Below are 69,245 nucleotides of genomic sequence, written 5' to 3'. Positions count from 1 at the left end.
TGCTGACCACGTTGTACCAGTTGACGAGTTCGTTGCACCATTACTTTCTGTTGACTCTCATCACCCCCATTGTTGATTTCGTTACCCGCTTTAAATGACCACTCCGAGAATCATACACCTTCAGAAAATGAACGACGAAAATTAAACTACCGCAAAATAGATTTTGGCCTGCTCTCTGAACATTTACTCAACTATGACTGGGAGAATCTTCTTGAAATGAGCGACGTGGATTACATGGCCAATTTATTCTGTAACGCTATTAACCGGTGGCTTCAATCAAATTTGCCTTTTGTTAAGCAACGTTCCACACCGCCCTGGAGTACTAATCGTTTACGAGCCTTAAAACGTTCGCGCAATACTTGTTTACGTAAATACCGACGCCGTAAATCCGCAGAATTAAAATGTGAATATAAACGTACCAGTGACGAGTATCGTCAGCTCAACGCCTCCCTGTATAAGTCATATGTTCTCCGTGTGCAAACTAACCTGCGAAGAAACCCGAAAGATTTTTGGAGTTTTGTAAACTCGAAACGCAAATGCAATTCTATTCCCGCCAACGTATATCTTGATGGCTCAGAATCGTGCTCCACTACAGACTCCTGCGAAATGTTTGCATCCTTCTTCTCTTCGGTATTTGCAAATGAGTTCGCCTCCGACGCAGAAGCTGATTTGGCTGCAATGAATGTTCCCGAAGGACTCGTCGACCTTGACACTTTCGAAATTACTCCAGTGATGATTGTTGAAGCAGCTCGTAGATTGAAGCGATCATATTCCCCCGGACCTGATGGAATCCCAGCTATTTTTTGTTGCTGCGCATTTGAGTTATCCGTACCACTTTGTTGTATTTTCAACAAGTCTTTTGCACAAGGAAAATTTCCCAGTATTTGGAAACGATTCTTTATGTTTCCCGTTCATAAGAGTGGCGATCGTCGGAATGTTAGGAACTACAGAGGAATTACCAGCTTGTCTGCAGCTTCCAAACTTTTTGAAATTATTGTGGGCACTGCCATGCTTAACCGTACCAAAAATTATATATCAGCCCACCAGCACGGGTTCATGCCTGGCCGATCGGTTTCCACCAATCTACTCGACTTTACCTCCTTCTGCATCACGCAACTCGAAGAAAAAGCACAAGTCGACGCAGTTTACACGGACATAAAAGCTGCATTCGACCGGATCGATCATCGCATCCTTCTGCAGAAATTGCATCGTTTGGGAGCCTCAGAGCAGCTATAGAGTCTTGCAAGTCAAGTTAGAATCTACTGTTTCATCTGTGTTTACAAATAAGTCTGGTGTTCCTCAAGGAAGCAATATGGGGCCCCTGCTGTTCATATTGTTTTTTAACGATGTAGTTATGGTACTAGAAACTGGATGCGCACTTATCTACGCTGACGATCTTAAACTGTTTCTAACCGTGCGATCCATCGACGACTGCCGTCGGCTCCAAAAATTGTTAGATGGCTTCGTGAATTGGTCTAAGATCAACTACTTGATAGTGAGCACAGCAAAATGTGAGGTTATAACGTTTCATCGCACTCAAAACTCTATCATCTTTGACTACAATATAAATGGAAATACTCTCCGGAGGGTAGAGCAAGTTAGCGACCTCGGCATCTTACTCGAGTCCAAACTTATGTTTAACGCTCACCGTTCTGCTATTATCTCCAAAGCATCCCGACAGCTAGGATTTATCTCCAAAATCGGAAGAGATTTTAGGGACCCTCACTGCTTGAAATCTTTATACTGTGCACTAGTTCGTCCTTTGCTTGAAAACGCCTGCGTGATTTGGCAACCACATCAGCTCACCTGGATTCTAAGAATCGAACGCATCCAAAGACGATTTATCCGTATTGCCCTCAGAGAGTTGCCTTGGAGAGACCCAGAGAATCTCCCTCCTTATCGTGAACGTTGTCTTCTGCTCGGTTTGGACACACTAGAACGGCGCAGAAAAGTTCAGCAGGCAACGTTCGTAGCAAAAATTTTGAACAACGACATTGATTCGCCGACGCTGCTTTCAAAAGTGAATTTCCGAGCATCTCAAAGATCTCTGCGAACTACGGCCTTATTGCACACGGAATTTCACCGAACCACGTTTGGGTACCACGAACCAGTGACGTCATGCATCCGGATGTTCACTCGGGTTGAAGAACTGTACGAATTTGGAGAGCCTACTCGAATTTTTGTTCAAAAATTGTCAAGAACTGATGCTTTGTAAGAGTTTGTGTGACCTTCATTAAGACATTGTCAGATGAATGTTCTAAAAAAAAAAAAAAAAAAAGTTAACCTTGTCAACGTTGACAAATCGTGCCTGACTTTCAATTGAAACAGCTACCAACTTCAACTGAAGTTTGCTTGAAACGTTCTGTTCAACAAGTGAAGCAAGTCGCTTCACGGTAAGAAGCAAAGGTAAGGGAAAGTCAGTTTCATTTGTTTGTTTCGACGATGCCGGGCCCTGCTTGTCACACTCAGTGCATTTATTTATAATTTGCTCCATCGTTGGACAATGCAAAGTTACATCCACATTTGTCGCATAACGAGTCTTGGCTTACCAAGTCAATTTTACGTTTTTTAAACAATCTTTCGGTGTTCGCTTTCGATGCTATTCGTTTTTGTTTACGGATATTGTTTATATCTTTAACAGCCATCGACGATTTCAAAAAATTTCGATTAGGACTGGATGTGATGTTGGCAGCTTTTTGTTTCTTCGAGCAAGTTTTCTTCCTGGATGCCATCTTTGGAAGTGGCCTTATCTTTGCTGGTGAAATCTTAAACACTGATTGAGCTATTGATTCTTCTTTCACTGGCTTAGATTTTGCAATTGTTTTCGACGTAAGATTTTTACCGGCGACATATCGACATGAGAATGAGAATCCGAGCTCACATTCCTCGAATCCGAAAAACGGAGGTTCATCTTCAGCGATATGTGGAACATTTGGCACACTAACAGGCTAGCCTTCTGTGACCAGCGCAGCGGTTGTTCCCCGCACAGCGTTGGCGACAGATTGGCAGGAACATGTTGGTTTTCATCAGCTATGAGTAGGGCACCACTAGATGCTTCGGCCGATTCGTTATCAGTATTCATCGTTACCAGCGCAACCGCGGACATATTAGCAGGCTCGTCTTCCGTGATCGGTAGATCTGATACATCAGCAGCAGCAAAATCATCTGCTCCGAATACGAACCTGTTTAGAGGCACTATTCCAGTTTTCGCGAAACCGTTTATGGAAGTGGAAGGTTTGCATCTGCATTACGGAAAGCTTTTCCGAAGAGTGAGCTAACGTTATTGATAGTCACGGTTCTTTCTGGGTTGTTTTTCATAAATATTTCTACGGCCTTCGAGAAATGGGACTTAAGTGATGCCATATAGCTGAGGGGCTGCATTTTGTGTGTGCAGTGTGGAGGAAAGGAAATTACCGTCACGTTCGAAGAACTAGCCTTTTCCACGAAAGCTAGATTTTTAGTATGCGAGCTGTGGTCATCCAACAGTAAAAGTACTGGGTTTTCCGCTGTAGGCCGGGTGTGCTGAACAAAATGGTCGAACCACTTACAAAATTCCTTTGCGTTCTCCATCCGGTTGGATTACATCCAAATAGTGAATTAGGAGGCACACCTTTCTTTAACTGTTCTGTCATTCTTACTCTGGGGAAGATCAGCATCGGTGGGATATAATGTCCTGTGCAGGGATGCCAGGTGATTTTTTGAAAAGTCTTCACGAATCAAGGAAAAATGTCTTCATTTGTCTTCCTTCAGCTTTCCGCCCATTTAAATTGCATGGTGAAGACATGTCTTCAAGCGAAGACATTTCACTTTTTTGTAACAAAAATGTCTTCACTTCTTTCCGCCGATGTGACACATCCTATCTGTCGCTTGCCACGAAGAGCCAACACCTTGCTTTTCTTCGATTGAATCTGTAGATAATAAAAAAAACAAACAACATAATTCAAAGATTCATAAAATAGGCCAAAACATTGCAAAACATGCCGTTAGAATAGACGTTTCATCGACGTTCTAGATACGCAAAGATGAAAATTTTCCAGTCGCGAAGGACTCATCTAGAATATCAAAAAGCGCTCAACTGCTACCTTGTTGAAGCCTTGAGCTCTTGCGACTGAAGTGGCTTCCGGTGTTCTCAACGATATTTTGGGATGCTGCTTCCTGAAACCAGCCAGCCAATCAGGCCCTGCCAAATCCGTCGACTTGTTGAATGGATGCGGTATCTAATTTCTCTCTGCTAAATCAAAGGCCAACCGTCGGATCTCCAGCGTCGTCATACCATAAAATCGTTTTTCCAAATCCAAAATATGGTTAATGAGCACCTGCTGTTATCGGTCTGTGAAAACGGTGGCATAACGGCCCAATTTTTTCACCTCACTTTTTCTCAAATGGCGCGCCAGAGTTCGTCTTGGCACAGAATAATAGAAACTTGCCCTCTTAATCGAACATCCATTCTTTACTGCTTCGATTGCTGCACGAATGTCCCTAATGCCGCACTTCTTCCGATCGGAAACGCACTTATAAGTTCGGACCATTTTTCAACAGCTAACTTTTGAACTAAAAACAAACAGTTTATGTAATGACAGCCCAAGCAACCAAAAGTTCGGATATCACTCAAGGAACGAGCTCGGAAGTTCATATTTGGTTCAAATTTAGTTCCGCAGGACTTTCTTGCTGAACAACATGATACTACATTTCCAAACCGAACTCGATTCCTAATAAAGTACCGTTAATATTTGCAGCAACTTGAAGGTTCATCATGCGACTTTAAAGTTTAACATGCTACTTGAAAGCTCAACATGCTACTTGAAAGCCCAATATGCGGCTTGAAAGTTTAACATGCGATTTGAAAGTTTGAAATTGAAGCGAAACTTCGACGCAGACACTGAAACGGCGTTTTGATTGAATAGTGAAATTTATACTCCGGTATTAAAACAAAAAATGGATTTTTCTAAAACAATAAAAAGAAATGATTTGTTCTATGCCTGCGGTAAAGCGAGTGGTGGTTGCATTGGTATGGGTTGCGGCTGCAACGGTGCGGCGTTGCAATTACTGGAGTTTTGCAATTACTGGAGGTAGAGGCAGACCTGCACTATCCAGAACCAGCATGTTTTGAAAGCTCACAGCATTCTGGTTAACCTTTTTCTTGCGTTGGCTGTTGGCTGCCCGCGCATCTGATGAGGACTCACCGGAGAGTTCCTCACATAAATCCATAGCCTCATCGTAGGACCGGATGCCATTCCGCTAGATCGTACATTTATTTTTAAGCCATGCTTTTTTGGGGGTGATGTTGGCATCCCGAAGCATTTTTTTTCACATCTTGAATGGGCCACAGCGTAATGTTTCCGGATTTGGAGCTTCGGATCCATTTTTCTGGCACCGCCGAAAGGTCATTGTGGCGACCTTGCGTCTCGACTACGGCATGCGACGTATCTGTAATCAATGAAGCTGTAATTAATTTTGCGTCAGTCAATATTGTTTGCATTGTATCCCGCATTTTGCACCTTACTGGACACCGCAGTCTAAAAGTGCGACTGGCACAAAAAGTGCGACAATGCGAATGCTGTGAGTGAGAAAGAGAAAGAGCGACAACTGCAATGTTGCTGTTTTGTTTTGTCATATACATTGACATTAGAGAAAATAATCTGGATTAATCCAGGTCAGCTGCAAAGCACAATATATAATTACTAGCCTGGATTTTGCAAAAAATGTTGCTGCAGAAAAAATTACCGCTTGCCTAGCCGCTTGCTGCTGCTGAAACATTCAGAATAAACTGGTGAACTGTCAAACGCAAGTTCACATAAAGCGCCGCGCGTATTTTTTTCGTTCGGATGAAGTTTCGCGCGTACTATTTCCGAACTTCAGATCATGACTTTCAAGTTCAAAAAGAAACCAGGGGCTGTCCTTGATGTTACAGTAAATGAAAAATCAGTACATCGAGTGAAATTTATGCAGATCTCATATTTCAACAATGGAGCAGTGGTATGTGTCTAGGTTACCAAGAGGAGTACTCGAGTTCGAAACTCGAGGCAAGTTATGCAAATAAATTAATATTAATAAACAATCATTATTCTTCTGATCCAGGTTTTCGATCTAAGCTTATCATTAATAACCAAAACAAATGGTTTAGTTAAGAAAAAACAGAGAAAAGTGGAAAATTACTTGTTAATTTTGAGATTATCGAAGTTTTTTTTCGAGCTGAACAGCTTTCTATACAGCGACCTAAGCAAACTTTTTGCGAACTTTCTAGTTCTGTTTGAAAGTTGCTTAGCATTTCTACTTGAAACTTGAAAGTACGGTTAGCTGCTTAAAAATTAAGCTGAATAGAATTTGCAATTATTTGATGATAATTTTGGTAGCAGATTAAGCTAAAAAATCTGCTTTTATCTGAACTTTTGGTTGCTTGGGAGTTGCTGATTTGAGGTTAGGGATATGCAACTGCAGGGTGGCGATCTTACCCCGTAAAAAGGTTGTCATTTTGCCCCGCAAGGTGATATAAGTTTTATTAGCAATTTGTGATAATTACATTATCTGCATAATTGCTATCAATGGTAACATCTGATTCACAATTAAAATCAATACCACCGTAATTCATTTGCTGGGTAAAGCAATTTCGAAACAATGATTTAAACCTTATTCCATGGCCGCGTAACCTTATAACAAATGCAGTATTTTTTTTCATCGTCGGTCTTTTTTTCATGCTATCGAAGCTATCAAAGAATATTTTTTTCTATTTATTTTAATTCTTGCTTAATTTTGTGTTTATTTATGCATATGGTAACTAATTTTATACCATAATATTGCTGATTGCAAGGAAAATTGTACCATCCAAAGTGCGATATCGCTCATAAAAGTGCTATTTTGCATTAAATCGTTTCGGTATGATTACGCGCTTGAAGTGTGTTAAATGGTGATTTTGTAACAGCTTTAGGTGAATTCTAGTAACAAACTTGCTGATTACCCGATCTTACTCGTGACCCCTTTGTCTCTCAGTCACTTAAACATCTGTTATTGTGACGAAAATTCTCATAATGCAAGAAACAGAACCCTTTTTGTTCATTTGAATGTGTCTACCCTTTGTCTACTCCTCGTCCTGTTATCGCCCAGCCGCTTGTAAATCTGTCTTCTTTTCGGTCATTCCTATAAAGCAAGACAAAGCTCTTTACGTTTTCGAGCCCCCCCTTGTCAATGGCTACTCTATTCCCTCCTTTCAAAAATCCCGTCACCCAGGAACTTGTACAACTGTTCCAATTGCAAGAGAAGCGCACCCCTTTTCCCATTTAAAACAGGGGACCTGTCAAAACGTGGAGCGATATAGATAGAAACGAAGACAGCAAAACTCACTTTTTCCGGGATAAGAATCGCCGTCTGGAAAAAATAGAGCGCGAGGATATGGAACAGGTGTAAATTCTACACTAAAACTAAACTAAACGTACCCCGCAAAGGCTTTGTGCCGCGAGCCAAAACTTGTCGGGATAAAGACGGTGGGACGACGGATGAACGTGACGATCGAAAGGTGGAAACAGCAATACAATGAGAACCTAAATGGCACGGAGATGGAATACCAAGACAACAGAGAGAAAGACTACATCAGTGCGGCGGATGATGGTGATGGTGGTGGTGACCCCCACAATAGGTGAAGTGATCGAAACCATTCAGCAGCTCAAGAACAAGCTGGCAAAGATGGCATCGCAGCGGAGCTTATTAAGATGGGCCCGGATAGGTTGGTTACCTGTCTGCCGGCTGATACTTAGAGCAGTGGCGACTCGTCCGCATGTTCAACCTGTTCATAGGACAGGCAACAAAATTCAACCCGACAAAATTTTTTTTCATCACTAGTTCATGATTTCGTTTGAACCGACGCATATGCAATACGAATAATTCGGTAAATTATTAGTTTAGTTTACGAAGCTGCTGAGCAAACCGTTCAACACGACGTTTGAACGTTGCTTTGATCTCAATGCACAAGCATATACCAACACATTATTCCTGGTGTTGATTCTGGGTACGAAGGAGATAAAAAGAGAATGGGAAACAGCTTTTACTCGAAAGCGCGGGCGCATTATTGTTTCATTACTCGTTCAACTTCAGCATTGAACAACTTACTACCACATATCCCTATGGCCTGCGCTTTGATTCCATTTTATCTAGTCACGAAGCTAATAAGCAAAACGTTCAATACGACGCTTGAACGTTGCTTTAGAGATTAGCACCAGGAACAATGTATTGGTACGAAGGGGATGGCATGCATTATTCGCAAAATTTTCTCATTAACTCGTTCATCTTTAGCATTGAACAACTTACGCATATTGCTTGTGGTGCGTGTGGTGGTTATTCTTGAATTTGGTTCAATAGGTAAATTGAACGGAAAGTCTTAGGTTCGTAGTTAAAATTCAGAAACGAGTTTGCTGGTAAAGTAAACCGCCGTATTCCGTTGTTATTTAAATAATAGGGGTATTCACGTAGCGCTTGTTATGTTGCGTATGCGGAGTATTGCGTATTTATGCTGCCGCTACTCTACCGCTTCCATAGAAACCGGAACTGCTATGCGAATTGCGGCAGCATATACACGAAGTACACCGTTTACGCAACATAGCAAGCGCTACGTAAATACCCCTAATGTTTGTTTTATGAATAAAATATAGAATTTCAATAATAAAAAAACTGCGTATTAATTTGTATTTTTCGCTGGTTGAACAGGTAAGCTAAACCACCACGAGTCGCCACTGACTTAGAGTCTGGAAAACAGAACAGCTGCTGGAGGAGTGGAAGAAATGAGTAATATACAAGAAGGACCACATTGGAATGTGAGTACTATTAATCGATCACCATTCTCTACGCCGTCTCTAAAGTGCAGATGATCATTTGTGGGATTTGTAGATTTGTGGGATCAAACCGGTTTGGTGAACGGGCGATGACAACGCAGCACAAAGACTTCAACAGATCCTCTAAGTGTCGCGAATATTAAGTACCTAGGCACCCTTATTTATAGATTTCAAGGCCGCCTACGATACTATCGACCGTGAAGAGCTATGGAAAACAGGACGAACACTGCTTAAGGCCACGATGGACGGTAAGTAGTGCTATGTAAGGCTATCGGGCGCGTTATCAAGCCCGTTGGAAACACGCAGGGATTATGACAAGGCAATGGTATTTTCTGTCTCTTGTTCAACATCGCGCTAGAAGGTATGAAACATGCGAGGTACGACCTTCCATAAACCTAGCCAATTTATCTGTTTCGCTGACGACGTGGACATTGTCGAAAAGACGTTCCAGGCGGTTGCTGAGCAGTGTACCAAAGTGAAACGTGAAGCAGTGAAGGTTCGATTAGTGGTGAATACGTCTAAAACCATGTATTTATTAGCAGAGCAGTGGGAGTTCTGCTTCCTCAACTACGAAAACATCTGGGGCGCACTTAGGCGTAGAGTTCCAGATAAGCTAGTTCACCTCATCGAGGCTAAGTACGAGGCGTTCTCGTGCAAGGTTTTACACGACGGTGTCTTGTCCGACCACATAAGGGTTACTGCTGGCGTGAGACGTTATGTTGGAGTTGAGAGTTGGAGCAATTGACAGAAGACCAAATAGAGGATTGCCTTGGAATCCTCTAACGATGGAGTAGCTAAATAAACTCGACCTAGCCGATGGCATTGTCTTGCTCGCACAACACCGAAACGATATGCAGAGCAAGTTAGATGACCTCCCGAGAGCTCCCAGGCAGCAGGTCTCACAGTCAATGTAGCAAAAACTAAGTCTATGGTAGTGAACAATTCCACCAACGTCACAGTATCGGGATAACAAGTTGAGCAAGTAGACGCCTTTCAATATCTTGGTAGTCAGACAACGCCCGATGGTGGTACCAAGACTGATATAGCCACACGGATCAGCAAGGCCAAGGGTGCCTTTGCAGGCCTGCGAAACATTTGGCGCTCAAACCAACTCACTCGACGTACGAAAACCCGAGTCCCGAATTCAAACGGTAAATCGTACTGCTGTATACGTGGTGCGTTTCGCGGAGCGCGAAGACAACGCAAAACTGGCAGGTATTCATTAACCGATGCCTGCGATACATCATTCGTGGCTGAGGAACTCCATCGTCGGTGTCATCAACGGTCGATATCGATTATATCACTTATAATGCCACCTCGTGGTCAGCATTCCACTTCACAAAATGGAGGATTCCTACGCGGGCGGCGATATCGTGGTTTCAATAGCCGCCGTCACCACCGAGTTGCTGAGTTGGCTCGGCGCGGCAACAGAATGCGAGAACAGTACCACCTCGTGGCCGAACTGATTCACTGGTAGCAGCCTCCCTTCGCGGGCGGCGATATAGTTGTCTCAAAAGTCGCTGTTACCGTCGGGTTACTACTAAGGCTCGTTCGCTGATCGTCGAGAGATTCCACTGGTTACACGGGGTTCCTGAACGTACCCGGTCGATATGATTAACGGGTGGTTTCAAAACTGCTAACGTGGACGAGGAAGCGCGTGCTCCGTACAAAGCAACTTGGCACTTCACACTTTAGATTTTTTTGTCACCTAACGAAAGAAATTAACTTTAGATAGCTGAGACCTGGTACAATTCGTGTCTGTTACTAGAAAGAAGGCCGTCCGTAGGGCGGACGGCGTATTTATTCAACTCCGCCCAATTTTGCAAGTCATGCTGGCATCTCGCGTAGCTGTCAACGTTGGTCCACTGACAGGCAGGCAGTTGCGTCAATGTATACGGGTTTTGTCGGAGTTGTTATGGAGGGATATTAGGAGCGGGATTGGGATTTTATTTGAATTTAAATTAGGTATATTTAACTCAAGAAAGGTAATTAGAATAGCATTTTAATCTTAACGCAATATATATATTAAGTATTAGATTATTTGAGTTAGAAAACATATTAGATTAATTAGATTTAGTTTAAAATACAAAATATAGAAATTTAAATGAAAATTTAGCTCTCGTGCATTACGAACGAGGTTTGCAGAGAAGCACTCGCTGGAATCCACAAGGACAGCGTAGAAGAGGCAGACCCAGAGGCTCATGGCGACGCAGCTTAGCCAACGACATCCGGGCTGTAGACGAGAACCTGTCCTGGCGACAGGTAAAAGCCATGGCGGCTAACCGTCAGCAGTGGAGATCTCTGATTTCATCCCTTTGTCCTGCCGGACCGGTCGACATGGACACATAACGGAAGTCGTGCTCACTACGGACTCCACAAGACGGGGACTTGAAAGCACGAACGTCGTGTGCTTATAACTATCTTGAGCGGTGTACGTAAGAACGGTGTATGGAGGAAAGGGATGAACCACAAGCTGGCGCAACTCTTTGGCGAACCCAGTATCCAGATAGTTACTAAAGCTGGAAAGATACAATGGGCGGGACATGTCGTGAGAATGCCGGATAATAACCCCACAAAAATGGTGTCTTTCTTTCGCTTTAACGTTACAGTTCTATTCGAGTTTGCAACCTCCAAGCACTACCCGGTATAGTAAACAAGAACGTAATCCTACATTAAACACTGTTGCTTATCGATTTGGTCCCACACATACGACAATTTGCAGACAATATATTTTGAGATATTTTCATAAAATATGTATTATAGTATAATTATATAAAATTTTAATCGTTTAATAAGGCACTTAAATTTTTGGTAATGGTTTCATTGCTCTCGAAAATGTCGCTTAGCTTAGATTTGTTAATTTCGATCCTTCAACTCTTAACTGCTTTAATAATTCAATTTTTAGATTAGCAGGCAAAGTATTCCCAATGCTATAGCTCGTTTCTTCTATTCTTAAAATCCAATTCTTGCTCATCTTGAGTTGTGGCAGCATCGAACAGTATATTACTGCTCAGCTGTTCTTTATTACCTTTCTTTTCTGCAAGTGAATCCACAGTATCGTTGTGCGTTTCAGTTATGCTATCAATTCTAATCGAGTCTTCCGTGTCCGAAATGTACCCATCGTCTCCGGTGTAGTGGGTTGGATAAAGTAGCAACGGTGCAGCACTCCACGCAACGAGATTACGATCTTTGAAGTGTTCTGCCCAAGTGTCGTTTGGATGTTTATCAAACATAATCGGTAGATATTCATCCACAGGAACTAGCTTCTTCAGCGGCTGCTCCGATAGTAGTTTTTTCGCCCCTTGCAATGATATTAAGTAGCCTAGGGTCCAATACGAGTAACCTGCTTGTACCATGGTTTTTGATCCGGTTACCCATTTTTCGTCATTCTCTTGTAACCGTTTTCGACCTAAGTAAATAATATCCCAGCCACCGATAGATCGTGCCTCCTCCAATAATTGAAAAACACGCCGCCTAAAGTATGGCTCAAAGCGAATGTCATCTTCTAAGATTAGTACTTCTTGTTGCTCAAGTTCAACCATTTTTTCCCAGATGTAGTAATGACTTAGAAAGCAACCAATTTCTCCCATCGTCATAGGTCTGCGAATGTTAATGGGTCATTATTGCTTGAACACTATCAATAATATTGAACTAATTATAGTCACCTTTGATGATACGGATCGGCATATCCGGAAAGAAACTCGATTCCAATTTCACGCAAAACTTCATCATTAAGTTGTTTACCATCAACAGCCGGAAAGGACTCAACTTCCAAACCTAGTTGGTCAAAATTATTGATCATTTTATTACGTCGTTCAGGTCGTCTTTTCAAGTTTATCATGTAAATGTGGGATACACTTAGTTTATCTCTGAAATTTAGTAAAGTGGTAAAATGAATTAGATTTACTACAGTCTTTGATAAATTTGGGTACGACAGCTTACTTAGGAACATGTGTTACGAAAGTTTTCATATCGTCTTTCAGGTTCAGTTCTCCATATTCATTAATAATAAATAACTTGATATTTGTTAGCTGATCAAGGTCCTTATCAATTGCTTCGCCTTGCTCCAACGGCACCAAAAGATAGCCATATATGATAGCATTTGAAATATACATAGGAATTCCGCTGTAGTTTGCGGACATGGCGAAAATGATAATATCATCCTGAGGTCCCTTGTACTGTCCCGGTGGCAATCGTTTGGCGTCGAAGGTAAGATTGATTGACTGCATTACATTGATATTGACCATCACAGCACTGTGCACCATCGGTACCTGGAACTGACCGGATTTATCGAAATTGAGGATTTCTTTGTATTCATCCGTTCGTTGGTAGTAGTAATCGGCTGTCATGCCACACCAAAAATTGGAATAAAGGCCGTCGGATAGCAGCATCGGAGCTACGACCGGTAGATTCAGACTGACTAGTTTGTTAAGAGATTTCGGGTCCGTGAGAAAAGCATCTGCGTCAAGGAACTGAAATTGGGAATACATGAAAGGTCGTAATTATTAATAGTATCATTCCATGATATGATCAGTTTTACCAGAATTCAGATTACATACACATTTAGCACTAGTAGGAATAAAAAGGGCATTGAAACGTTCAACTGGGCAACTATATAACGCCCTGGCAGGTGTTGTGGGTTCAAATCCGGTTCTAATCTCTGATTATAGCTTGGTTTGACCCATGCACCTTCCAGCATTGGACAAAAGATAAGAGTCACAACGACAACTTGTTAAGCATAGTTACCTATTACCATCCCCCCCCCCTTCCTTTCCACTCTTTCCCCTTTATTCCCTAAAAAAATCCTTCATTACTTTCTCTTACCGTCCCTTCATCAATTGTAGAATCATCGCTTCAAAAAAAAAAAAAAATATATTAATATATGCCTGACCGCATTTCAAGGTCATGACTAAAATCACGAGTTTGGTCAACTATATAACCCATAATAACAGTAAGTAGTGTAGTTTTAATGTTAACTCTTCGATAGAAATGAGTGATAACAATGAAATATTATAATGTTAGAGTATGTACAATTTTATTTAAATAGTCAACAACTGCGTTAGTTTTTGGTATTTCATGGCTTGTAGTTGTTAAAATAACGCCGCAGCTACTACATCTCTCGTAAGCTTTTACTATTGTGCGCTTTGATGCATAAACGATTTTTACGCTAAAAATAAATAAAAATCAAGATAGTGATAGAATTTTTAAGCATTTCAAGTAGCCGTGAATACCTCTGTGACGTTTAACGTGCATCGAAAGATGGTCGCTTCGCATGAACGCTAGCTGACATATGTGACAGACAAATTTCTTCTCTCCGGTATGCTTCCGGCGGTGTCGCGATAGCTCAAATGAACGAGCATACATCTGCTCACAATCTTCCCAGGGACATTTGTACGGGAATGAATCGCTATGCAAAATTTGATGAGCTTTCAGATGACTAGACCGGGTGTAGCTTTTATCGCAACCGGGAAATTCGCATCGATGATTACGCGGTAAATTTGGAGCCGGAGCCTGAGTTTTCTTCTTGTGCTTCTTTGCCTTACTGGCAATAGCTGAGAGTTTCGTTGTTCGCGTTTCTTTCACTCTTTCAGGATTTTTGATGACCTTTTCTATCACGAAACCATCAATATTGTGCCGTTTCATGTGGCTTCGCAAATGATCACTCCGCCCAAATGTTGCCGTACATTCCGGACAAGCATAGCTGCGTTCACCTGAATGCTTGCGAAAGTGTCGCTTTAATGTCTCTGCCCGAGAAAAACGAAGTTCGCATCCTTCCCACGTGCAAGCATACGGAAGCTCTCCTGTATGAGACCTTAGGTGGGCAGTAACATGGGATGATTTGGTGTATGCTCTCCCACAACCCTGCCAAGGGCATAGATATCGCCGCGCTTTGGTAGATGTGATCCGCATTGTTTGATCCTGATTTGAAATTTGTACGTACTCATCAGGATCTTCTTCCAAAAGAATATAGTTATCTTCTAAATTTATATCGGCATTGTACAGATGAATTACTCGAGAGTTGGACGCTATATGTGTTTCATTATGATCCGAATCATAGACTTCTGCATCACTCATCGCATCATCAGTGGCAATGTTTTCTAAATCATCAGTCTCGTTTTCTACTTTAATATTCTTGAAGGTCTCAGTTTCCGTCTCTGTAGTATGCTCAGAAACATCATTTTCGTTTCCTTGAAACACCAGCTCCAAACGCTCATTTTGAAGCAAAAATTTCAGGCCACTTTTATCTGGATCGTCTTTCTTATTCGCTTCTACACCAGGATGAGGCTCCCATTTGCAAACCAATTCGCCAGAGTGGATTCGTTCGTGAGCCTTCAGATGTTCCAGTTGTAAGTAGTACTTTCCGCAGTTAGGTTTCGTACATTCGTAAACCGCAATATTTTCCGGTTCTGCTTTGACTTCGGATGAGTTGTCCATCAAATTTTCGTTCGCACAGGAACCAACGCCCTTCGTTTTAATAGCCACTGCCGTCGAATCATTTTCCAGCAGATACTGAAGTATCGTAATATTTGTTGGAAACAAATCACCATCCCCATTAGAGGTCATTACAATGTTGGGACTGAATAACGAAGAAACCTTACAATATAGTTTAAATTTGATAACGTTTTGCAGAATAAAAACTTTCACAACTAAAGTGATTAGAAACGTCAAAAAGTCTTCCACTGATGGAATCGAACACAAATATCCCTGTGGCTGCGCATGCAAAACAGAGACTACACGCTAATAACTTTTACACCATCATATTGGCTGAATTGGGGAGTCTCGAAAATCATAATTTTTTACTTGAGGCCCTTTTTTCATGACTTTTAAACCACTGATGTCAGTATCAAATAAAAGGTACCTACATATTTCAATAAAAGATATTCGATCGAATTAGATTTTTAATATTTGACACTATCAAAAATAGTTTTCGGTATTTTTCGTTGCACGATTCTTTAATCCTCAAAATCAGCATAATATTTATTTGTATTTGAGATCAAGTTTGACATACAATTTTTTAGACATAAAATTTGACAATGCAATAAATATCGGAATATTTTTTTTATTTAGATTATAGTCACTTTAACCAGCTTTGGATCATTCGTGACTTCTGCGGCGTGAGACGTGAATGCTAACCACTACGCCGGGACTGACCCCCACAACTATCGGAATAAATAAAGACGTATTTTTCATTTCTCTGGCAGCTTAAAACTTGTGTGCCGTATCAACGCACTTAAAAAAGCACAAAATTCGGTATAATTTTACCAAAATCCTACTGAACGTTCGGTAAAATGTCGGCGATGAAGCTACAGGATACTGAATAAGTAGCACACTTTTGTCATTTCTGGTTGCTGCAACCTATTTATGATTGAATTAAGTCATTAATCGGTTACCACAACTAGTTAATAACAACTGTGCTAGTAGGGAAGACACGATAACTTTAATATGTAAAACGGCACACTCCTCTGGATAATTGTAAGGATTTGGTAGGAGGATCAACTACCGGAAAATGGATGTAAGGCGTGGTTTGTCGCATCTACAGAAAGGGCGATTGCTGTGATTACCCTACAGGGTGCTCTTCCAAATTATGTTACCACTCCGTGATTGTACAAAGTACCAATTGCATAGTACTTGGGAGTAGCATGACATTCTCATTGTGCAACGTCTACTGTTTCAATACTTTAAAAATTGACCAATAACGACGCCGGCCACGACTAAAAGTCTGTACCGTGGACCCCCGTTCGTTTGACCGTTTTTAATCTGAACACTTTTTAATTTGCACCCCGTTGGTTTGCGCGACGTGCAAATTAAAAATGGTTCAAACTTCATGCTTAACATGACGTCATTTGCTTATGCAGACAATGCGCATAAACGCGATTTGTTTGTACTGATCTAGCGTGTTTAATCTGTTTCACATTGCGTTTTCCCAACGATTATGATAGAAATCCGATCGGAGAATGAAATATTCGCTGCTTCCAACTTCCAACTGAATCAAACCACCAAAACAATAACAAAGAGAAAGGCGACCAGTTCACACAAGTTCCAGTATATTTAGATTTGCCAGTTGTTCAAATTAAAAACTAACCCCGTTAGTTTGCATGAGGAATCGTTCAAACGAGCGGGGTTCCACTGTACTACATTAGAAAAGGAAGGAAAATTAGTCCGATACTTGTTGCTAGAGAACGCGGGTACCTCTGTATCTCCACAAGTATCCGGGGATAAGATTTGTGTTAGCAGGGGAAGGTTCATCTTGGTAGATTATATGATCCGACAACACAATGCGCGCATCAGCGATTACATTTCATCCATTATAAAAACTTTCCGCGATCACCTGTATCCACCTTTTCGCTCGCTTAATGGCAGCTAGTGGGTACACTCTTCGACAACGTTTATTTGCTTTTGGGAACTCTGCTCACGTCTGCTTGAAAGTTCAACAAAAACAATTTTGGCTGGAAATATCAATTTGACGTGAAGAAAGTTGTACCCACTAGCCGCCGTCGTTTAGAAAGCGTGTGCGACATAGCCAAGCAAAGCAAAGCCTGGGTGCTAATTCCGTTATCGAAATTTGACCTTCTGTTTTTATCGTTTTTATACGAGACTTCGCAACCAGCTGTTCGAATACAGGACAGTGCGGGGTCAGTGATCCGATCCTATTGACTCTAAAAGCCTCCCCCAGCCGAGATTCGAGCATACGACTGGCTTATTAGACCAGCGTCTTACCTCGAGGCCAACTGGGAGGTGTGCGACATACTGGGGGCTGAATTGGATTCGATGATACGAATATTACGCTTTGGACATTTATTTCCGTAATAGCGAATTCATAAATTAACCTGCCTCGTTTAGCACTGTTTTAAACGAAGTGCTGTCAAAGCGTTCATAAATTAACCGAGATTGCATCTCGGTTAAACTGATAGCCTTCCGTTTGAAGCGCAGGTTAAAACTGTCTAGCATTACGGTTTACGAGTTGAACTGTCAAACTGCCCGTATCTAATCTAATCTAATCTCACACTAACGCAGCCAATTCTTGAAGGCATCCTGGAAAATGACGATTACTTGAATCAATCATTTTTCTTGTCAACGGCCAGGCCAACTGCGCAGCATGTACCGCAGAGAGAATTCCAAGGAATCAAGTGGAACCAGAAAAAATATCTAATTCCATTAAACTCCTTGAAATCAAGGGAAGGAAGAAAGCGTGAACCTCCCGTACCAAACGCTTCCCGTACACATAGATAATGATTTATTTACAATCGTTGGGAGTATCTTTGCTAATAAAGGTTAAGTGATACTCCGGACCCTCAGGGATGAACTAATGGTATTTAGACCAGAAGCCAGGCTGCAATTGGCCAAGGATATAGCGCCTTATTTCGCTCTCTGAAAATAGATTAGTTTGCCAAAAATATTAGTTTAAATCATATAATACTTAAAAATAAAGTCGTGTTGTTTAATGGTTGCCTAAAACTACATTTGTAAGGTTAGGAACTGAAAACCGCACGACCCCGCACCTCCTAGCTTGGCTACTCAATTATACAAATTGAAGTATTTCCAGGTATGGCCACGTGGAGGCGCTAGGTAGGGGCTTGGGATGGCTAGAGCTATGTTGGGCGCTTCTTCCTAGTTGCCTTCCCCATTTCATACCCGAACTGTCAAACTGCCCGTATCGTTCATTAATTTCGGGTTCGAGTTAGAAGGTTAATTTATGAATTCGCTATAAGTAAAACATGAACTAGTTCTGCGAGAATTTCAGTATAGACGAAAAGTATTGTATCCGGCTTGTTAGATGAGGTTGACGATTTATCACGAAAGTTTTGATTTTCTCGCAAATTTAAGATAAGCATATCGAGATCATCAAAATCATGCGTTCTAGTAAACGTAAACGAACTGTTACACTGAAAACTTTACCACTCAACGAATTTACCATACGTTTTATTCGTTTCTAACGCATATGCAGCTAATATCGATAAACGATTTTTTATAAGTTGTTCTTTTGTTATTGCATTTAACTTGTAAAAAGTTGAATAAATAACAATTCAGTTTCACAATACAATTATTGCGTACTACTAGCACTTGAAATATAACGTTTAAGTACGTTATTTTAGTGATCAAAATTAACGATATTTTCGATACAAGGGGGATATTTTTGGAAACCTTTCGAATCAACACGATCCCGCGAACACAACGCATATTCGCAGTGAGTCAGATAACACAGTAGAGACTCCTATATTCCGCTCTTCACATGAGTCGAATATCATTAATTACAATACAAACTACTATTCAAAACTGCTGGTTCGAATTTAACCCTCTAACGGGCAACATCGTAAAAACGATGCGATCAAGCTAATGACTATTTTATCTTGAAAGTACACTCAAAAGAACCTTAGGTTATGATTTTCATGCAAAAATAATTATCTGGAGCAGCGCCAGGTAAGAAAAAGTCCAATTTCTCTTTTCCGTTTTTCATGTCTATCGCTCTAGTATAATCAATATACATATTACAAAATTGAAATGAAGCATAAAATTTACTCATAGAAAAAATTTCATGTCAATCATTTTGTTCTAGATGCCCTTTTTCTTCAAAAGTAAAAAAGGGAATATTCGCGCATTAATTATTTTCGGAATTTTTCGGAATTTTTGTTTTCGAAAGATGATAACTTTTGAATGCATGGTCAGAATATTATGATATTAGTATCAAAATGTCAAGAAATCTGTTCTGAACACATTTTTCATATTGCCAATTAAAAACAAATTTCGTATGCGGCTCTGGAGCTCCAAAAGCGAAGGCCGTCTACAGACGGTCTTACCCGTTAGAGGGTTAATATTATCACAGTCTACGAAGTTTTTGGCAAATACCTTGTAAAATAATTGTTAAAAGAATACTTAATTTTCCACTAGAATGCCAGGGATTTAATAAAACAGGAACCGATCTGCATAGTAGGGATAATGTCCCGTAACGCTGGAATGTGTCAACGAGTAAGGGTTCCAAAAGCTACTCTCAGTTTTTGTCTAATGCTTTAAAAATTGCAGCAAAATTAAGCAGAAAACTTGTGTCAAAATGATCAATTCGTCCAACAACTGTGTAATCTTTACAACATCTTTACTATAATAGACGTTTGTCATTATAAACAAAATAAAGAAATGGCTTACCAGAATGTAATCCGCCCACATAAAACGTGCCTTTTCGAGAGCTTCCTGTTTTAACCGGATAACATCCGCAAAACGCTGTTCGGACCAGTGAGTGCTGCTGCTTTCATCGGAGCGTTTCTTCGCGTCACTGCGATAACCAAAGTCGACATTGTGATACAGTTTGGAAGTTCTCTTTAACCAAGCTTTCGTGATTTCAACACTTCTATCCTCGTTGTGGTCCGAACGGATCCTACAAGAAACAAAACGGAAAAACTAAGCACGCAAGTTGAAATTTATGTTTCATCTACCAATTACCAAAGTGAAATTCGATCTTTCGGATAATCCAAACTTTCGAGATAAGAAAAGAAATACGGCAGTGTATGTTCTTTGTTCCGAATTAGTGTTACGATGAAAACTTTCGGCTTTTGGTACGTAACTTCTCCCAACACACCATTCAAAATAAAAGCCACAGTAATTGATGCAAATAAGCGTAACATTTTTATAGTAATACTTTTTTTCTAATTCAAATTCCGGCTATTTTTTATGATGACGGCGACAATGTGTACTTTACTGTCACTTTCATTATGCTTTCACACTTGCGATAATCAACCTCTTACCAACACCATCAGAGAACAAAAAATGTAGGTATGTTTATGTTTGTTTTTATGCTGTTTTCTTTGCTTTAATTCTATACATATGGTACGTTTAGCATTTTTGTTCCTTCATCTCACCAATAATGAAAGTGATGCAAGTATTCTGTCGTTTAGTTATATGAGAACGTTTTTTCGTATATCGTATAACAGCATCGCTGACTGAATCAAAACGAGTCGTATAACAATTCAACTACATGATTATTTTTCGTAATTACTGAAGTCTAGAACAATTTCGTTGCACTAAAATATTTTGCCAAGGTCCTATAGATAGTCATTGGCGAAACTAGGGTCTAAACCCCCGCCGAGAGATTTAGCTCCCCCCCTAAAAAAAAGGACTTGGCCGACCAAAGAAACGGTCGAAAAAATGCCAAGCAGTCGTTTCCATTCAACCCGATCTTGGGCCACTCAGCACTCACCGTCCCATGCGTTTTAATGCCGAGGGTCCTATGGATAGTTATGACTTCGTTTATCAACTACAAACATTTTTAGCTAAGAAGTCATAAGACTACAAAATGATTACAGTATGTATCCTTAATTCCTGTAATACACTTTTGAACCTACACTAACTGCAAAAAGTGTATTGGAATAATCTTGGCACCTATTCGAGTTAATATATGCACCTCTTTACGTATAGGCTATTCATTTTGCAGCTTCCACAGATAGCCTTATTCTTAGGTTATCTACGTTATCCTCTACAGTAAAAATATCTTTGAATATTCGGATTATGACATGGCAATCATTGTAATGTATAAAATAATATCACGCCTTTAATTCCTGAATTAAGTGCTAACAAAATCCTAAATTTATAAATATGGAAATTTGCTCAATTCCATAGATTTGAAACTCCGTTGATAATAGATAAAATACTGTGTCCATTGTCTCGTTAGCCGAAAACAGGTTACCGTTAAAATTGCGGTAAGCAAACTTTTTCCGCAAATAACTCCGAAATGACCGTGATCCACAAGGCCAGCACAAACATAATGTACGAGATTCCGACCTGATGTGAATGAGGGAGGTGATACGCCTGGCCACCAATGTCGTCAACATCAAAGCCAAGCGGAAATATTACCGCGGCTAAACAGAACAGAATCACTAAAGAAAATCGAATTAGTGTTAAACGCGATTAAATCCTAAGGCAAAAACTTACTTGCGGTGAACCCTACCCATCGAGCGTAAGGAATCACATTACGATCCCAATTGCTGGAGGCTAACAGAATGATCGTAGTTGTAATGCAAATGCAGCCCACAAAAATGCAGATGAGAGCGATCAACCATTCCGGTTGTAATTCCGGGGTAAAACACACTTGAGGTCGATTATAAAGTGTCATACAGGTCCACATCAAACCAAGCCGAGTTTCTCCTGAGAATAATACAGTAAATCATAAACTTACTCAGAAAATAAACAATCTAAACTTACCCCCTACACTAGTCACCACCCAGTCTGGCATAGCAAGACTGACGATAGCACAGACATCGGCGGCCAAAAACAGACCTGCACTAATAGTAGTTAGTTTATCCATTGTGCTAAGCCGAAAGTTTTACATTTTACGATAGAATACCAGAGAAGACATTTTTGTCGTTCGACAATAAACTGATTTTTAATCGTAGAATTGAAAAAAACTTTTGCCCTTCTTTGCTTTGGTCCGTACAATGACAGTTCGTTGGCATGATGATTAATGATAATGACAGTTAAATATTAGACAGCACAGTTGCCACATTCACTGTGAAAATTAAATATTACCAAACAATTTTTTTTCCAATTCTATTTTGGCCATCACAAATTATTTTCTAAGTTTTTGTCACCCCCTTTCGAAATTGGATTCAAAAATCGGGGGATAAAATATAGACAGATCTTAGTTGAAGTTTTATATGTAAAAACAATTGTCTGTGAAATTCATTTTCAGATTTATAACTTATTATATATATTACAGCGTACCAAGTGTTGATGCTGCTGGGCTCACACGACCATTATGGAACAAATATTTACATATTTATTTTGGTGCGATTTTCAACTCGTAACTCTAAATAAAATTAAAAACACATTAGTGGCAACATCGTTACACAATGATGGATCGAATTGCGCTTATTATTAAAACACTTCACAAAATTTCAACAAATAAGTCTTATTATAGTTTCAATCAAATCCAGTATTAATCCGATTATTTCAACTACAATATAAAAAAATAGAGCATTTACAAGACAATCGACATGGTGACTTGCTGATACTGAAATTGCGTTTGCCCTGTGACTTAACAATCCGCCCAATCCGTAGATGCTCCACGGGAAAGCAATATCAATATCAGCAATGCTGTAAGTTTATTGATGAACCATCTTTTTCTTCTTTTTTTTTGTTTTTACGTAGGACGTCTTACTGAAAGGTAGCAAAGATACGAATATAATTCTAAAAAATAAAAAAATGCGAGCGTCCGAAAAAAAATTGCAGGTTTTAAGCGCAAATAGGGTACGGGAGGGTATTTTCAACAGGTTTCTAAATTCAGCGTGTTTGCCTTTTCATTCGTCAATAAATACTTTCAATACTTTGCTGACATACAATTTTAATATATTTTAACTATTTTCTCGAGACTGTAAGTAATCTACTATTTTTTATTCAAAGAACGTCAAAACCACCTGTTTTGCTACTAGAACTAGGTCGAAAAAATAGATACCATCGCTTAATGGGATGAAAATACCCTCCCGTTCTTTAAGTAGATTATTTCTTAACCAATTTGAAAGGTATTTGTATCCGTTGGTCAGAAATCTTTCTACAAATTGAATGATAGAGTGAAAACAATTCAATTTTAAATATTCACTACTGATAAATTCATAAATATTGACATAATGTTGACATATCAATTCTGGCGCTACCAGCATCTATACATCTGCGATTGCATTCGTATCCATCGTTAAAACACATAGACAGGCCGTACCTACCCCTACCGGCAGGCTTGGCATGCACTTTTCGCCTTGATTTTGCTCTTTTGATTACTGCACCTCCGGCAAGCAAAAATTGTATACAATATTACTGAAGAAAGTAATGTTTTATCTTTTGTATTTACGGCGCTATAGGGCTGCAATGCCGTTGGTAGCAAAAAGAGTGCTCTGTTAGCTCCCAACAGGGTAGCAGCCTTATAGCGCCGTAAATACAAAAGACAAAACATTAGTTTCTTCAGTAATATTGTAGATAATGACTAACTCTACGAATGCCCCATACACCGATTTTTAAAATTTTACTTGACTGAGGTGAATAATCAAAAGAGCAAAATCGAAGCGAAAAGTGTATGCCACAGCCTGCCTACCGGTTACAAATTATTTCCCTTTATGCCACCCTGAACGAATTTGTTGTCCTAAACGTAAAATATGTTTATAAACGTGCCACTATTTTTTACGTTCGGCAGTTTGGATCGATATTATTTCACATTATTAAAATGGTTTAAATAGCTAGAGTTTTGTCAATATTTAAGAAAAATCTTCAACAGTCCAGAATTAGGCCTTAGAGCGACAGGTGGTCAGTGAGTTTTCACCGGGCTCCTCATTGCCTTAAGCTAGGGGGAACCGAAAGTGCTGAGACATCCCCTCAACTGTGAATTCTTAAAAAAATAAATATAAAATAATAATATACAGTCCTAGGTCAACTGCTGGTATATCCCATGCGGATATACACCTTTATTTTCTCAAATGTAGAAATTATAATGATGAACACTTTATTCTACGTAGATTCACTTTTTTAAGTAAAAATAGCCTCCCTCGTCTGAATTCTTGTTTTTAATATATGATAATTTTTTAACAAAGTCAAAATGTTGCAATGCTAAGAAATGTTTTCTAAACACATTTTATATATATTGTCTATTTAAATAAAACAAACTTCGTATGCCGCTCTGACACTCTGAAAATGAAGACCATCTCTAGATCACCTTACCCGTTAGAGGTTTGATCAACGTTCGTCGAGTTGTTTCTTCTAGCCAACATTTTCTAAACCATCATTGAAGAAAAAAAAGTTCCTTATAAATATTTACCTATTTGAAATATATAGCGATAGTGAATTTTAAAAATAAAATGCACGCCATTCCATAATTGTTGAGTACCATGAATATTTAAGCCCTTTTGGGAGGCGGGGAAAATACAATCCTCCCATTCAGACAAGAAAAATATGTGTGAGGGATAAGTTTTAGTGCTTTAGTGTTAAATTGTAGCAGCGATAAAGTTGATGAGCCTTATTCGGTAGAATATGATATTATATCTGCGATTGTTCGCATTTTGAAGCAACTAGGTAATGCTGGAGACTGCATGCGAAAAATTATCCGCCATGAGTGATCAGGATGATCCTTTAGCTCAAACTCAAGCCACTCCTCGTAGCTCGCTTGGTTCTGGAGTGTTGTCATACAGTAATTCATCCATATCGCCTTCCACTAGCTCCAGTAGCTCACAAGGATCTGCGAAATCGGCCGTCAGTGAATGTCTTGGAGCATGGTTAAATTATTTGCAAATTATGAACAACTTTTGTGCCGCCGGATATCGATTGGCACAAACAATAGCTGCTCTAGAGCCATGGGCTACTCTTGATCAATCAACACAAACCGGTGGCAGTGGAGTACAACAGCAGCAAACACAGTCACAGCAGCAACAACCTTTTGTAACACCACAAATACCATCGCATATGGCTTTTCAATTTATTACGGCTTGGGATGATTTAGCACGCGCATCAGTAGTAGCTACGAGTACAGTAAAATCTCATATTGTGAGCGTTTTACAAGATTTTAAAACTCAACCGCTTAGCTCGGTGGACCAAGAAAATGATTTACAACATATTCGAGAGTATAATCAACTTATTTTGCAAGACAATGCTCAAACAATGATTAATCTCCAGCATCAGTTCTGTGTCGCTTCGTGCGACTCATTTGCACAACTCATGTGTTGCTATCAATGTCAAACTCAGGTTGGTTTTCCGCACGATCCTGAATGTCCTATGATACAGCATCCCATGTCAGCAGCAGCTGCTATAGCCCGAAGTGACCAGCGATCTCAAACGCCTTCGCCACATTTTGGTATGAAAATACAAGAAACTCGCTTATATGATCGTGGATCAATCTCAACTCAAGGCTCGTCGGATCATGGAACAACAGCTTATGAACAAACGCGTGGACCATCGCCTCATGATATTCGAGGACCAAGTCCCATACAGGGCTATCTGGATAACATTCGTGGTCCACTGCCGAATCCTGGACACCTTTCCGGAATGAAAGCTCCATTCTACCGTGGATCTCGAAGTCCGCTTAATTTTCCACTATTCACGCTGAACGGTCAACGGCGCTGGTCTGAAGCTGCAGCCGGGGAGGTGAATTCTGAATCGACGCTGGACGCCGAAAGTCAGATGCGTAGGTGGTCTATGCCATGGGAAGCTAAAGCAGACAAAACGACAGTTCACTGGAATCAAACTAGAATTATGCCCATATCCAAGCTAGCCGTTCCACAGCAGCAATCGAGCGGGGCCAAGTCATCCACCGGCGAACGCAGTCAAAGCACAACTCCGGATTCAACCTGGCACTCGTCGGTAACTAGTCAAGACGGTTTGGTCGAAGCCATTCAATTGCTCTCTTGCCGGCCGGTTTATCGGCTTCCACCGATGCCGCCACCAAGCATCGGACCACCCTTTGCAGAGGAGCCCACCGGAGCGGTAAGCAATGTTAGTTCACTAAATTCCTACCCTTAAATATATCTTTTAAAGTTGCTAATTTGATCACCAGGGCAAAAAAGTACTTAATAAACTAATTTTTGAACAGATAATAATTTTCGCATCGATTAACATAATCCAAAAGTGATGGTGTTCTTTGTATTTAAATCTTTAAGACTAATTTGTTTATTGTTTGTTATAGAATTTCCAACAACAGCAGCAGCAACAACAACAACAACAACAACAACCACAGTCAACTCAGCATCAATCATCATTTAGCAACAACAGCATAGGACTATACGGCATATGGACCCAACAGAATCCGCCAAGTAATCTACTTCGTCAATCAGCAACACAGGAGCGTGGAGGTGGCGGCGTGCCACCCTTCATGCAGTACATCCGGGAGCAAGAGGGTTCTCTCGATGAGAACCCACCGCCTTAGATGCGCGATATCTGAACAATTGTAACGGTTCAATCTCGATGATATTAGTAATCTCAATGTAGTTCTACGCTATATGATCGCCAAACCATCACACTGCAATTATTTTAATGGTGCGTTTACTCGTATAATCCAGTGTCATGAGAATTTTTAATTTTGTTGATTAGATGTTTTGAACTGACTGTTGTAGGATGTTGTTAAGTGTTTTAGAGAGGGATACTGCACAAATTACTGTTTTCCGATTTATTTAGTCATTTAGTCAAAAATTAGGTTCTCTATAGTTTTTAAATGTATAACAGGGCATGTGGCATGACAATTTCGATATCAATTTTATAGATCTGCAAGAAACAGTTTTATACATATTCGTTTTTAGATATAAATTATTCTTATTGCAGAATTGGTGGGTGTTAAGTCAAACCGGATCGATTCAGCAAGCGATCAAGAATTCTATAAGCTGCATTTTACTAATAATAAATAAATTTTACTGCATTTTACTCTAATCAGATAAAGTAAAGCATAAAATATGATATGAAATGATTTACTACAAACTACAAAAAAAACTACAAACAACACAGAGCAAGAAACTTTTAATTCGTTTTTCTTGAAATCAGAATTTTGTCGTTCGGTTCCGTCTGACTTAACGTCGACCAATTCAAAATATCTAAACGCAAATTATAATTTTTCTATGGAAGTAACTACAAAAATCTCTTCGAATACCCCTTTCGGGGAAAAAATTATATCTTATAACCAAATTAACTAGTTTTTAACAGTTACGTATTTCGATCCCCCACATAAATGTTCTGATGTCTACGTGGACTGCGAAAAAAAGAAACACGCAGGTTAATACAGGCGTTCTGTAACACGCCAAGATTTTGGAACAAACTTATATTTTTGAACACGCTTTAATTGTATGCCGTTCGTATCCGTGACTTTAAGGCTAGGAGTATCGATTTTTACCGCAACCATTACTAGTCGTTTGTGACCAAAATGCAAAAATGATCTTTTCTGTTTTGGATGAATATCAAATACAATATTGTTGAAAGAGAAGTCAAAAACAACAGTCGGGGGACGCTTCCGTTAAAACTTTGATATTACCCTGTTATGCTATATTAGTTCGCATTCCCTTGGCGTACAGTCCACCGATTAAATATTGTATAGGTAGTCGCCCAACACAAAATCTCACAAAATATCTGGATTAGTCGAAATAGCATTAAGGAATTTCGGCAGTTTTTGAAATGTTACATTTTTATGGTATCTATGTACTTGCAAAATGCTAATAAAATTTTCCAAACTTCACGTCTTCAGCAGTTGTGTTTAAATCTATATTGACTTTAACTTATTAAATCCTATAGTCATAATCGCAATTCATACATATAATGTACTTTTATTTAGAAAAAAGGGTAGTAAGGTTGGAAGGTGAGAAAGCTTACCGATAGAGCGCTGCTTATGATGGTATCGGAAGAGTTGTGAGTTCCACCTTTAGCTTATCGAACATTTCTTGATACTCGGGATGCTCTCGTACCAACATTGCTACCGTTCCGCGTTTTACTCCCATCGCTGCGCCCAAATCCTTTCGACTCGGGGTATAACAATACGGTATGTTGCGTTCTTCGCAAACTGCTGGTAGGTGGCACATAATTTCCACCGGGGTTACGTCTCCAGCAAAGATTACCAAACTACAAAGCAAAATAGTTAAGCGAAAATATATAGACACTAATGCCGGCGAGCACATACCCAGTTTCCCCTTTTCGCAAGCGAACTTGTACATCTTTTAATCCGTTACGTAGATAAGTCTTGTGTTTTGACGCTGCAAATGTGAATTTTATTTTACTGAACAGCATGAAATCTACTTCGGTTACACTTACCTTCCTTGATTAGCTTGTGAATCTTCTTCGTTAACTTTTTTGACGCCATCGGTTGCGATATGGCATTAGCATTCTTCAATTTATCATCGTAAGTGTCCTCCTCTTTAACAATGGAAGTATCCATTTCCGTATCAGGTTTCTCTACCTTTATTTTGCCCATTTTACCAAAAATAATATCGCTTTTTTGAGAAATATAAACTGAAATACGTATTATAGTGAGCAAAGTACAGCACGTGTTTTGTGTTTGCTGTTTGTGGTGTTTTGATGAAGTTGAAGTCGTTGAAGTTCTGTAGGCAGTAGCAGAGCTGCCAGATTTAAAAAAAACTGCATATATGGAACTACTCGAAAACTACCTGAAAGGCATCATTCACAAAAGACGTCTGTTAAACAGAGTGGTGGGAAGCTTGAAAAAACGGACGCTCTTTTGGACTCCGGAAAAGGGGGGAATTATTTACCACGGGGCGAATCACTCCAAATTTATCAAATTTATGCATTTTTACATACTTTTACCCGGGCGCTAAATATATTTACCGGTATTTATTGATAAATATTTTACGAAAGTTTCCACCTTTTTCGATACGATCTTGAGCTGTCAAGTTCCATATTGAGATCTAGGACAGGACGTGCCATCTGGCTTCTTACTCTTCTTCTTATCATTACCGCCATCCCGATTGAATATTCTTTGTTACACTCTGCACCACTGTTGCCTGCACATATTATTTTAAGAATAACTTCGTTTGCCGAACAACTACTCCCGAATACGCCACACTTTATGCGACCAAAATCATGTTTTGCATTTCATTTTAAAAATTAAAAATTTCGTGTACAAACAAAACTAATGGTGAACCAAGCATAGAACCACAGAATACAAAAGAAATCAAAATTAGGAAATAATAACTTATTGTCGTATTCCCACTAATGAGTTTCAGCAACACTGAAAGCGACACCGCGTTCTATTTTCCAGTCAACGGTTGCTCGTCGCTTTCAGCCAATCAGAAATTGAGTCAATTTTGGGTCAACGCCGCGGTTGACACTTGGCACGTCCTGTCCTAGATTGAGATTGCTGACAGTGACAGCTACCGTACGCACACTATGCCGCGTATACGTACACGCGATTTGTTGCTGCTGCTGTTGGTTTTTCCATGACGATTTTCAAACTGGGGGAAAACAAACCACCAACACAACCGCAAATTAGCTAGCTCTATATATGATAAATATAGAATGCCAGTGTCGCTGGTGTTTCATGAATATTTTGGTGGCAATAAATATATTGATTCTACTCATGCAACTAATTGTAAAGCAACAAATTAAATACCCAAAACCTATATTCGGAGGAGACAGTCGCTAATTCTTCTTCACTTTGAAAATTGCTGCATCACGGCACATGCATGAGTATTTCGTTAACCTCTTTTTCATATAAAACATGTATTTCGTTAATTTTCATTAATTAGTGATTGAAAAAGAAATTTATAATAGAAATCATATATTGTGCATTTACTTGATCGATGGATTCCGAGGGGAGTTCAGATACTGTTTCAAACGTTCCAAAGGTAAAAAATGACTAAATTGGCAACACAGTTCGTAATGTTTTATCGCCATAACTGGCAACACAGGCTCATTGCGTTTCTGTCGCAACCTTAATCGTGACTTCGTGTTAATCATACAAAAGCATTAAACAAATTGTTTTCGAATACGAACGTTATTGCTTTGTTATTGCTTGTTTGGATAATGAAGGATAAACTACGCTTTATTCACTATGAAATTTCGGCAAACCGGCGTTGAAAATACAAATTCATTTCATGCTGAATTTCATTCCGTTTCTTCTGATAGAACGGTAATTCCTAGGTTTATTTACTTTGCTCGATTGGTTCCAATAATGAAACAGCGATGATGACACAATTTGACATTTTATCTGTCAAAAGCTAAAAACGACCCTTTTTACGACCGTTCAGAAACACGACTGTTTCAACCGTCGTGTCCAGTAATGGAATGCGCGCACAATTCGCTATGTGCGCGAAACGGTGCTGCCACCTTCCCAAGTTTGTTCTATTTGTGAAGTCTGTGCACAGGTTTGTTAAAGAGTGAAAAGGATAGACAAAACTTTGCACCAAATCTTCACAAACTTTCCATATGGCAGTTCCATGAGAGTACAAGAGATCGATTTGTGCTTACATAGCGAATAATTGCTACATATATTATTGGTCGATCGGTATTTAAACACTACAAATCCGTTCATAATTGGCAGAGCTATTATTCAAAATCTTTCATATTTTCGTGACGCTTGCATTTTTTGATTTTTTGGAATGACACCATATTCCAAACCTTGTCGTAAGATAGGCTGACCAGACGTCCCGGATTATGCGGGACTGTTCCGCATTTGGATGGCTTGTCCCGGGTTACTAAGCGTCCCGCAAAATGTCCCGCATTGATTATTGTTTAATCGAAATAGTTTCTAAGGATGAAACATGTGAAATTATGTTACATTACAGGAAAAAACCAACTGCTGACACCGCTCGTCAGGCGGTGCACAATCTCCCCAGTATGGGCGAACGCTCACGAGCCGTTCAAATGCATCAGTGCACAAGAAAGAGCGATCAAATGAACGACTCTTGAAAAAGAATCATGGTTCTTCGAACACACCCGAAGGTAACACGAAGTTTGACTCGTGGATCGTAATATACCGACCAGTCAACTTATACCCTAGACAGACATACAATTGTACCAGCGTTGTACAACGGAAGGGTGACAGACATACTACTGTACGTTGTACGAGGTTGTGCTCATCACCGATAATCTCTAATTGCATGGTCTAAGCGTTGTTTTTTCTTCCTATTCACGAAATGTAAACACAAATTTCAAGATGCCGAGCGTTTAGCGTTAAATCATTGCCAAAATCTTGCAAAATAATAATTAATTTAAAATTCTGCTTAGTTTTTGTTATCACAACTACCAGCCATTGGCGCTGCGCGCAGTAAAAATCGAGCAGTTGTAGCTTCGTACAACGGCACCCCATCGACATCTCTATATCGAGCTGCAGTAAACGTCAGCGACAGCATGTCCGGGGCTCAAAATTTGACAGCGGGCCCAAATCAGACTGCTGGCAGTTGAGTGAAACGCAGTGCTGAATTGCTATCTCATTTTCGCACACACGAGATGTTGGCGGCGAGAACATGGTTGTCTGCCATGGGCTTGTACAACGGTGAAAGAGGTAGGTACAGAAACCACCGTTGTACCACTTTGCTTGCGTGATTCTATCGTTGTACACGGTGACAGACATACAATTGTACAGGTACAACGCTGGTACAATTGTATGTCTGTCTAGGGTATTACACACCATTTGCGAAATATTTTATATGAACATAATTGTCTGTTTTCTGTGGTATTTATACTGAAAAACAAAATTTGCACGCGTATTGCATGAAAATTCATGCAATGTTATCATTTCGAGTTATTCACCACACTCAAAGGTTAGTAGCGGAACCAGGAACCAGCATTTCGAGGTACGTTTTTTATATATGGGTGGTGTTTGTTACCCCGTTGCAAATGGTCTATTGTAAATATATTTTTCTTTGCTATTTAATTATTTTGTTACGTAGTATGCGATTGCATCTTCTGAAGCAGCATTTTTGAGATTAAATCTCAAAAATTATTTGTGATTGTGGACCCCCTTTGGCATTTCGAACGTCAGTTCTGATTCGCGTTTTCGCAAGGACCAGAGCTGCCACAAATACAGATATTTGTGCATGCATAAATTTGGGACCCATCAATTAGTTCAGTTGCTGTGATTTCTGGCTCTACTAATGTTCCTGAATTTTAAAGTAGTCCATAAACTATTTATGTTATTTAAAAGATTAGATCGAAAAAATTAAATACTCCGGAGAAAACGGTAGGGTCTCAAATTTGCACAAATATCTGTATTTATGGCAGCTCTGGCAAGGACAAGGAGATACAGTACAGCTCTTGGAAAAATTATATGTTTTAAAATTCAGAATTTTTTTAAAAACCGCATATTTGCCCGTAAAACTGGTTGTAAAAGAAATACATAATTTCCGGATACTGAAGTTTCAAACTAGTGCATTTTTAACAGAAACCGTTTTCTTGTTCGTCGTCGTCGCTTTCAAAAATCTATATTTTGAATCAAAAATCTCTGGCAGCTCTGTAGTATACGCAATTTGCAAGAAAAAATATTAATTTAATTGCATTGATGATTGTCGGAAAGTTTTTGTTTTGTATGTTATAATTAACTATATTCACAAATAATGATTGTGCTGACAAAAACGAGAAATAACAGTGTCGAAGAATAGTGAAATTGGCATGCAGTAATTCCGCGAAGCAATAAGATTGAGCCTTTAGGTTCTTGGAGAGAAAGTTGACGCATGATAGTTCAGAAACGACTCCCCGAAATGGCAAAAAAGAAATTGCGATTTACTTTTTTACTACGAAACAATTGATCTTTGTCATCAGTGCTCCTCACAATGAATGTTCTTCGTGAAATGAGACTTTTCGTTGCCGTTGATACTACTTAGAAGCCAGTCTTGCAGCGGAATCATAAAAACACATCATTGGTCAGGAGGTATTGGTGGAAGAAACGGAGGGAAAGAGTTCCGAGAGTGCTCTTGTGTAATCGGCTGTAGTCGTATTTATTTTTGATACTACGGCTAGAGAAAATGAAATTTCCATCACTAGGAAAGTTGTTCACCAAATGTATCCTTATCTTGCTAGTATTGCTCTTCAGTGATTGTACAAATTTAATCGATAGCTTTAGTGGTGCTGACGTTCAGGGTGGCGGCAGAAATCAAAATAATGATAACATAAGCAATTTAGTTAATGTAACGTTTGCGGTTACTGGTCATAGCAATGCAAGTGGCCAGCGCCGGACGGGGAGCAGTTGCTGTGATAGTGATAGTATCCAACCGACGAGCATCAACGGGAGTAGTGAGAAAAACAACAGCGCAGAACATTTTCCGAGGAAAAAATCCCAGCAGCGGCTGGTCGTGGAGTTCTCGACCAATGTTGTTCACAACGAGTATATCGTACATTTCGATGGCTACTATAAGCCGCTGGTCCGCGAAAAGTACATTCGAACCGCCCTGAACGGATCAAAGGTAGGTGGACTTGTACAGTTAGGTTTGTAAGTAGTTTGGAAGGGCGTAGAAAGATGAAGTGCTCATTTATTTCAAAAACAGGTCACACTAAAACATCTCAATATGCAGACTAAATCCTAACTTATGCGCTAAGCAAGGCCGTCCTGCTTTTTGTGTTCCGATTTCAGTTATTTGTACCTATTTGTCGGTACCACTTCTGCCAACCTAAATTTGGAAAAAATACGTATCGGGCACTTACTGTTATCTATAAAATCATTGTACTAAGTATTGCTCTATACTCTATTTTAATTTTGTAAGCCGCACTTCCGGTATGCACTGGGTGCTCACAAAGAGCATTCGGGAGTTCACCCCCATATTTGGTTCACCGTTAATTCGTAAGATAGAATAATACTTAGTTTAGCAATTTTGTAGATAATTAACTATAGTTAAGGTATAGTGAAGGTCCCATGGCGAGGTACCATTGAAACAAAGAGTAGTTGTTCATACAAATTATATTTTTATATTTTCTGTTTTAGTTTTTGAATATTCGTGCAAAAAGTATGACATGTATCATGGACTGATTTCAAGAGTCAAATCAATAACATGGGATATGATATCAAAAAACTTACCAATTTGTATTGTTGCAGGTTAAAAAATGGCGCATTTTGCCTCGGCTAAATCCAGTGAGTGATTACCCGAGTGATTTTGATGTGCTGACGTTGGAAGAAGATCCGCAGGTGGCAGTGGATGGAATTGATTTGCTGAAGTCGCATCCTTCGATCAAATCAATCTCTCCCCAGCGCATGGTTCACAGAACGTTGAAGTACGTTCCTATGGAAATGAGCGAAACGATGGACGACGAATCCGAGGAGACGTGGAATCAGGAAGACGAAGTTCCACAGGAGGGTGAAGAAGATAACGAGGAGATTGCTGAGTTTATCGAAAAATTCAAAAATTTTAAAAGAAGGCTTTCGACGGATGTGGGTGAACTGAATGAAAGTCGATCTGATAGTTCAGTTCCAATAAATTCGATTACCCGGCACACAAATCGGCGACTGCTGAGAGCTATTCCCAGACAGATTACTTCGTTGCTTAAAGCCGATGTACTTTGGGGAATGGGTGTTACCGGTAAGGGAGTGAAGGTGGCTGTTTTTGATACGGGTCTTTCGAAAAACCATCCGCATTTTAAATCGGTTAAAGAACGAACTAACTGGACAAACGAAAAAACGCTTGATGACGGTGTTAGTCATGGGACGTTCGTCGCTGGCATTATAGCTTCTTCGAAGGAATGCTTAGGCTTTGCTCCGGATTCTGAGTTGCACGTTTACCGAGTTTTCACAAACAATCAGGTGTCATATACGTCTTGGTTTCTGGATGCTTTTAACTATGCCATACTTAAGAAGATCAACGTGTTGAATTTAAGTATCGGTGGTCCAGATTTCTTGGATCAGCCGTTTGTTGATAAAGTTTTAGAGTTGTCGGCGAATAAAGTGATTATGGTTTCCGCAATCGGTAACGATGGGCCACTTTATGGAACACTGAACAATCCGGGTGATCAGATGGATGTCATTGGGGTCGGTGGTATGGACTATAATGATAATATAGCGAAATTTAGCTCAAGAGGCATGACCACGTGGGAACTCCCCAACGGTTATGGACGCTTAAAACCTGACATAGTTACATATGGAAGTCAGGTGAAAGGAAGCAACTTGAATGGGGGTTGTAAATCATTGTCTGGGACTTCAGTAGCTTCGCCAGTTGTTGCTGGAGCAGTCACTCTATTGGCTAGTGGTGTTATCAATCAACTGGATCAAATAAATCCCGCTTCAATGAAGCAAGCATTGATAGAGGGAGCTCAGCGATTGCAGGAAAATAATATGTTTGAACAAGGCCACGGAAAGCTGAATATTTTAAAAAGCATGAAGATCTTATCTACGTACAAGCCGAAGGTGTCACTGTCTCCTGCGTATTTGGATTTTACCGAGGATTACATGTGGCCCTACACAACTCAGAGTTTGTTCCATACAAGTGCTCCGGTGATAGCAAATGTGACCATCCTTAACGGGATGGGAGTGATTGGAAGGATCATAAACAAACCCACTTGGCATCCATACACGAACGAAAATGGTCAAATGCTAAACATATCAATATCTTTCTCGGAGCAATTATGGCCGTGGTCTGGCTGGATGGCGGTACATATTGGGGTTAACGAACTTGGGCGTAGCTTCGAAGGATTGGCCCAGGGCCACATTACTCTGACGGTTCAAAGTCCCGCCGGCTTAGGAGAAAATGAACCACGCAATGGAACAGTGAGCTTTCCAATAAAAGTGAAAATAATCCCACAACCACCAAGGCATAAGCGCATTCTCTGGGATCAGTATCATAGTTTGCGCTATCCTCCAGGTTATCTTCCAAGAGACAATTTGAAAATTAAATCTGATCCGCTTGACTGGCGGGCAGATCATATTCATACCAACTTTAAGGATATGTACACTCATTTGAGAAATGCTGGTTATTATGTTGAAGTATTGGGTGGACCTTACACGTGCTTCAATTCCAGTAACTATGGTACGCTACTCATAGTTGATCCAGAAGAAGAATACTTTCACGAAGAGATTATAAAATTGAAGAACGATATCCTGGAACGGGAGCTGAGCGTGATTGTGTTTGCCGATTGGTATAATACAACAGTCATGCGTAAGATAAAATTCTACGACGAAAACACTCGCCAGTGGTGGATGCCAGATACCGGAGGTGCTAACATTCCGGCTCTCAATGAGTTGCTTCGGGATTTTGATATTACTCTAGGGGACAAAGTTGCTGAAGGTTATTTTGATATGCGAGATCATCGGATGTACTATGCTTCTGGCTGCAACATACTCAAATTTCCCACTGGAAATAAAACCATCCTAATCGAGCGAGATTTGTTCGATCAAGGTCTCGATATTCTTTCCCCCGATGAAAAAAGACAGAAAATTAGGGCCAAAACTGCCATCTTAGGCTTACTACAAACGGATCATAGCTATTCGAAAGTACAACCGGCAACCCCAAACCCGGACCCCATTAATCCAGATCCACTGGATACTGATCGTAGTGGCGAAGAATTACAAATCGGTCGTGATTCAATAATCAATAAACGGATACTGCTTGGAGCGAAGTCTTTCCCGAATGAAGACGACGACGATGACATTCCGAACGAGGGAGGCGAGCAGAGGCAGGATTTCGAAAGCAACGCTATTGGAAATCCAGATTTTGATGCACTGAAAAATGGCGAGGATGATGATCCGCCGGACGACATCAAGCAAATTCAGCATCCGGAAGAAATAAGCCAATTGTTGTTAGAAAAGAAACAAAATTTTACCGGAGAAAAACTTCTGATGGTGGAAATTCCTCAAACGTTACTTAAGTTGTCTCCTGCAGATCAGCAGTCAAAAGTTAATGGTAAATTTAACGACAGTACAGGTGGCAGTGAAAGGCGAAAAACTGGCGGTCGAATAGCGGTTTATGGTGATTCTAACTGTCTTGATTCGACACATCTCGATAAACCATGCTTTTGGTTGCTCGACTCGCTTCTGGAATACACGATGACTTCTCACGTCACCAATCTTCTGAGGGATTTAAATAGCAGTCGGACAAGTGAAATTCTCAGCGGTGAGTTGAATTAAAGGGAGAACTTTTTAATTTCAGCCTCAAATTAATTATACATTGCTGTTACAGATGCGAAAACGCCAGCTCGATTGGCCAACAACAATTTGCACCATTACTCAAAAGTCCTAGGACCGGGCAACGAGAAGCGTCAGCTACCCCGCTGCCTACAGTTGAAATGGGACCAGCCAATTTCGCTGAACATGTCCTCACTCAATGGTTATGGACCAAACGAGCGATTATTGCTCGAGCAGCAGCAGGAATTGCTACTGCGACAGCAGCAAGCAGCCGCCCAACAGGCAGGCCTGTTCGGGAATGAAATCGATAACAGTGTAAATCTGTTTCGTAAACTAGAGAGTCAAAAAGGTGAGGTATGTAGTTTCTGTTTGGTTTCGGTTTGTCATGCGTACGCTTTGTTGGTAAAACCAATCTAGTTAAACTATCGCTTACAAAATTACAATATGTATAATATTTAGTTATGCATAATAGTTTTTTTTCTTTATTTATTATCTGTTATCTATGCTCTCGTATCATCATTTATGATGATACGATTATGATTTATGATGATTATGATTTATGATACATTTCCTTAAAATCTATTCCCTTAAAATAACTTCCAAATACTACAACTTTTGCATGATCACATTTGTGTGCCTTTTATGTTCTCTACTAAAAACAATATCAATAATAATTCACTAACATTCGATCCCACCGTGTATTCCTGTTTGCAGCAACCGTAATCAGCGCCAACGATGAGCCGGATGTCCCGGGCTGGCGCAACAAGAAAACCGATAAAATTCCGCCAAATGCTCCCAATAACTTTATCAACCCATCCGCTGTCCGTCCGTCGGCGGGCATGATACCCGTAAAAGTGCCAGTTGTTGATCAACGAATCGCTGGAGCAGCAACTGTTGGTCAACAGCAGTTTCAAAAGTTTCACCAGCAGCACCAGCAACATTTGCAACCACCACAGTTGCAGCATCCGAAAGTGAACAGTGATATAGATAACCCTTATGACGATTCTGATTTTCCGCTTAGTAGGGAGAGGTCGAGCGGATCGAGCTTCGAATTTACCGTGAAGTGGTTCCTTTGGATGATTTGTCTGTTACTGCTATTACTGCTACTCAACTGGATACGGAGGTGTAAAGGTCTCACTATTAAGCGACGCTTCAATTACGTACTGAAAAAAGTAGGATTCTAAAAGTCCAGAAACCAAAAACTGTTGGTGTAGCTTCAGTTAGTCAACGTTCCTCTATCGAGTTTATGATTTTTCTGTTACAAATTAGACTGGCCTTCTAGAAAAAAAAACGGTTTTAAAAACCCATAGCCGTAAATTACCCAAAGATTTTTAATGTCGGTATTCTTTCTATTGTCTTCTGGGTAAACGGCGCCAAAACATTTCGTAATGTTTATTTTCTAGTACTGAATACCATAATCTTTAACTCGGAACAGTAGAAAAACAAAGATTTAAGATTTTTTTACATATATTATGTGGAAATATCTTTGCAGATGACGATGGTTTGTACTAATAAAATCACTGTTTATTTTTATAAACCAAACTTTTCATTTAAATACAACGAACTTTATCCGAATTGCTTCATCCTTTTCTCATGAAACTGCTGCTCTGTGATGGAAGTTACAAAGATGACTCCTTCCTTTTCGGATTTAAGTTTCTGAAAGATTCTGTAGAACCGAAAGAAAACATAGAAAAATATCTCAAACAACGAAAGTACGCTCATTCCCAAGCATAAGCTAAACACGCCTCCGAGATTGGCTGCAAATAAGTAAGACTAGAATAAGTAAGAAGGCACTGAAAAGGCATTCTTTACCTAAAAGTGATATCCAGGAAACTACCACAACACGTCTGTTAGCCGGAACCAGTTGATTATTCAGATACACGTGAAAAATGAATTCAGATTTCGTCAGGTTTGTTTCCGAGCTTAAAAGTAGACAAATACTTATGAGATAATCGCCTCGATTCTACATTCTGATCGGGTCCATTCCGACCAGAAACATCCCGATCGTCGCTTGTTATAGCATGTACGTTGTATTCTGATCGAAACAAAATTTCTGATCGGATCCGGGTCCGATCGGTATGTAGAATGGAGGCGAATGTTAGGTTCATATATTGCTATCAATAATAGAACCAAAGTTATATAACGCTTAAAGTTAAACATTGCAACTTAGACGGTAAACATTACGTGCACTAACTTTGTATTGTCGAAATGATTTAGGCGAGTTAGTTTGGATTGGGGAAATTGGGTGATAGTTGCGTCGTCTGCAAAGGATTTAGGTGGATGAATAGAATACCGGCAGTGCCTTAGCGTCCAGGCTCACATGGATGGAAAACTGTGAGTTGTCGCCCCATGTACAGTTCATGACTCATGAGTCGTTTTCTTAACAAATCTCAACATTCAATGACAGTGTTACATCTTACCTTACTTACTTACTTAGGTGGCTTGCCGTCCTAAGACAAAGCCTGTTGAACAAAGTTTCTCCATCTAACTCGGTTGAGGGCTACCGCTCTCCAATTCCTCGGACACCGAGTACTCTCCGCCAGATCTCGCTCCACCTGGTCTAACCATCTTGCTCGCTGCGCTCCTGGTCGTCTTGTTCCTACCGGATTTGAGGCGAACACCACCTTTGCAGGGTAGTTGTCCGGCATTCTTGCAACTTGCCCTGCCCATCGCATCCGTCCAGCTTTAGCCACCTTCTGGATACTGGGTTCGCCATAGAAATGTGCGAGTTCATGGTTCATCCTCCGCCTCCATACTCCGTTCTCCTGTACGCCGCCGAAAATCGTTCTTAGCACTCTTCGTTCGAAAACTCCGAGCATTCCAAGGTCCTCCTCGAGCATTGTCCATGTTCCATGCCCGTAGAGAACAACCGGTTTAAAAAGCGTCTTGTACAGGGTGCACTTTGTACGGGGACTTAGTCTGCTCGATCGCAATTGCTTGTGGAGCCCATAGTAAGCACGACTTCCGCTGATAATACGCCTCTGAATCTCACGGCTGGTATCATTGTCCGCCGTTACCAGTGACCCAAGGTAGACAAATTCATCGACTACCTCTTACATCTTACATCTTACCTAGCTGAGACGAACCAAGTTTCCTATATTGCTTACATTAGAAATCACGCATAGCACAACCGATCATTGGATTATTTCTTTGCACAATCTAGCAATGAACATAAAACTGTTATGTGGTTTAAAGATTTTCTTCTACTTTTTTTTTCTTCTTTAGCTATTTTGAGCCGGAGTGGCTCGTGCTACATTGAGAACTCGTGTCCATTTTACTCAGTCTTGGGCTACCTGTCGCGAATGCCTCGAGTGTCTCGACACTGACAAGTCATCATCGATGTGGTTGAGCTATTTGGCATGTTGGGCCTCTCTATTTGCGGTGCCGGTCGAGTTCCGAAAGAGGACCGATTTCACTGCATTGCTGTCTGATATCCTCGCAACATGGCCGGCCCACCGATTACGCCAGGTGTAATCTCCGCAGCCCGCGGTTCTTGTGCCTGTGCCTCCGCTTTCCGCAAGTGCGGAGAAAAAAGTAGGCCCGACTTCCAGTTTGAATGCGTCGTTAAATCTTCTTACTCGTATTATTGTTGGCAGTGACCAGAGATCACAAATATATGAAATCATCAACTACTTTCCGTTCATCGCTGTAAATAGTCATTGTCTGCGGGAGGCGAACGTTGTTTTATCTGGAGCCTTTTCCAATCAAATATTGATTTATAGCTCCACTCTCCAAGCTTCCGTTTTAAGTCTGGCGTAGATTGCCTCTGCCGTTTTAAGGTTTCTAGGAATGATCAAGTGAAGGTCGTTTGTGAAGACTTGGAGTTGGTGACCTTTGCTGAGGCTCGTTTTACTGGGTCCGATGCTCGCTTGCCGGATCTCACCTTCAATAGCGATGTTAAATAACATGAAAAACAGTCTATCCAATAGCCGCAACCCTATGCTTGTCTTGAAAGGATTCGAGAGTGCACGCGAAACACGCATGTAGCACATTACTCATTCGATGGTGGCTTTGATCAGCCACTTCAGAAGGTCCGCAAATCCGTTTTCGAGCATTACCTGTTATAGCAGTTTGTGCTCGACTATATCGTATGCTGCCTTGAAATCCACGAATATATGCATTTCTGGAGGATAAGTTTTTTCATTTGATTCGTACTAGCTTGGATCTCCATGAAACCCACCTGATACTGCCCTACGAAATCTTGCTATTGGAAATAAAATACGTATCACGACCTGGCAGAGCATTGACTAGCGTAATGCCGCCGTCATTACAGCAATTTAGCCGATCGCTCCTATTCTAGATGGGACAAGCCACAGCTTTCATCTACCCCTCCGGCAGTTTTTAGTTCACCCAAATCTTGGAAATTAAAAGCTTTTGTAGAGTTCTGCCGGGAGACGATTCTTTCTGGCGGCTCTATTAGCCTTCAGCTGTTCGATTTCCTAGCGGATCTTTTCGATCTTTTTAGATCGCTTTTTCTTCCTCACCTTCGTGGTCAGCTCATTTCGCGCTCGTCGGTACTTAGCCAAATCATCCCTCGTGGTAATGCTTAGATAGTTCTTCCGAGCTCCTTTTTTTCTCTTCATCCTTTGCGGGCATTCTCCTTCACCCCGCTTCCCGCTCGGAGTGTCTTCACCTAGCTTCGCGGTTGTTACGCTATTCCTTCGTCCCCATCCGTCTTCAAGAGTCGAAGGACCTAGCTCCTCAGGAGAAAGTAAAGTTTCATCCACGAAACGCGTGTCAGCGTAGGGATCATATGTTAGAGATGTTCGAGAAATCATATGTTAGTGATGTTCGAGAAATCGATGAGAATATGATCGATTTAGTTCGATGTTCGTTGGTCAAGTGATCTGCAGATGGCTGAACGAAAGTGCTTTTGATTACCACTACCATGCCTCAGGAAGCTGCAAAGTTGATGCAATACTGGCCATTATCGTGTCAGTGTGCAGGGAGGCCCGACGCCAAGTAGTCCGGTTACCGGTCTATACAACGCTTTTCTACCGACCTGTGCATTCATATCTCCCACGGAAATCTTGATGTCCCGTGGCGAGCAGCCGTCGCTAGTTGCCTCCAGCTGTACTTATAACGTTTCCTTTTTGCCACCGAGTATACCTTTGTACGGACAGTACACTTTTATGATGGTATAGTTGAAGAACCTTGAAAGGCGTTTTATCCTAAACATACATGTTGACGTCCTCCAGTCCAGCACTCGATCGTTGTGGCCCACAAAGGCACCACCGATCCATGTGTTTATAGTTTTGGTAAACTTCCCCCTGCTCAACTGGTTGTAAATCTACTGCGAAATTTGAGGACTTATTAGTGTCGATTTAGCAACGTTGACAGTTGGGACAGTATGTCGTCGGCCAAGTCTTATCATTGCTGCATTGTCAAAGGGTTTCAGGGTAATCCACAATTCGACTTACTATTATTAGTTACAATTAAGAATGGCCTCAGGTACTTTCAAAATTTACTTTTTGAAATCAATAAACAAGCCGCAGAAGTCCTGGAATCCTTTGAATTTCTCCAACATAATACGGACCGTCGTGATATGATCCACGCATGATTGGCCAGCACGGAATCTAACTAGCTGCCACCAGAGAGTATCGTCAATTTTCTTCTGGGTTAAGATCTTGCAGAGTATGTTGAAAGTGGTACAAAGCAACATGCTGCTGTATCAGTAAGATGCCCTGCATACACTTTGATTAGCTGATGCACATTTGTACCGATATTACAATCGTGCTTTGCTGAACTTCATACTTATTATTGCTGCTTCAATTTTAGCTAACGACGCTGCCTTAGAGTTTACGCGAATTTTTCTTCAGTTTCACATCGCTGACGGGCTGCTATCTGAGCCACTCTGACTGGTGCCCTCTCAATGCTGACTTTCGCATGTCTGCGCTCATCGATCATCCTCAATATTGCCCCTTTTATGACTATTTAGAATACTGTGATAATTATTTAATGCAACATACCGCATTTTGCTTTGTTAATCTGACACTAGAGGGCACTTAGTTTAATCAACTTATGAGTTTGACTTCTTTTTCCTTCATGCTCTTCTTTTTCACTTCATAAATCAATCAGCGCTTGAAGTCTATAGCAGTCATTGTAAGTTTCAATAAGCTGGGAGATCTTAGTATCTTCTGCGTACAATAATCGTGTGCCTGATGGTAGTAGTTTGGTAACATCAATAATGAACAACGAAAATTTTCGAATTTTGTTTGGCTGAGGTGTTACAGCTATAAAAGCAAAATAGGCGCACTGAGTGCAGAACAGCCCTGCTGATGACCAAAGTAATTGGCTAGTATTCCAAAAGTGCAGTTTTTGTGCAGATGTAGTGCTCTGTAATAAAGATAATGTGCAACATTTTTCTTCTGTTATAAACTAACTTACTAGAATTTGTTCATTGAAAATTTATGAGCGGCGAAATCCGATACCACTGAAGATGTTTTGTATGTTACGTCACCGCAAGCTGGAAGACAGTCGCACTGGATTCTTTGAAACATATCTAAAAATGAGAAAAAATAGTACCATAAACAATTCAGGCAAATTGAAACTCGTACAGTAATTGTCAATAAGGCACATCGAATCTTCCACGGCACACTTCCGAATTTGTTTAGTTCTACCAGGGATTTGCGATTGGCTAGGGAGATGGTATGGATGACATCCACACTTTCTATGAATTTCGTCCCGCAAGCATTCCAACATGCAGGTAGGCTGGCGATAGTTTTCAATAGGTGTAGGAAAGTCCTTTCCTATGATGCAGGAACGTTGAGTCTGAGGCAGTAGCATAACCTGCTCAGAACACCGTGAGTCCGTTGGAGATACACTGATGAATGTTTCCGAACCTAGCCCAAGAAGTGTTAGCGGTGCTCCTTCCACTGCGAAGTCGTGTGGATGATGGATCATTAACTGAAATACTTAAACTAATTTTGATGCTGGAATGCAGAATATTGACAGAGTTTATACCATAAGTCCTTCCGAATAGAGAGCACCGGATTTTCCGTCAGAGGCTTCCGGAAACCCGGTTCCAATAACGCTCAAACCACCGTGAATGCCATAGGTGTTGACCGCAAACGGAATCATCGATTTTTGAACGATTGGATGATAGTTGAAAGAACAGCAAGCACCATAGTGGCTGGTAGAATCCGTCCAGTTCAGAAACGTATCATTACCAAAGCAGGGAAATCGTTTCCTTGCCCAGTAGCAAACAACAATGAGGTCTTTACATGTCATTCCTAGTTCCTGGATTGCCTCCTCAACGGTAAGATTGTTCATTATCAGAAGATTGTCGATCAGCTGCAAATTCTGCATCCGAGGAAAGCTCCATTGGTGCTCGTTAAAGTATCCCAAGGCAGGTAGCGACTCAAGGACCGTTTCCCGCGTGGCCCCCAGTGGAAGTTTGCTGCAAAGATTTCTAACGTACTGTACTGGAACTATTCAAATTAGTTAGGGATCATCTATCACAACTTGTTTTGTAATTGACTAGTTAAACGCATATGTCTCTTTTTCGTAGAATTACTGTCTCAAGCAACAAATTCAATTTTGAGGTGCGCTTGAAGAGTTTTCCAGCATTTGTTGCTTAAAATCGACCATAAAAATTGTAATTCTACAAAACTTCGATAAAAAAAACCATAAAACCCTTATAAAACTAGCGAGACCCACATTAAAGAAGGTTTTCAAGAATATTTCCGACGGTCCTTTCAAAACTTGTAATTTTTGTCGCTATCTATTTATAATGACTTCCAAGAGTCGCTTAGAACTAAAAGACCCCCACCATAAGTGTTGATGATTTTATGGTTTTATTTTCAAATAACACTTGCAAGACATTATACACTTTTCACAGCCTTAAATTTTTCTAATTGACCAAAAATAAATAGATTATTTCTAATTCCCGTCTTAGTAAGTAAAGCCATTCTAATTTTCATCATTTGTTGGATGGATTTAACTCCAAAAGTTCTTGTGCTGATTTGACTAAAAAAAATTACTTTCCGATCCGTGAACTTTGAAATCACTGAAAGGCGATTATTGAAGCATATTATTGAAATTAGGTAACTGACTTTATTTCTTAAATTCGTCGTACTGTTTTAAAATCCGTCCATCAAAATTTTTCATCGTCCGAACTAAAAATCACAACAATGTTTACGAAGCTAACGCGCATGTATTTGTGTAGGATGGCATGACAAATGTTATTCTGCAAAATTTCTGCTGGTTAGGCAAGTTTTCCTGGCTGTAGAATAACGACAATGCCTTGCGTGAGTTATTTTCATTTATGAATGACAGAAATTAAAACGATTAGTCGACATTTTCTTCTTCGTCACACGAAAAAACGTAGGAAATTTGACTGGTAAGACTTCTTTAATGACAAAAAGCATTTAAATAGATCTCAGCTCACTTTGATTGATCGCGTTTGATAGACAACAAACTAAAATATTAGTGAATAACTAGTTTTGCATTGTGTGTCATTAAAATGCTGCTATTTTTAATAATTTGTGTTGGATAGGACGGGAATAGGCAATTACGACGAAGTAGCAACATACTCTACGGTAATAAAAGTAGCTGGTTTGTTGCGCATAAATGAGAAATTTTTCATGCCATGCTCAGTTTATCGAAGTTTTCTGACATGAAAGTTAAAAAATATTAAGGTGATTTTTGCTAGATTATTGAAAAATTTAATTAATAATAAAAATTGAATAATTCCATGAAGAAGTTGATAGTTACCAAATTTTTAACAAATTGCGACAAAAAGCTCTCTATACGTCCAAATATTTATTCAACAAGACAAAATTACTTATGGTACTCCATAACGCCATATTTATAAACGCCCATATGCAAGTGTCTACAGCTTCAAAAGCAATCAACACAGCCCTGTTCGCCAATGGTTTTATCTAAATAAACCAGAAAGCGCCTATTAGACTAACATTTCTTACGAAAAACAAAGAACATTTTTCCAAGAGGGCGATAAGTTCGTCTATACTTATTGTATTTTTGAAAAAGACAATTTGCGGTTGAGCAAGAATTGTTTCAATTACGCAAGGCCATCAAGTTTTTGCGAGATAACCATTCTGGTATAAACAAAGAAAACCTCAACGAAGTGTCGATATAACGTGTTGTATGTGCTGGAGATTAAAAATACTTCCAATGAACCTAATATTGTTAAAGTATAGCATTATCAGGTAGATTATCAGTATAAATTGATTCTAAAAATTTAAGGAGGACTGCACGACAGTTCTAGGCGTTTAGTTTGGTCTACAGAGTTTTTATACTTTGACATAACTGTATCGTTACGTACGCTTATAAAAAGTATGCTTTAACTGGTTCAACCCGCTTAAACATTTCATAAACAAAGACACGGACCTCTAGAACAGCTCTAAACCAGATAGACTTAGCAGTGCTCTGATAAAACTGTTATAAGAAATAAGATCAATTTGCTATTGGATTGTTACTGGCGGTATGAATCTATAATCTAGGTGATGGGTAGTGGAAATTCAATGATACTTTTGGTTTTGTAATTTGGAGGAAAAGCAACGAACCCAGGTAAAAGAACCTACTCTCCGTCGACCAACGGGTTCAGTCCTTGGGTACGAAAGTGACCCCGTTGGCTTCGTACCACTCCAGGACATCCTTTGAATAGTAGCACGAAACAAACGAATAGTAGCAGTAAGCAGACACTTCTGTAGACACTTCTTGAGGTAGACATGCCTGTTTACAGTCTCGGTAGTCACGAACGTTTGCCACATGAGCAGATCGCTTGCCAAATCATGTATTTCTTGGCATAATTTGAAAATTTCTGTTCCCTTACTTCGTCCGGAACACCAAACTTGTGCTGGGCGGTGAAGAACAGTAGCTCTGGAAGCTCCCGGAAGCTTCCGGGCCCGTGACTTTCTCATCGTATTTTGCCTCACGCTATGTCCGAAGGCACTTATATTTAATTTTCATGCACATCAGATTTCTCTTCACAGGATGTTAGTATTGGTCAGAACGATTATTTTAGAAAAGGTCTTTGAAATATTATGTCTTCGATTTTTTGAAAAATTCAATTTTTAAGTTTATACCTGTTGTAATCGACCACCTCCGATTTCAACCAAATTTGGTATAATTGCTCATTCCAACACCAAATTCAATTTTTCAAAGTTTTGTACGACCCTCGCAGTGACATGCAGTGAAAAATGAGTTTTTTCGAAAATCTGAGAAAAATAGAGAAGCTGTAAACATTCACAACACAAGTTTGGCTTCATCTTCCACAACTAAGGATTTTACTAATGCGTATTGTCTCAAGGCATTTACTGTTTACACCTTCATACGTTCATTCTCTTGAATGCAGTTCCACTGTCGGGTATCCATATAATCGAAACAAGATGGAAAGGATTCGTCGGATCATCGCTTTGCGCTTTGTTATCTATCATGGCAAAATACGTTCCGATTGCCGAGTCATGAGAGTCGATATGGAAATATTTCAAGGGGAAGCAACATGACAAGAACTCTGTTTGCTGCCGATACTCCTACTTTTCTGATGGCAATTGATCTGAACGTACGTTCCAGAGTGATTCAATACTGGGAATACTGGTTATGATTAGGTGTGTCATAGAAAATGTATAGTTAGAATATACAGCCGTCGAACATGTCCTCCATTAGTAGTTTGCCTTCACTTTAAATATACAAATATAGTTGGTGGAATACCACCACTGAAGGTTTACGGCTATTATAAAACTTTCGATCACAAGGGTATGAAATGGGGAAGGCAAATGAGAGGAAGCTACCAACAAAGCTCCTACCATCTCAAGCCCTTACCTAGCGCCTCCACGTGGCCTTACCCGGTAATGCTCTATTGACTAGCCAAACTAGGAGGTGCGATGCTGAGTGGTTCCCGGCTGCCTGATCTCAAAACTGCAGGTTTGGGTGACGGCAAAGTCACACGACCGTGCTAGTAGGTAAGTTTAATATAAGTTATTTTATTTATTTCGTTTTAGCTCATGAAGCACCTCCTTCTGTACAGGGTACGAAATGGGGAAGGCAAATGAGGAGTGTCCAATATAGCTCTAGCCATCCCAAGCCCCTACCTAGCGCCTCCACGTGGCCATACCTGGTAATGCTCTTTTAAGTAGCCAAGATAGGAGGTGCGATGCTGGATGGTTCCCGGCTGCCTGACCTGAATACGAGTGTTAATACTGCACATGGATATTGGATACCAGAAGAAAAAAATAAACTAATTATTGGGAGCACTTATGGAAACTAAAAGGACGCAACTCTATTCCATTCGAAGGACTGCTGGTGAAATTGTTCTGAAATTGAAATTCCATATATACCACATTTCATAAATAAACTAGAATGGGCAAGAGGGAGGGACCATCAGAGCACTTGTTTGAAGCGATGGGCCTAGGGAGAGTGAAACAGTCAACTTTCTAGCGTTAATCTTGGCCCGATTAACAACACATCGTGGATAATAAGCGTTAACTTAACTCGTACACTAATTTTTCAAGTTTTTCAGGCTGTAGAGCCCACAGACAATTGATTTTATAAAACAATTTAACTCATATCCTACAAACTATTTTTTTGCTTCCCGATTTTTCAAACCAATTTCCCAGGGGGGGAGGGGGTTGACAAAAACTTTCAAAATGATTTGCAATGGCCTTATTTTCAAAAAAAATAGTCTAATTAATATGATTATTTCAATAATAAATAAATTTCGTAGCATAACATTTATTGTATTTGTTAAAATATTTTTATTTACTGTCATATTTTGGAAATATCTGTAAATTTCGAAAAATATTTCTTAACCAAATGTGTTACAATTTAGATAAAACCATATCAAGCCCTGTTCAGAATCAGATATTGCTTAGAATAAATTTAGTTAGAATTTTTGTTATTTTAACCACTAACCGTCGCTCATTTATAACAACGGTTGTTATTATTTATCTAATTTATAATAACCGTTGTTAGAAAAGTTGGTAACAAACTACCCGGTCAGGAGGCCATAACAAGATTATATCTGTTTTTTAACACATTTTGATATTTTTAACATATTATGTTACAAAACGAAACTAACTAATTAGGAAGCAAATTCAAGTTTGTAACAGATTCAGATACAAGTAGCACATTGAGTTATGTATGAGCTATATAGATTCCACCACTAAGAATGACACATTTCGCTTTAATAACAAAATATGTTACTTGCAAATCCATCATCATTTTAAAAGTTTATAAAATACGTCACTTCACAATTACTAATACTTGCTAATATATCTTTATTAGCTGTGTTATTTTTGGAATATCTTGAAATGTTGACAATTAAGCTTTAACACAATCTGTTACAATTAATATAAAATTATTACATGGTTTGTTATGAATCAGGTATTAATTAGAGGCAGTTTGGTTATAATTTTTGATATTTTAACCACTTACGGAGGCTAATTTATACCAACGGCTGTTATAATATGATCAAATATATCAAATTAATAACAACTATTGTTAGATAATTTGATAACAAAATAACAATATTTGCTATAATTTTGTTAGGTCCTCCTGATCGGGTAGTCCATTGGTAACATAACTTGTTATAATTTTGTTAGCTCCTCCTGATCGGGATACCTCCTAAACGAGTCCAAAAACTTGAGAGAAAATCGTTCGAGAATCGAGCCAGGTTCCGCATAGACAATCATTGCAGTGAACCGACACATAGCTATTTGATATTCAGGATTCATTACGATGGATAATAGAAGACTACGACATCCTGCTTGCAGCATGGGATCGAATTTATTTAGTCCATACTAAATTGGAACAGGGTTTTGATAAATCACAGAGGAGTAACTATTTAAGTTCGTGCTTCTGTTCAAAAACATCCACGAATCTTAAGGTGAAACGGTACTGAATCCCAATATGGCCGCATCGATGGCACGCATGTGAGGATATGGGTGCCATCGATCCGGCCATAATGGAATTCAGTACCGTTTCACCTTAAATCAAAACTTGACTTGTAAAACGGATTCAACTATGCAAAAAAACTCTCGTAATTCAATCACTCAATTGCGTTCGATTTAACGACCAACGTAATAAAAATGATCTGTACCATTTCACTATTTCAAGCACAAAACAATTATCACAAACGTGACCTTGGTTTCTCACAACCGAATACCGTTGGAGGGTTTATGACACATCTTTCAATTTAATAAATTTTCATGTGGAGACTTCATATCAACAATTAATTGGTTGGCACCTCTATCTGCATCGAAAGCAATATTTTTGTACATTGTTAATTCAAATCCATTAATCTTCTTTAAACAAGCAGCACATAAAATAGGTACATAAAACATTTTCCCATCCACACATATTGATTGCGTCACTCACAGTTTATCGACAAGCTTTTCCGCCCTGTAGTCCATTACACTTTGCGGGTGGCAAATTGTAACCGCAGGAAACGGAACCTGCAGTACAGCCATTTCCGGGGCAACGGTCATCCGAGTCGGTGAATCGACGTATTTTTTCCATAGTAAAAACACTAGCACTACACCGAGGCACAGAGATGTTGCCAGCAAAACAATCCACAACAGTCTCGGGATGCCGGAGGTTACGTTCCGCTGTAGGTAGTACATTCCGTTAACTTTCGTCATTTCAGCATAATCGTAGAACGTTTCCCGGATCACTTCCCTGAAGGTCACCCGCTTTGGCTTATGTTTTGGCACAGTCGGTACAGGATTGTCTATCCGGTAATGGTTTAGCTGTGACACTCGGATCGGATGCGGAACGAAATTGTTGCGGCCAGGACTCATCGTTGTATGACGTGCTGAATGGTATGTAGCTTGGACTTTATATGCCATGATTGCATACTAATTAAGGCAGGTAATTAGAATAATGATAATGATTATTACATGCTACGTTTCCTAATTTTCCCTATTGGATATAAGTGCACAAGTTCTACAAAAATATTTATCTGTATGTATTTTACATGTACCTATTTTATGGTTTCAAAGATTTGAAACTTATTTGTCTAGAAAATTCAATTTCAGAAAGTTGTCAAAACATTAGATTACAGTAGCTTTTAATCAACTAAATCAGAATAATTATGTTAAAATTCGGGGTTTCGATGCAAGCCCCCCTTCTGGGCAAATTCATTTCCACAGTGAAACTGTTGAATATAATCGCCTGTCATCACGCTGTGCCGACCGACCAAGCAACGGCACGGCAGACATATACCTAGATGCTGGGATCCATTCACCGGCCTTGGCCATTCGAGTGCGGAGTAGAAGGAAAATTTAAATTTAATGCTAATTTGATAAAATTCGGAAACTTCCTTACGTCGCGTTGATTTGTGATCCGGTACTTTGCGCCTGAGTAGTAGACAGGAAAGAGGTAATAGTTGGCCCGTTTGCTACATCTCGGATTCGGTATATAATGCTGTGTGCAAGGAAGCTCCCTGGGGATAAATGGAAATTTAAATACAAGAGCCAATCTCCGCTTTTGCGAAAAACTAACGAGCCAAAAGTTGTTAATGACTTTCAGCATGCTTAATGAATAGATTCGAACCAATGTTTAACACAATCAGTAGGTAGGTATAGGATAAAAGAGTGAAAAAGCTACAACACTTGTTCGACATGGTATGGTTCGTTCCAGCGCAGCGCTCAATGCCCGTTGAAGCTTACTGTGTGTCTGCATACGTGGTGGTAAATCGAATGAATTTCGTGATAAAATGTAATCAGATAACAACTTCGTTTTTCGTTCTTTTCACTGGCAATAAATGTGTTAAACTGACGTTAGCTACCGCCAGGACTTTAACCTGCACCAAAAAATAATAAAACTACTCGACGACAGGACATAGTTGAATGCCCGTAATTGCATTTTGAAAATATGAGTGTCTAATTTGTTACTGTTGAATAATTTTTTCTTGATTGGATGTAAAGTTCAAGAATAAAAAACCTGTTGAGACAGGGGATAGAGCTAGAAGCAATTTAGACCTCCCAAGAAAAATGGCTTAACTTTGAAATTTTTTGAAGTCTTCTGAAGGGGCCTTAAGGGCCCCCTCGATCCTAAAAACCCGCGCGAAAGGAACAAATCAAAAAAGAAATGAAACAACCGGATTAAGTGCCACTACCAACCCGGACGGGTCGGCGTGCCAAATCAGACTCCACTAATTTATTCAAAACTTATTTTACAATCGTACTTCTTACTTGCTAAAACGATCTTCGCCCTAAGGAAACTCTTCCTTCCCGAGGTAGTTCCGTCCTATTCTGCCTAGTGGCAGACCTCACGCTGTCCGTCGAGCTTCCCTCTCGCGCATACATTTTGGCCCCTCGCGTGGGGACTTTGTTTTGTCAACTCGAACAGTTCTGCGCTTCGTTGTTTACCTTAGTCGGCAAAATACAACGGCGCATTTGTTTTGGGAACTGTTCGTTGCCGCAGGTTAAGAACCTTGCGCGTTCGTTAATCTAGAATGGTGCAAACGCGTTGTTTTCATCTAAGTATTTTGCCCTACCGGCGCCGTCGCTCGATCGAGTCACTGACCGGCGCGGGGAATCGAATAAAATGTGGAATTTATGTTTTGAGCCGACCGGGGTTGATTCATCCGGGTTCGGCCAGAAGAAAATGCGTGCATGTAATGTTATCGAAGAAATGAGGGTCGCTTCACTTCATATGATCGAACTGTTAATCAGACAGAGCATGGGCCGTCGAATAGAACATGTAGTAATCGGGAGGCCCAATATCGCATCAATAGAATTCGAGTTTCTTCAGTGATAGTTTCGTTCGGTATAAACAGTTCATAATAAATAATACCGACAGGGACCCACCAAACAGCAAAGCAAAACAAAGCCGGCGATACGTTCCACATTTGGAGCTTGACAGATTTCGCGGTCAGCTGGTAGACAATTGCGGGGCTAGTGCCGATCTGGCTCTATACCCTATCCCCATGAAGGATAGCGGTACAACCCTCGAATGATTACATTGTCTGCATCGATAACAGCGTTTTTGCCAGTCCAACATCGCTTTCCACAGCGGCCGTTAGCCAGTTTAGGATTACTGACTCAAGTAACTTCCCTAACGTGTCGAGTAGGCAGATAGGGTTGTACGATAAAGGATTTCCTGCGGGTTTTCCCGGATTTGGTAGCAGTACCATAGGACATTCCATTTGTCTGGAAATTCGCGTACTTCTTATCAAGGTATACTTGGATAGCCACCTTCAGTGACTCGTTAAGTATCCCGTCAGGACAGGACACCTTCTTCCTCTTTCAGCATCTTTGGCTCGAGCAGCACGTTCCTCACTAAGCACGTTCCTCACTTCCTCTTTAGACCCATAGTAGCCGTTATGAGTTTCTCATTCGTGACACGAGTGAGGCTATCACTTGCTTGACGGAGTTTGAAGCCACTTTACTGGATAGTACTGCAGGAATATAAACCTTCCATCATGATTCTGAGCTTCGATGAGCAGACGCAGCGGACTGACTGCGCCTCAACCAACAAGAAAGTGGAAAAGGTTCCGGTTTGGTACGACCGGAATCGACGAGGAGTGGTGAGTCGTTAGTCGCCTACCAAAAAGCCCAAAGAGGCTGCTGTTGTATAGTCGAAGAAGGTCTACAAGAAAATTGATGCAATCGTAGTGAAGCTGACAGGCCTTTGGCGAGGCAGGCCAGGTCATGGCCCTCTCGCAGAGCTTTTGTCGAGTGTAAAAATGATAACAAGGTCACTATGTTAGTTGTATAATGCTGAGGGACCAGTTCAAAATTAAAGTAGTGCCCTTAAACCAGGGATGGTTCGATCACTTTGACTCAATTTTGATTCATTTGACACTACCGTCTCAGCCGAGCAAAATTTGACAAATTGGTGTATGGGACATTTGTAGATAATAACTAGATCTACAATTTTGCTGAATAAAGTGTTGCTGTAACTTTTGTAGTTACGGCGCTACAATGCTAGTACCTTTTTAGTAACTAAATGAACGTTCATTTAGTTACTAATGAGGTACTAGCATTGTAGCACCGTAACTACAAAAGATACAGCAACACTTTATTCAGCAAAATTGTAGATCTAGTTATTATCTACAAATGTCCCATACATCAATTTGTCAAATTTTGCTCGGTTAGGACGCTACTGTCAAATGAATCAACATTGAGTCAAAGTGATCGAACCATCCCTGCCTTAAACATTAAGTTGCGAAAGGTATACGGCGATATGCAAGTTGCAACCATTAATGTGCCAGAGTAAAGTCTGGCGATATGAGAGTCGATTGGCCCTTGTGTTGACCAAACAGCGTGGCTTTGGCCTACGGGGGGAAAAGTGCAAAGCTCCCGGTTGGTCCAAGTTGTATAGGCGATGTGTCGAGGAAGGGTGCACTAAACCACCCAGATAGCTGCTCTGCATAGCAGAGGCGGGTATACGCACACCATAGGCCGGCTTTCAAGGGGGTTATAAAAATGGTGAAGATTACACAGATTTACCTCAATCACTGCGACACTGCGAAGCAGTTACCCTGGCAATTGTTAGCCAAGATGGAATGCGATATTGCCATTAGCGCAGAACCTGACTGTGTCCTTCGGGGCAAAGGTCACTGGTTGACGCCCAAGGGTTGAATGGCAACGATCGCTGGTAGAACGGGACCATCGGATTTCTTCGCCTCAGATGCCTTTGAGCGAAAAGGCTTATGCAGAGGGCTTAAACCGATGCGGATGTTAAAGCGCGTGAGGTAGAGCTTAGAGCGGCTAGATTTGCGCTCAATAAAGAGGTTAGGCGTAGTAAATAATTCCATTTATAGGAGCTATGCCGCGATGCTGACTCAAACCCCTGGGGCAACGTCTACTTTGAAATGGTGATGATGAAAAAAAATGAAGGACCATTGACTTATTAAGAAACCTGCTCACAGAAGTTCAGAGTCATGCTGGAAGGTTCATTCCTGCAGCACGACCCAGTAATATGGCCTCCAACTCCGTACGATCAAACAAGTGACACCCACACTCGTGTCATGAATAAGGATTTCGTTGCAGTTGCCAGGCGCCTAAAGACGAAAAAGGTGCCCGGTCCTGATGGGATGCCGAAAAAGGCACTGAAGGTGGCGATCTAAGCATATTCCGATATGATTAGAGAGAGCTGCTTCAGAACTGCTTAGAAGTATGCGAATTTTCAGACAAATGGACAAATGTCTAATGATTGGTACTGCTTCGAAATTTGGGAAAACTAGCAGGAGATCCTGCTATTTGCCTATTCGACACGTTACTTGAAGTTACTGGAGCGGGTAATTCTAAACATGCTAACGCCCGTTGGGAAAAGCGATGGCGGGCTGGCAAAAGCGCAATTTTGATTCCGTAAATTGGAATCCACCGTCGATGCCATCATCCATGCCACCCCTCCCCTTGGAAATTGGATTGAAAAATCGTGGGGCAAAAAAAAAATTTGTAGGATATGAGGTAATTTTTTTTTATAAATTCAATCGTTGTGGGCTCTACAGCCTGAAAAACTTGAAAAATGAGTGTACGAGTTGAGTTAACGCTTCTAGCATGAAATAGAAATGGAAATTCGAACAGCGGAATTTCCGAAAATCGGCCAAAAAAATATCTTTCGCTTTTGTCTTTTTTTCGTAGATTTTTGCATGGAAATCAACAACGTTTATATTAAAAGCAAGAATAGATTTGGTTTTCACCTTTAAACTTAAAATAAAAATGCCTAAAATCCATATTTTTTTTGCTCGATTTAAAAATTCTCTTTGTTTTTTCTCGCCCCCCCCCCCTTCAGTGGCCCAACACCGGAGGGACAAAAACTTTTTAAAATATTTGTAATGGCCTAAATAATATCCATAATTCAATAATAAGAATTATTAAGTTAAGTTTAGGTGTCCAGCAGACTACCACGTCAGCATAATCGGTAAGATTAGAGCACCTAGCCGCAGAAGGTTAACAGCACTAGTTGGGGAGGGGTCGCCCTAGCGCAGCATAAGTTGAAACTACCGGACCATGTAGGTTGCTTAAAAGGTACTTCTAGAGCAGTGATGACCAGACTGCGGCCCGCGGGCCCCATGTGGCCCTTCGGGATGATTTGTGCGGCCCGCGGACTGATTTGAAAGATGGTGGACTTATGAGAAAATTTTTTGATGACATGGAAGTCCCTCAGTTTAGTCGTAATACCTCGTGCATGTTGTGAATCTGAATGCTTTCCGGTTTAAATCTTGTGGTGATTCCTATAAAATGGTTTTTGCTGTCGCATATTTTACATTTTGTATACACAGGAATGCTCAGAGATTATTGCGGCCCGCGGCATTCATGGGCGATCCGATTTGGCCCGCACCATACCGATACCTGGGCACCACTGTTCTAGAGTCTGACGCTAGTGTACGACACGGCCAATATCGCGAAGAAGTACAAAGTGATCACGGGTGTTCCACAGGGCTCGGTTCTCGGTCCTATGCTCTGGATGTAGCGTGTAGCGTGTGTTAGCCGCATTTCTTGAGATTAGTCTATTACATAGGAACGGGGCCTTCCCTCGAAAACCCGCGCCGAGAAACGCGGCTAACACACGCTGACAGACGAACAACGTCACGTGCAGTACCTTGCAAGTCGTAAGGGCCGGCATAGTGTCGTCGTCCTGAAAGTAAAAAGTAGTTAGATTAATACTTCTCGCTCGGTGGTAATCTGCAATTGATGTAGGAAGCGGCACAATATGTGTCGATAACCCAACCAAACGCGTCGCTATTCTTGAGAAGTGGATTTTGCGGTCTCCTTTTGTCCAGCGCCTCTATGGTTCAAAGGTACAAGTACCAGCGAACCACATGCCCTGGCGGGTGTTGTGGGTTCGAATTCGGTTATAATCTCAGATTACAGCTTGGTTCGACTCATGCACCTTCCAGCATTGGACAAAAGGTAGGAGTCAAAATGACTGCTTGTCAAGCATAGCTACCAATACCCACCCCCTTCCTTTCCGCTCTTCCCCTCCTTCACCAAAAAATTTTCATTTCTTCCCCCTACCGTCCCTTCATCAATTGTAGAACCATCGTTTCAAAAAATATTAATATATATGTATGACCGCATTTCAAGGTCAAGACTAAAAACTTGAGATTAGTCTATTACACTCGTTGTTGTTAACACGGGATACTTCAGCCCGTCGAAATTTGTTGACGTTTCAAAAGGTCACTTATCCGTTTATAACGTTGTGTCGGTCCGGATTACACCAGATTTTCAGGCATATTTGATGACGCTTGGCACACGTCGAGACTACCGACAGGGAGTTAACATTTTCCTCTTCCGAGCATGATAATGACTTCTTACAAATGTTTCGAGCCGATCTCTCCTCACTGTGATCAACCCGAACAAACTCCCTTGTTTAATGCAGACTTTTTACCGTCTTTTTCGTTGCGTTTTTTCCATTAAAGGGTGTTTTAATTGGATGTTACCATTTAATGAGTGAGACTGTCCCTGACTTAGGTGATTTCGTACGGAACCTTTAGAGCCTCCCTGCTAACCCCAACACCTGGTCTGGATGTTCCGGGGTGGATGCCGAAGGTTTCTTTTAGGGTCCTAAGTCGTCAATCAGACAGCGTCTCCTCACATCACTAAATGGTATCATTCACATTGATATTTTTTTTCGCAAATTTTTCGCAGCCTAATTATCGGTTGGAGATTTTATGGATTAGTACGCTTATTCTATGGGTTAAACAAAAATACAAAAAAAAATCATCTAAAAGCAAAACAAAGCAAACTAACAACAATCAAAAAGAGCCAGTTAATTAAACAAACAAAACTAATTTATGAAATTTTCTTACAAACTACGCTCAATAACTAAACAAAAAAACAAAACTTAGGCGCCTTTCGATTGTTATCGTTTCATTTAGAAATGTCCGGTAATAATGGTTGTGGACCTTGCAGCAGTAAGAGGCGTCTGTTGGGCTGCGTAGCCATGCTGGTGCTGAGCACTGCTGAAGGAACCACAAGCTGATCCAAAACAGCTCGTCGTGGATCGATAGAAGGCATGGTGAGGTAAATTTTCACCTGACACAATTTTCTTGTCAGACCCTGGGTGTTTCAAAAGGTACTTGCATAGGTGTGGTCTAGGTGTGGTTCTATCCTGTTTGTAAGCCGGTCGGTGCGAGATGCTTGTCGTCGTTGGAGTAGACAACAATTGTGCAAAGAATAGTGTGCAGAGCAACGAGTGTGGAGCGCCATCGATAGGGTGGCGACGGACGTGATACCTGAGTTGCTACCGCTAGAACGGGTGAGGTTGACATAGCTTAGCTAGAGTCAGCCATAGAGCAACCAGGCGGACATTTTTTTTATATTGTTTATGCAGGAAGAAAATCTTCATAGACAGCACCTTCACGGTGCCGAATAGGATTCGCAAGGTGCCAACATGCGCCTACCTACTAAAAACTCTCCTGCTGCCCATTCCTGAACCCCTCCCGGAACTACCGTTAAGTTTTACTTCAGGAGGAAGGACGTGCCTAAGCACTCCGACTTATCCGTTGCGTATGTGGGTTCACACAACACCCTTGTCACTTCAAACCGCCACTACCCTTCACCTAGGGCCTGGGCTGCCTAATCAGCCCATTACTGAGCCTAGCTAAGCTATGTCAGGCCCTGTCGTTGCAAATGTTCTAGCCGTTGCAACTCCGTTATCACATCCGTTGCCGCCCTATCGACGGCACCCCTTGCGCGCTGCTCAGCGCACATTCTCTGCAGCTGCACGATGTTGTCGGCGTTGTTGTCTTCTCCAACGACCGCAAGCATCACCCGCCAAGTGGTCGCGAAACGCGGGCAGTGAAACATCACATGCTCCGCCGTTTCCTCGGCTACCGTGCAAACGATGCAAAAGGGTGAGCCTACCCGCCCACGCGTATGGTGATACTTCTTGAAGCATCCATGTCCCGGCAGAAACTGGGTAAGGAAAAAGTTTACCTCACCATGTCTTCTACCGATCCAGGACGATATGTTCTGGATCAGCCTATGGGTCCACCTGCCGTGATCGGTGCGATCCCATTCCGCCTGCCAACGCCTAATAGAGTCCAGTCTAACTCTGTCCCTAGCGCCCCTGACATTCCCCTGCCTATGGCACTCAATGTCGTCACCTAGAAGTATGCATATGGGAATCATGGCTGCAATAACCCCAATCGCATCCAAAGATATGGTACGGTAGCCGCACGCAACGCGCAATGCCAACAGCCTGAACACCTTGTTCAGACATGCCTGATTGCGCTTACTCTGCAAAGCCGGGGCCCATGCCGGTGCATCATACCGTAGCACCGACATGGCAACGCTGGCTATCAGACGTCTCTTACTGCTACTAGGACCGTAAACGTTCGGCATGATCTTGGACAGCGCAGTAACCACCGTTAACGCTTTACCACTAGCATAATCCACATGGCTGGTGAAGTTCAGCCTGTTGTCTGCCATAACACCCAGGTACTTCACGCTTCGTTTGGAGACAATCACCTGTCCTCCAACGATTATTTTGACCTCTAAGGCCGACTTGCGGTTACTGATCATCATCGCAACCAGGCGGACATAGGACATAGGTGACGGGTGACGGGTGTAGTAGTTACTACTACTTTGCAACCGAGGACCGGGGTGGCTCTTGCCATATCAAGAATTGCCTCTAAGACATCTCCATTGTACTCGGTTCTGGGATATTCGTCGACAATTTGTTGTATATTTCGACCGACGCTTGAACAGACTCAACAGCCTTTACCAGGTCAGCTGTCTGCGCTGTTCTGCCACAGCCTGACCGCCACTAGGTTATCTAGATCTCGTTGAATGACTTCAACAACCGTCGTCAATCGTCAACACCGTCGAATGATGGATTACCAGGGGTTTCCCGAATCATATGTGGGACGCAGTCGAGTTTTCTGCGACGGCGTACATGATTTTTTCGTGGATCTCCTCTTGCTCCTCACCTCGACAGATTGTAAAGAACTGGCAACGTAATAATTATACTCTTAGTTAGTTTAAGTAAAAATTTCATCAATTTTTACCCACCGCTAAAGAGTTGTAAACATTACTCAATGTGTCTCCCTTTTTTTCATGTACAGTTTTTATGCACTCTGCAGTCTGGAGATCATGCTTCGATAGAAGTTAGTGCGAAGTGCGGTGTAAAGTAGACCTAAGCAGATGATATGATTTCTTTCACCATCAGGTTAGCAACGAAGATTGATTCTCTGTAACAGCATTATACGCGCTAGAAGAATCAGCAGTCAGTGGACTGACCAAGTAGATAAGCGACTATCTTCTCTGCGGCAGAAATAAGGAGCAGTCACAAAAAAAACAATATTGTTGTTCAGTAACGGATAACGGTGAGGCGCCTGTGAGGAATGGTTAAATTGGAAGAGTGCAACAAAACTAGATAGGGGAAATGTGTATAATGTGCCCCCCCTAAGAATAAATGGTTATATCTCCGTTATACTTCCCCAAATTAACGTTACAATTACGTGTATATGTTGGTGTTTAAGCTGACAACAAATTGCAATTGTTTATTTCATTTAGTATTGTGGAATAAACATGCTAGGAATTATTTAATAAAAGCACCTAAATGTTGTGTTTCTCGTCTGCGCGGGGTAAAATGCCCCACCTGCGGTATAATATGCCCAATGCGGTAATTTGAGTATTTCTACCAGTGACAGACCAACTCTATTTTGTAGAAAGTAAAACTATTTCCTTTGTTTTGCAAAATATCGTTATTTTATGTAAAATAAACCTAGTTTCGGCCTTCTGGTGCACTTTTTCTTTTCTGCATGGGGCACATTATACTGCAGCTATGGCTTTTTGTACCGGGTAGTTGAATTACCTAGAATTTGGACGTTGGTAACAAATTATTCCCACCACGGTTGCTCTACAATACTAATTGAATTAAATAATGGCAATTGGCTTCAACTTAGATCTGTTTACCTATGTTTATAGCCACATTTGCAAGGGGGGCAAATTGCACCACCGCAAGTGGGGCATTTTGGCCTGCTTTTACTTATTTGAAAAAATATTAAATGCTAAAGCAAATCAAGCGTTTCATACCGTTATTTTTGGCAGGGATGCCTTTTTGAAGTTCACTTTACGCAATCGAATCACTACAACCGGTTATTTACAGATTTTGACAAGAAAATAGCTTATTGAAATGACGCCAAAAGTTACATCGGAAGCTGCTCAAAAACAAATTTATTTTTGTTTTGTTTTTACAGCATGTGACAACTGTCATACTTGCATAGTAGGCTAGTTTCATCAAATATTATGGTTTCTGGGTGGTTTTGCATTTTGATTTCGCTTGTTTAGCGAAAAATGAAGGGGGGCACATTGGCCAGGGGGGCACGTTATACACAATTCCCCTACACCCAATTTTTGTTTACACCGGGGATACGTGCCGTGTAAAATAAAACCGTTTAAAAAACCGCGTGAATTCGAAAAATGTTGTAAAAAAATAACGCAGTAATTCAAAAATCGACATAAAATAAACCGTGTTAATTCAAATATCAAAAAATAGAAGGGTGCGGCAGGTATGTAGGGGTATCACACTACGACCGGCAATCGGGAGAGGTGGCTTCAATTCCCACTTTGATTTTTATTATATGTTCAGGCTAGTCACAGTCTCCCAGTTGGTCTCGAGGTACAACACTGATCTAACAAGCCAGTCGTTGTGTGTTTGAATCTCGACTGGTAGACATCGTTAGGCTTAATAGATTCATAGTTTTAGTCCCGCAATTATCCTGTACATTCAATAGTTGGCTGCGAACTCAAAAAACAAACGGCCAAATCCAATCGGAATATAGCGCTCATGAATTTGCTTTGCTATTTATTTGGTTAACCGTAACGACGATTTATCGATACGGTTTCGTGCGCTGCTCAATGGCTTAGGTTTCTTCTTATTCCTTCATAAACAATTAAATTCTTTAAAGGTACCCCAAGGACATTTTTGTTGTATAGCAGCATATCAAGCGCTTGTTCCATTGGATTTAGCTATAGAATCGTTGAATAAACTTGTTTTAAACAAAAATTTTTGTCGGGACAGATCGGTCAAAATTCAGTATCTGTTAAAATGTATGAAACGTCAAAATGTAGGTACAATGTGAAGAAAGAAATAATGAAAGCCTTTAATTTACACCAAGTTTCCCGATAAAATCTCTTTGAGCCAACATTACTTGCTTTAAAGAGCCATCAAAAATTTAAGAGACATTTAATCACGATGTTTAACTCCGATTGCGACAAGAACACGTTTGAACATAACAAGAATATCAAACAATCCGTAGCTAATTTAAATAGTACCGTTTTATCACCCTAAAGCAATAAAATATCCTAGTCATTTCCTGCGCCAAGTGCAGTGTATCTGCTTTCAGCCTTTCTCACAGAAAATCACTTATTCTCGACAAAACCAGGACAATATGAGACTAACCACATCATGTGGTCAAGAATCAAGTCACAGACTGACACATGGGAAATAAGCCAGATGGATGAATGCAGACACCGGCTAAAGTTCAATGGTATATCCATAGCATCTCGACAAATGTGCCCGGGTGCTGCCAAGCACCCAGCTAGATCAGAAGGGTGAATGTACAGTACGACTAAACCAATGCTAATATGGTTCGGCAAACTGATTTCTCGACTCGCATTGCATTGGCAAATGCAATTGTGAAAACTTTGAGAATCCACTATTAGAGTATCCTGATTCAAACAAGCTCGTTTCTTCCGCATTCATCTGCCGACAGAAGTGTCTGGTTTTATGTATGTTTACACCATCAGAATGCTTCCAAAAGATCGAAGAGGTTAGCTGTACGAAAACAGAACTGTCCATCCACTTCTCACTAGGCTAAAAAGGAATGTGACTAAACGTTCTGTTGGCTGAAGGCTGTGTCTCGATGTCAAAAGCAAACAATTGCTTTTCTTTGGCAGCAAATCAAGCAGCATTTCAAAGTGCCGTTGCAGCTTTGCATCTTTTATGTGAGACGGCTAAGCACCGTTCGCTTTTAGCTTTTTTTCACGAGGAAGCATTCTTGAATCGTTTTTGTTTCTACACGGATAAATTTGTTCCTACCCGGAAGTAAAAAGCACCAAATGTGGCATTGATGGAAAAATAATCATAAAATAACGCAACGAACATGCTTCCGGCGGTCGTGAATTCTGCTGAATCGACTTATCCGGAAAAGCCTTGGAAAGCACGACAAAATTACAAGCAAAATAAACTTCAGCTCCTATCTCGCGGTTGTGCCGGAAAATCCCATGGACAAGCAAACAAAACAGACATAAATTGCACAAAGCTCGAGCGGTAAACCAGTAGCATACGATGAACTTACAGTCCCAGGGTCTGGTCTGGTGCGGCATACATAAATATATGAATGTGTGCCATACGGCAAGTAAATCCCACCTCCATTGACGCTTTTACCCGGCGCAAATATCGCACTTCCTAAGATCATTCATCATGTGGGGCTTTACGGACTCAAGTAAAGGATTTGACTGAGCTTTGCGCCATCTGCTGGTGTGAAAAACGTCGCCGCCTGAGCCGTAGTACGAACGTAAACGTTCAATCGCTTGCTTGTAAAGTGCTCCCATTTTCTAACAGGCCGTAAAAGTATTCACTTCTAAGCCGAGTTAGGCGATTTTCTATTTCAGTCGGTGTCAATGTCATACGAATAGATGCAAAATAAATTGGGCTCATCCAATATTAAGGTTTTCATCAGTAAGGAAAATATGGCTCTGCGTATAAGTACGAAACTTCGATTCTGTTTGATTAAATTTCTTTCACTTTATTCATTATCCATGAACTCATTACAAATTGAAGAGCTTGGACCGTACGGCATGCAATATTTGAAATTTATTCCAAAATAAATGCGTGCTTTGTCACAGATTAAAATTTTTTATATCAAAATTATTTATACTGTATGTTTATTATTTTCCACTTTTTTTAGTAAAATAAAAATACTCGTAGGCTTTATTGTTAGAAAATGGGTAGCATGCCGTCCGAACTTCATTGGTTCAAAAAATCTCAATGCCCAGTTGATTAAAGCCTCCGAAAACAGTCGGCATGCAAGCAAAACCAAGTTATCCAGGCTGCTTACAATGTTCCATTAATGACTGGGAATACGCTGGGAACATCGACGAAGCAATTATCGCTAGAGCCGCATCAACGTTAAAATCCTCGACCAAATCCTGCCCAGATAGAATTTCGTCCGAGGTTTTGAATAGGTACATCGCTGATCTGCTTATTTCCCTTCGGCTCGTGTTTAGCCTGTCCATCTCAAGCGGAATATTTCCATCCGTATAGAAAACTGTCCATATGTTTTCTGTTCATAAAAAATGGGATCGGAAAGATATCAATAACTTCCGAGGAATTGCATCATTGTGTGCCACTTCCATGTTACTCGAGTTTGTTATCATGACTCCGCTGCAGTCACACTGGAAACAATACCTAACCTAACCAATGCGCATCTCCTGTGTCTCATATCATGTATGGCGGAAAGCTTAGTGAATCATGCTCGTTCGGACGTTATCTATACTGATTTGTCTGATTGTTCGACGAAATGAATCATGCTATTTCAGTTGCTTAATTGGAAAGACTCGGTAGCGATGGGAGTGTGTTGCGTTGGTTTAATTCGCACCTCACAGGTCGTAAAGTGATTGTGACGGTTGTAGCTTTTCAATCTAATGCGTTTCCGGCCTCGTCTGGAATCCCACAAGGCATCTCCAATCTTCCTGCTGTGCTTCAATGATATCAACCATGTTCTTAAAGATCCTCATTTATCCTACGCCGATGATTCACTTGGGGATTTACTCTGCAATTTTTCTTAAATGTGAGCTTGACACCTTTATAAAGCCTGCTTCATTTAGAATTGGAACAAACTTTTGCTTACATTGTGGCGCTTTTGGTGGACGGATTTGGAAGTTCTTGGCGCCTACGTGTTGGAAATTTTGTTACCTTCACCTATGTATTTTTTACATTCCGCAAAACGACTGTGAACAAACCACAACAACAAACAACCGAAAGAACGGAAAAAATTGTGCACAGTGATTTGGAAAATCCATTGTGGTCTGCATCTAGGCTAGCTAATCAGCTGAAATTACCCAGAAATACCGTTTGGCGCGTTATCAAACGATATAAGGAAACATTGACGACGATTCGGAAGCCTCAAGCTAATCATCGGAGTGTGATTTGGCCGGAAAATTCGGTACTGCCCATAGTATCGTGAGGAGAATTCGACTCCTGGAAGGAATCAAGTCATTTCGAGCTAGCAAACAGTCAAAACGAACCATAAAACAGAATAGTGTGGTCAAAATCCGTGCTCGAAAGTTATACGACCGGGTGTTAACCATGTTCGACGGGTGTCTTCCGATGGACGATGAAACCTATGTCAAGGCTGACTTCACGCAAATGCCAGGTCAAAAATTTTACTTGGCAACGGCTCGGGGGGATGTTCCAAGCAAATTTAAATTTGTTTTTGCCGACACATTTGCACGAAAATTTATGACTTGGCAGGGTTTTTACAGCTGTGGCAGAAAAACGAAAGTTTTCGTTACAAATAAGACAATGACGTCGGAACTGTACCAATAGGAGTGTCTCCAAAACTGCATTTTGCCGTTCATTCGATCCCACCAGCATCCCGTGATGTTTTGACCAGATTTGGCAAGCTGTTATTACAGCAAAGTCGTTCAAGTATGGTATGCAAATTTGGTACTTGGTACGCATTTCCTATCAAATATTTTATGATAGGTAGTACTTTCTATTTTAGGTCGTCATATTACAAAAGTAAACGATTTCTCTATAGACTATGTACCTATAATCCGGGGCTCCGTAGCCGCAAGGTTACCGAGTCTGCTTTGACAAGCGAGTGGTTGTGGTTTCGAATCCTTCCTTCATGCTGAATTTTATATTTACCCGCTAAAGCCTCTTAAGTCTTGACAGTGTGAAAGTCCCTCCTATAGTTAATTGTGTACTGGTCAGAGAAACAAACGAGTCCTCGCCAGGGACTGCTATAATATGGGATAGTTCTGGCAGCGAGGAATATGATATGATAAAATTTGATAAGCATATCGCTCATTCAATAGCGATTATAGCAAAAATACAGCAAACATACAATCATACAGCAAACACCCGGGCGATATTACAATAGATCAAATATACTCGTCGCAGTAATGAGTCCACACATGAAGAAAAAGTACCTATAATAGTTAACTAATTTCAGTATCACAAACAAGAATAATTTGAAGAGTGTACCAACAATGTAAATAATCTATAGAGTAGGGCGGGGCATAAGTGCGATGTTTGAAGTTGTCATCAATTTTCGCGAGATAAAAAGAAGGACAATAACATATATTTTGTGATGCAGCTACTCAATGTCTTTACATTCAACTATAAATCATCTGGAATAATAGTGTTATCGAAAATAAATTCTTCATTCTTCTGATAAAGTGACGATTCGTAGTTTTACCCCACTAGCGGGGCAAAAATGCGAATACCGCGGGGTAAAAGTGCGAAGTTTGAATCCATGAAATTAGCACAGCAGTAGCTAACAAAATCATATTATCTTCAATCTGCGGTATGTTTCGGTAAGGAATATTCTCAATTTACACCTTTCCTATTTGGCGCTGGTGTATTGCAGCCTCCGATAGATCGAAACTTTTTCAAACGTTTGCTTTTTGTTTCATCAGCGGAAAAACATTGTTTTCCATCGACCAACATCTGTAGAGCACACAGTTTTCTGCAGATCTTCCATTTCTAGTATCTGTAATATAGTACCAAAAGTTGTATATAATTAGCTATACATTTTTGCCTTGTTCATGAATCGCACTTTTACCCTGCTAGGCGCTTGACGGGGTTTGATTAAATTATGGAAAAGCGAAATATATTTTGTAAACTCTTTTCACCGTATTTTCAAAACAGATATGCGAGTGATGTAAAACACTGCTACAAATTTTCAACAAGTAATATCCTCCTGTTGATATCGTATTACCTGTATAACAAAAAATTACATCAAAACCGCCCTAAAATAACATTTGCACATAATTCAGCAACTATGCTTCGTAAGCAACCAAAGTTTACGTTAGATTCAAGCTGTCAAAGTAGTCACCCATTAATGCCAATCTAGTCAATTTACTCGGCATCTGCACCGATAAATCATTAAATCACACTTTTACTTCCATCCAGGGATGCCAGGTGATTTTTTGAGAAGTCTTCACGAATCAAGGAAAAATGTCTTCATTTGTCTTCCTTCGGCTTTCCGCCCATTTAAATTGCATGGTGCAGACATGTCTTCACACGTCTTCAAGCGAAGACATTCCACTTTTTTGTAACAAAAATGTCTTAAAAATGAAGACATGTCTTCACTTTTGGCATCTCTGCTCCCATCGCACTTTTACCCCTCCTTACTCTATAACAAAGGTAAAAATGTATTATTTATTTACTATTTGATGGGGCTTTCAACCGTTGGTTGGTTCGCCCCAAGGTAAAAATGTAGTTTCAACCACATTTATGGTTGTTTTACGTGCAAACAGAAATTTCTTTTGTTTCAAACTGATAGGTATGTATGATTGAAATGCAAATATTTATTGTTATTTCGAAAACTTAATTTGACAATACTTTACTTTTAATTTAAAACTGTTATTTTCTTGATTCAAATAGAATTTCGTTTTGAAACAAAAATATTTTTAGGTTGTTATAAAAATATCGTTTGAAACAAACTGGAATTTTTCCGCTCCGTGATAGAAACGAAACCTTTCTCCGAACAACCTCATTGAGAATCGCGGCTATAACGTTGACAAACGAACAGCAACGCGCGGGCGCAGCAAAACATCGTTTTGACTGCTAAATACAGACTACATAGCCGAAAAACAGAACCTGAAAAGTTAAAGTTAAAGTTAAAGTTAAAGTTAAAGTTAAAGTTAAAGTTAAAGTTAAAGTTAAAGTTAAAGTTAAAGTTAAAGTTAAAGTTAACGTTAAAGTTAAAGTTAAAGTTAAAGTTAAAGTTAAAGTTAAAGTTAAAGTTAAAGTTAAAGTTAAAGTTAAAGTTAAAGTTAAAGTTAAAGTTAAAGTTAAAGTTAAAGTTAAAGTTAAAGTTAAAGTTAAAGTTAAAGTTAAAGTTAAAGTTAAAGTTAAAGTTAAAGTTAAAGTTAAAGTTAAAGTTAAAGTTAAAGTTAAAGTTAAAGTTAAAGTTAAAGTTAAAGTTAAAGTTAAAGTTAAAGTTAAAGTTAAAGTTAAAGTTAAAGTTAAAGTTAAAGTTAAAGTTAAAGTTAAAGTTAAAGTTAAAGTTAAAGTTAAAGTTAAAGTTAAAGTTAAAGTTAAAGTTAAAGTTAAAGTTAAAGTTAAAGTTATAGTTATAGTTATAGTTATAGTTATAGTTATAGTTATAGTTATAGTTATAGTTATAGTTATAGTTATAGTTATAGTTATAGTTATAGTTATAGTTATAGTTATAGTTATAGTTATAGTTATAGTTATAGTTATAGTTATAGTTATAGTTATAGTTATAGTTATAGTTATAGTTATAGTTATAGTTATAGTTATAGTTATAGTTATAGTTATAGTTATAGTTATAGTTATAGTTATAGTTATAGTTATAGTTATAGTTATAGTTATAGTTATAGTTATAGTTATAGTTATAGTTATAGTTATAGTTATAGTTATAGTTATAGTTATAGTTATAGTTATAGTTATAGTTATAGTTATAGTCATAGTTATAGTTAAAGTTATAGCTAAAGTTAAAGTTAAATTTAAATTTAAATTTAAATTTAAAGTTAAAGTTAAAGTTAAAGTTAAAGTTAAAGTTAAAGTTAATGTTAAAGTTAAAGTTAAAGTCTAAGTTTAAGTTTAAGTTTAAGTTTAAGTTTTTTTTACAAGTAGGGAAATCTGCTGAGCATCTTAAAAGATACGGTACTATCAGACCTGAGAAGACCCTACTCGAGTCTCCAGTCTCAATTCCCCCTGGCACCACCTTATCGGTATTACTTCAGGGAGGGGCTATTGTGCTTAACGCACTCGCTTAGATAACCAGGCATGGGTAAAACACCGAACCGAGC

The 69,245-nt window shown here is 40.2% G+C and overlaps 7 protein-coding genes across 8 annotated transcripts; 2 read left to right on the top strand and 5 right to left on the bottom strand.

The window, feature by feature from the left end:
- Window positions 1–11,610: 11,610 nt before the first annotated feature.
- LOC128734446 (glycosyltransferase 25 family member) lies at window positions 11,611–20,495 on the bottom strand. Its single transcript, XM_053828649.1, has 5 exons — window positions 20,253–20,495; window positions 19,959–20,187; window positions 12,762–13,291; window positions 12,485–12,688; window positions 11,611–12,419 (listed from the first exon to the last, which is right to left on the bottom strand). The coding sequence occupies exons 1-5, from the start codon at window positions 20,432–20,434 to the stop codon at window positions 11,750–11,752; spliced, it is 1,815 nt and encodes a 604-aa protein (XP_053684624.1). The 5' UTR covers window positions 20,435–20,495; the 3' UTR covers window positions 11,611–11,749.
- On the bottom strand, window positions 13,872–15,403 carry LOC128734447 (zinc finger protein 675-like). Its single transcript, XM_053828650.1, has 2 exons — window positions 14,051–15,403; window positions 13,872–13,986 (listed from the first exon to the last, which is right to left on the bottom strand). The coding sequence occupies exons 1-2, from the start codon at window positions 15,381–15,383 to the stop codon at window positions 13,982–13,984; spliced, it is 1,338 nt and encodes a 445-aa protein (XP_053684625.1). The 5' UTR covers window positions 15,384–15,403; the 3' UTR covers window positions 13,872–13,981.
- Window positions 20,496–21,356: 861 nt separating the features above from the next.
- Window positions 21,357–22,226, bottom strand: LOC128737464 (uncharacterized protein C16orf52 homolog A). Its single transcript, XM_053832102.1, has 3 exons — window positions 22,008–22,226; window positions 21,738–21,950; window positions 21,357–21,682 (listed from the first exon to the last, which is right to left on the bottom strand). The coding sequence occupies exons 1-3, from the start codon at window positions 22,108–22,110 to the stop codon at window positions 21,495–21,497; spliced, it is 504 nt and encodes a 167-aa protein (XP_053688077.1). The 5' UTR covers window positions 22,111–22,226; the 3' UTR covers window positions 21,357–21,494.
- Window positions 22,227–24,753: 2,527 nt separating this feature from the next.
- On the top strand, window positions 24,754–27,989 carry LOC128734356 (uncharacterized). Its single transcript, XM_053828517.1, has 2 exons — window positions 24,754–26,261; window positions 26,461–27,989. Exons 1-2 carry the CDS (start codon window positions 24,861–24,863, stop codon window positions 26,698–26,700), a joined length of 1,641 nt encoding a protein of 546 aa, XP_053684492.1. The 5' UTR covers window positions 24,754–24,860; the 3' UTR covers window positions 26,701–27,989.
- An 8-nt stretch (window positions 27,990–27,997) lies between these two features.
- Window positions 27,998–28,807, bottom strand: LOC128734357 (H/ACA ribonucleoprotein complex subunit 2-like protein). Its single transcript, XM_053828519.1, has 3 exons — window positions 28,563–28,807; window positions 28,432–28,504; window positions 27,998–28,373 (listed from the first exon to the last, which is right to left on the bottom strand). Exons 1-3 carry the CDS (start codon window positions 28,720–28,722, stop codon window positions 28,142–28,144), a joined length of 465 nt encoding a protein of 154 aa, XP_053684494.1. The 5' UTR covers window positions 28,723–28,807; the 3' UTR covers window positions 27,998–28,141.
- A 3,966-nt stretch (window positions 28,808–32,773) lies between these two features.
- Window positions 32,774–38,811, top strand: LOC128738881 (membrane-bound transcription factor site-1 protease). 2 transcript variants are annotated; one of them, XM_053834338.1, is made up of 4 exons: window positions 32,774–33,667; window positions 34,294–37,297; window positions 37,364–37,657; window positions 38,023–38,811. In XM_053834338.1, the coding sequence occupies exons 1-4, from the start codon at window positions 33,230–33,232 to the stop codon at window positions 38,490–38,492; spliced, it is 4,206 nt and encodes a 1,401-aa protein (XP_053690313.1). In that variant the 5' UTR covers window positions 32,774–33,229; the 3' UTR covers window positions 38,493–38,811. The 2 variants fall into 2 exon arrangements, with proteins under 2 accessions (XP_053690313.1, XP_053690314.1); XM_053834339.1 differs by having other exon boundaries at window positions 37,364–37,662; window positions 38,023–38,129.
- A 63-nt stretch (window positions 38,812–38,874) lies between these two features.
- LOC128735747 (sodium channel protein Nach-like) lies at window positions 38,875–51,068 on the bottom strand. Its single transcript, XM_053830236.1, has 6 exons — window positions 50,647–51,068; window positions 44,272–44,707; window positions 43,866–44,214; window positions 43,696–43,810; window positions 39,121–39,230; window positions 38,875–39,065 (listed from the first exon to the last, which is right to left on the bottom strand). The coding sequence occupies exons 1-6, from the start codon at window positions 51,066–51,068 to the stop codon at window positions 38,875–38,877; spliced, it is 1,623 nt and encodes a 540-aa protein (XP_053686211.1).
- Window positions 51,069–69,245: the final 18,177 nt, after the last annotated feature.

Source organism: Sabethes cyaneus, chromosome 2 (genome assembly GCF_943734655.1).
Source record: "Sabethes cyaneus chromosome 2, idSabCyanKW18_F2, whole genome shotgun sequence".
In the NCBI taxonomy this organism is placed as follows: domain Eukaryota; kingdom Metazoa; phylum Arthropoda; class Insecta; order Diptera; family Culicidae; genus Sabethes; species Sabethes cyaneus.
This window is presented reverse-complemented; position numbering and strand designations above follow the sequence as displayed.

Excerpts from the sequence above, each read along its gene's own strand:
- LOC128737464 (XM_053832102.1), bottom strand. The coding sequence starts at position 22,110 with ATGGATAAACTAACTACTATTAGTGCAGGTCTGTTTTTGGCCGCCGAT. Across the intron at positions 21,951-22,007 it reads GGTGGTGACTAGTGTAGGGG|GAGAAACTCGGCTTGGTTTG; the intron begins GTAAGTTTAGAT and ends TATTATTCTCAG. Across the intron at positions 21,683-21,737 it reads ATGGGTAGGGTTCACCGCAA|TGATTCTGTTCTGTTTAGCC; the intron begins GTAAGTTTTTGC and ends GATTTTCTTTAG.
- LOC128734356 (XM_053828517.1), top strand. The coding sequence starts at position 24,861 with ATGCTGGAGACTGCATGCGAAAAATTATCCGCCATGAGTGATCAGGAT. Across the intron at positions 26,262-26,460 it reads CAGAGGAGCCCACCGGAGCG|AATTTCCAACAACAGCAGCA; the intron begins GTAAGCAATGTT and ends TGTTTGTTATAG.
- LOC128738881 (XM_053834338.1), top strand. The coding sequence starts at position 33,230 with ATGAAATTTCCATCACTAGGAAAGTTGTTCACCAAATGTATCCTTATC. Across the intron at positions 37,298-37,363 it reads GACAAGTGAAATTCTCAGCG|ATGCGAAAACGCCAGCTCGA; the intron begins GTGAGTTGAATT and ends TTGCTGTTACAG. Across the intron at positions 37,658-38,022 it reads TAAACTAGAGAGTCAAAAAG|CAACCGTAATCAGCGCCAAC; the intron begins GTGAGGTATGTA and ends TCCTGTTTGCAG.
- LOC128734357 (XM_053828519.1), bottom strand. The coding sequence starts at position 28,722 with ATGGGCAAAATAAAGGTAGAGAAACCTGATACGGAAATGGATACTTCC. Across the intron at positions 28,505-28,562 it reads TCACAAGCTAATCAAGGAAG|CGTCAAAACACAAGACTTAT; the intron begins GTAAGTGTAACC and ends TCACATTTGCAG. Across the intron at positions 28,374-28,431 it reads TTGCGAAAAGGGGAAACTGG|TTTGGTAATCTTTGCTGGAG; the intron begins GTATGTGCTCGC and ends TTTGCTTTGTAG.
- LOC128734447 (XM_053828650.1), bottom strand. The coding sequence starts at position 15,383 with ATGACCTCTAATGGGGATGGTGATTTGTTTCCAACAAATATTACGATA.
- LOC128735747 (XM_053830236.1), bottom strand. The coding sequence starts at position 51,068 with ATGAGTCCTGGCCGCAACAATTTCGTTCCGCATCCGATCCGAGTGTCA. Across the intron at positions 43,811-43,865 it reads GTGCCTTATTGACAATTACT|ATATGTTTCAAAGAATCCAG; the intron begins GTACGAGTTTCA and ends TCTCATTTTTAG. Across the intron at positions 39,066-39,120 it reads TTCCTGGATATCACTTTTAG|CCAATCTCGGAGGCGTGTTT; the intron begins GTAAAGAATGCC and ends ACTTATTTGCAG.
- LOC128734446 (XM_053828649.1), bottom strand. The coding sequence starts at position 20,434 with ATGTTACGCTTATTTGCATCAATTACTGTGGCTTTTATTTTGAATGGT. Across the intron at positions 12,689-12,761 it reads TTCGTAACACATGTTCCTAA|AGATAAACTAAGTGTATCCC; the intron begins GTAAGCTGTCGT and ends ACTAAATTTCAG. Across the intron at positions 12,420-12,484 it reads GCCGATCCGTATCATCAAAG|ACCTATGACGATGGGAGAAA; the intron begins GTGACTATAATT and ends TAACATTCGCAG.